The sequence below is a fragment of the Lathyrus oleraceus genome, chromosome 1 (genome assembly GCF_024323335.1).
Source record: "Lathyrus oleraceus cultivar Zhongwan6 chromosome 1, CAAS_Psat_ZW6_1.0, whole genome shotgun sequence".
NCBI classification, from domain to species: Eukaryota; Viridiplantae; Streptophyta; class Magnoliopsida; order Fabales; family Fabaceae; genus Lathyrus; species Lathyrus oleraceus.
The window spans coordinates 343,985,056-344,057,144 of NC_066579.1; the positions used below are offsets into that span (position 1 = coordinate 343,985,056).

A 72,089-nucleotide genomic window follows, 5' to 3' on the forward strand; every position below is an offset into this window, starting at 1 on the left:
TATGAATAATAAGATGTAATATGAAGTATTCCTTGAAATATTTGATCAGTTGTTGAAGAAACTTGTTGAAGAAGTCACACAAGATACTCAGATGAATTAGGGTTTCCAAGGCAAACAAACTTCAAACTCTTGATGATTTCTTGATCAAAATGACATGTGAAGATAATGGGGATCCATATATAAGGCCTAGAGTCATTGTGAACCATTTCTTGATTGTTCTCCTTGCACTGAGGTTAAATCCTAGATATGAGCTTGATAGAGCATAGGTGAGCATGCACACTACCTACAAAAGTAACAAACTATACATTGACATATTTTTGGTATTTTGGTTAGTAAACAAAGAAAAATTAAGTATGATACAATCAAATGTGCTTGGTGATCTCTCCCAATGCAAACCCAATGAATGAGGGGTAAGGAGGATGCCAAGGATTGATCCCAATGCTAATGCATATGATGAGATAGCATGAGGGATGTTAGGGTCAAAATTGGGGTGTTACACCTATCCCTCTTACTCTCCTGTATGTGTGACAAAGTCTTACTTTTCTTCGTCACCTTGAGGAAAAATGAGAAGTTTGAATAGACTTCTAAGTGTGAGGGAGATTTAACCAAGGTCAAAGAATTACTCACAACACCCTCGTTCCTCACTCACCCAAAGGAGGAGTCACCTTTATTCCTCTACCTCTCGGCCACTCAGCGAGTGATGAGCTCAATCCTTGTCCAAGAAATAGACAAAGAAGAGAGACTTGGGTATTTCATAAGCGAAGTGTTCAAAAGCATTGATAGACGCTACCGGAATATTGAGAAACCGGTGTTAGTCATTTTTACTACAACAAGAAATCCCGAGTCATACTTCTAGGGGCATACTATCTTGGTAAAATCCAAGTATACCATCCGGCAAGTGTTAAAGAAACCTAACCTAGTAGGAAGAATGGTATCTTAGTTAGTAGAGCTCTCAGGATATGACTTCCAGTACATTCTGAGGGGAAGAATCAAATCTTAAGCCTTGGTTGAGTTCAAATTCAGGCTCGACTCACCCATTGATGAAGACCCCCCTTTAAAATGGGCTTTATCTGTGGATGACGCCTCCAATGTAAAAGGAAGCGGTGCATGAATAATGCTCGAAGGACCGAGTGATATAGTTATTGAGAAAACGTTGAAGTCTGAGTTCACCTCTAGCAACAATTAAGTGGAATACGAGGCTCTCATCATTGGTATGATCCTTGCCTTATAAATAGGAGCCACCATATTAAAAGGAAAAATTGACTCTTATATGGTCGCCAATCAAGTCTCGAGACAATATCAGGCCAAGGAACCCCAACGGATAAAATATCTACAGAAGGTACACAATTTATCCTTCTGTTTCTTCTCTTTTGAAGTAGAACTTGTCCCCTAAGAACAAAACTTCATGGTGGATATCTTGTCCAAACTAGCCACCTCGAATGTCATTGGGTTTAATAGGATAGTCATACAAGAAACTCTCACCTCCGCCAACATCGAGGCAGCTGAAGCATACTCCTCGGAACTCATCCACGATTCCAGTTGAATGTTTCCCGTACTACACTACTTATAGTCTGGGGAACTTCTGCCGCATGAGGGAGAAGCTAGAAAGATCAGAATAAAAGCTGATAAGTACACCATACTCTCAGGGAAAATTTACAGAATGGGGAAGGCTACTCCCATGCTAAGGTTCCTAGGCGAGAATGATGTCTCCCTAGTGTCATACCCCAAAATTCACCCTACCCTTCACAAGTTCATCTAGGTCACTAACCCTAAGCATTCGCATATCGTGATAGTCATTCATCTCATCTACATATTCATTATATCATAACATTCCACTTGCATTTGGAAAAAATATAAAATCATGGGTTCAAGGGTGTTCACCAAGGAGCGTAGTGGAAACCCTAATTCAAGGGGGTTGCATCTGATTCATTTGGTTCATTTTAAATGGTTCAGTTCTCTAGTTAAGATCCTCGGTTTTTATCCATTGGCTAAGACTCATTCAAGATGCTACAATCGATTGCTTGATTGAATATCATTTGGTTGGCTTTGATTGATTGGATTTTGAGTCTTGGATTGACATGTTTTATTTGGTTTAAGAACATTGGGCTTTTCGATCGTATCCTCATTCATTCCACAAGAAAATAAACATTTTTACGTAAGTTGACTTTTGGTCAACTGTTGACTCTTTAGTCAACCAGACGACCAAAGTCAACCTTCTAACCAAAAACCATTTCTTAATCATTTTCATATTTTAAATCCATTTTACAATCTAATCCATTATTACCCATTTTTCATAATGCAATTATCCATTTGAATCCATTATTAACCATAATCCATTTACCACTTTCCAAACCCATTTGCAAATCCAATTAACCATTAAACCAATTATCCAATTTTCTAAACTCCAAATAATCCATTTAATCCAATCCAAGTATCCATATCCAAGTTTCTTTTATTATCCATTTTTAATTGAACAAAACCAAATATCCACATTCAGCCCATATCCAAATAAAGAAAAAAACTCTACAATTAATACACATTCATAAGTTCAAGATAATACTCAATGCTAATTTATAACTTCATTTTAAATACAATCCACATTTGGTCAAAATGGCAATAAATCAGATGAGATTTCTTGTGTGGAGCATTTGTGTGATACTTTATGCTATCAGCTCGATCTTGCCTCTTTTGTTGCTTATGTGAATTCTGGCCAGTCTTGGAGTTCAAAATTCTCATTAGTACGCTCTGGAAAAGAACAAGCGACATTTAGTGATGAAGATGTCTATTCTAAGCATTTTGTTGAGAACTTTGTGTTAGAACGTCTTTCTGTTCAAACTCCTATTCGGGTACTATTTAATGTTGTCTCGGGCATAAAATTCTGGGAAGCCATTGAATTGATCACTATGTTGTTGGTGTAAGCCCTATAGGCCAATACTTTTGGTACTTGTATAGAATTATTTATTAATAATAAAAGGCTTTTTCTTTATTATGTTTGTTTAATAAATTCCCTAGAATAGTTAGTCCATTTAATGTATCAGGTGTGTCTTAATCATGAGATCACATTAAACATAAGGACACTATTCTTAAAGTATCTGTAGTCGAGCTTTATTGTGAAGTGGGATAACATTAAAGCATTAAGACTATTATGTAAATAGACTGATGATCACATCTCATGGATCATGGATAAAGAGTTATCAAGTCTTAAACATAGGTATGAATATTAAGAGAAATATTTATACTGGATTGACCCGCTATGAGAATACTATATAGAATGTTATGCAAAGTGTCATAAGTTATTATCATGGTGATAATGGTGTATACCACCCTTCGACCTGAAACCACTATGGACCCTAGATGTAGAGTCAAGTGCCTTATTGCTGATCAAACATTGTCCGTAACTGGATGACCATAAACACAGTTGATGGGTACTCCACGAAGCATGCTAAGGGACATGAGTGACCTAGATGGAATTTGCCCATCCAGCCTAACAGGATAAATGTCTATGGGCCCAATATTGAACTGGACAAGGATGACACGGTCTATGCCTTGTGTTCAATATAGACATAAGGGCAAAAAGGTAATTGTACATATAAGTATTATCACAATTTGTCAGATCACATGACATTTTCATGTCTTGGGTAGCAGTGATGTGTTGCTAGATAACGCTCACTGTTTATTATGTTAAATACGTGATTTAATATAATTGCCAATGCCGCGAAAACCTACAGGGTCACACACAAAAGGAAGGATTTATGAGAGATATAGTAACTAAGGAATACCGTAATGTACGGTGCCCTTAAGTGAATTGTAGAACATCGTAAGGTACGGTGTACTTAAGTAGAATATGAAATATGGTAAGGTACCACGCGCTTAAGTGATTTTGGCATATTATAAGATATGGGCCACATACACTTGAGTGGGCTTTTTAGCTTGCAGCTCACACAAGTGGTTCTATAAATAGAACCCTTGTGTATAAGCATTTGAGCAGTTGCAATTTTGTTTCTCTCTCTCTCTCTCTCTCTCTCACTTAAAGCCTTCATTCGTAGCATCTAGCACTGAGATTGAAGGAATCCGTTCGTGTGGACTGAGTAGAGGTATTGTCATCGTTCAACGTTCATGATCGCTCCGTAATCTGCATCAAAGGTTACAATCGCCACAAGAGGTAACGATTCTATCACTTATCATGCCCATTCGTAAGGATCATTAAAGGAGAAATTTTAAATTCCGCTGCGTATTGGATCGCCCTTCTCCTTCATATGCAACCAATTGCTTCTACTCTGGAAAGCTTAAGAGGAAGCCATTCCAGTTGTTTCTAAGACATGGAAGTCATTCTCATGGGAGCACTGTTGATGTTTCCTTTAGCAAAGAAACGGCATCAAACCAACGACAATGCATCAGCAACAACTAATATTTCATCCATAACAGAAAAAAATCAATTCAATCGCAGTATAACTAACTATCTAACAAAATTTCACAAAGAAATAAAACTCACCAATTGCTCCCGTCGAGAAGGATATTGGAAAACGATTGTGAGAACCGGTAGCAGGACAAAACCGATAACCTGCAAAACGGCACAAAAAATCCGTAAGTTACACCAAGCCATCCAAGCCACGCGAAACAAAACACTGTGAAAAAGAAAACGCACCAGAGCTTAAAACGCATAAGCCTGCTACATGTAACCAAATCCCAAGCTAGCTAACAAGCAACCGCATCCAAGACGCAAAGGCAGCCACACAAAAAATGAAATAAGCTGCACAATAATAAGCCATAAGCTGCATCAAAACGGCTTAATCCAAATGCAAAGCTGCAACTTGAGACTCCGAAAGCACTTCCGGAAAAAAAAGTCAACAAAACCTGCATAATTTCAAAAGAAAACAATAGTCAAAACAGAATTATGTACAAAATCAAAACTGAATTCTAACTTCCTCCAACCGTCCCAACCCCCAACCGAATGGTAACCAACTTTTTCAACAACCTTCAACTGAATAAATGTTTCCTAACTCCTCCAACAAACTCTCTTCTTCTCCTGATTCTTCCAACATAAAAAAACCTCTCAACCCTCTATAACAAAGGGCCTTCACCATCACCATTTTTCAAAAAAAAAGAACTTCCATCACTCACCACTCTCCACCTTCACAAAAGTATTCAACCCTGCGAACTCACCCTCTAACCACATCCAAAATTGCACCTTCACTTCACAATTGACCCTTCAACCGTTAACCAAAACCACAAAAATCCCTTCTTGAAACCACCCCTTCAACGACCCTGCACCACCCGCAACAAACTATCTCCAATAACCTTTCAATACCCGGCGTCAACATTACAAGCACGCTCCGTTCAGACCTCGTGGAACTCCTCAACCTGTTACATCACATTCCAAGAAACACAAAAGAAAAATCACAAACAGAAAGCAGAAATCATCACAGAGCAAGAACAGAAGAGAAGAGAAAGAACGGAGAAATAGAAGGATCGAAAGAAGGAAATCTCACCAATTCGTATCTCTTCCAACGGAGAGGATTTCATCATCGCCTTTGACAGTCACCTCCATCCCAGACACAAAGCTCTTCACATGTTTCATCGTTGAAGAAAGACACACGACTGATACGTTGAATCCGGTAGGTCCCTTGTCTCCCCTGAATCCTTTGATTTCGTGTACACGGTTGAAAGGTGGTGAATTTCAATTTGTTGTGATTGAACGAGGCTGGTTTGATTAGGAGTGACCTTCGACTCGTTTAGGTTCCGAATTGGAGTGATCGCCAATTAGGAGTGAATTTTAATTCGTCGTATGAGGGGGGAACAAGCGGCTCCTCGGTTTCTTTTGACCTAAAATGTCGAATTTGGGGAAGAAAGATGGTTCTGAGGCGGCAACGATTTTTCTTTGGAAGAACCCGATTCTTGGGGCTTTGTTTGGAGAAGTTAAGCCTCTTAGCCAAGTGGATGCATGGCCCAAGCGATTCCCAATTGATACACTCCCCTCTGTTACTTTCATCCCCATGGCCATAATCTCCCTAATCACCCCATTAATTATTGGTTTAATCTTTAGTTAATTTGTTTCTAATGCCAGTTTTTTTGTTAATGTTGGTGCTAATTGTTAATCTTGTGGAATTAGGATTATTCCTTTTTTAGAAATATTAGGATTTAGCACAATTTTAGTGACGATTAGCTTAAGTCTTAATTAGATTTTATTAGGTAATTAGAAGGTAACTAGGTTTAGTCAATTCTCTTGATTAGAATTAGTTCTTAATTTTCCAGAATTAATTCATGTTTGATTACCATGCCATGATTAGATTTTAGTCATTAGATTTTGGTTATTTTATTTTGTGGATTTTCGTTGAGATTAATATGGTTCATGTGGATTTTATCATGATTAGACCTTAGGTTGAATTTTCATTCGATTGGACTATTGTGCATTTGATTTATATGATCATGACCATTAGATTCAATTCTCTATGTAGGTTATTAATTTTCCATTTGATCGATTTGTGATTCTAATTCATGTTTAGATGGATTTTAGACTTTTAGAAATAATAGTCACTTTAATTGTCCATTTAATCGTCTCTTTGGTTTATGATCATATTGTAAATTGAAAATCCCATTTCAACTTAAGTGATGAATGTTTTGTATGTCTAATAACATTTTCCATGATCATAGTATAGATCTTAGATTATTTTCTATTAAATCGATTTTAACCATTGAGCATTCTTACGTATTATTGCATCATTCTCATTCATGCTAACTCGTTTGTTATTTTATGTCCACACGTTGACTTCGAGATGCAAGCTCACTCTTAGCTAGTCATGCTCCTAACCATTTCATTTGTATTCAATAACTTTGTATTGTTTGAAGTACCATGTCGCTTGTATGCCCTAGGCATGGTATATGGTTTAGTAGTTTATAACTTGTATTTTCCTTTCATTCCCTTTCCATTGTATTGTGTGGATCCATCCCCCCATCGTGGGTCAAATGTTCCCCCTCCTCTTAATCATGTAATAGTTTAGATTTATTACTTTCTAGATAGTTTACGATACATGTTAATAACCAAAATAAAATACAAAACGATAAACAAAGCATTTCAAAAGAAACAAAAAGTACTTGATCCAACGTCAATTCGTTTTCCGAATAAAACTCACACCATTGCAATGTAAATACTTGATCCAACGTCAAGCATTCTCCATCCATTCAATGATCCATTATCCATCTCTTCTCCATTCTCTTCTCAAACTCATTTTATCTCTCACCTCCATTCTTCACTCACTATTTTCATAATAAATTCAAACACTTGATTCAACGTCAAGTTTCTTTTTCAAAACATTTTCATAAGAAATGGGAATACAAATGGGGTGTACATGTTTGTACACAACATTCAAGTAATTGGGTTGCTTGTCGTGCCTAGCCTGAGGACCCGACACTTGACTTTCCCCCTAAAACATCTAATGATTCAAACAAGTTATATCTAGGCGCTATGAGGAAGAAAAAGAATAGTTGGGACTACATTGTCCTCTCGATTCCCAAATACTTTGATTGTTGACTGTACTTAGTCAAGGGTTAGAGACTTGTCTCCCTCTAAGTTCCAATGATTAGACTTGCCAAACTGCTTTCACAATTCAAATCTCTTTTGGGAAGAAAAAGAGTGGTTAGGATAAATTGACCTCTCAACTCCCGAGTTATTGGACTGTTGACTGTATTTAGCCAAGGGTTTAATGCTTGTATCCATGCATAAAATCAACCCTAACAAATCAAATCATCTTTTTCCTTAGTGCACTCTTCAAAACCTTTCAATAAGGACGTGTTACTTCCGTTCTACCGTGAACGAAGCTTAATCCTCCATGTGCGAGCAAGAAATGTTTAAACTGCTAGAGTGAGAACCAAGCATATCCACTTTACCACAAAAAAGAAAATACTTTTCGCTCCCATGACAGAGTACACAAGCAAGTGAACAGTAGCGCGTGAACGTCAACACTGTTCAGTAAAAACAACTAAACAAACACGCCATTTTTTAGCCGAACTACGAAGCTCTGACTGCCCTATTGCATGTATGGGGATACGTAGGCACAAGGGCCCAAATCCTTGGCGAGCACACTAATTTAAAACTTATTTTCTCTCCTATCTCATCTTTCATCTCACTCCCGATAGAAAGCAACTTACAGATAAATAAACATCCATACGCATTTGATACGAGCAAATCGTTCCCATGGAATACCATGGATGTGAGGGGTGTTAATACCTTCCCCTTGCATAACCGACGTCTGAATCCGCTCTTGGTTGCGAGACCGCTTCTCTCATTTGGGATTTTATCTCTATTTTCCCTTTCCTTTGGAATAAATAAAATGCGGTGATGACTCTGTATTTTTCGCGGCGGTTCACCTAGTACTCGCAGAAGTTCATAAGGTAGCCTCCAATAGTCACATCAGCAGAAAAGCTATCACTTACAAGTTATTAAGGGAAGGGTATTACTGGCCCATGCTAATGAAATACAACATCACCTTCATCAAGAAGTGAACTCAATGACAGAGACATGCTGACCTTCACCATGCCCCAACAGAGTTTTTCCAATCGATGACCTCGCTCTGGACATTTTACTAGAGGGCGTAGATATCATGGGCTCGTTCCCCTTGGCACCAGGTCAATTAAAATTCCTGATAGTGGAGTAGACAATTTCACCAAATGGATAGAGGCAGAGGAAGTGGGCAAAATCATGACATAAAGAGTACGGTGCTTCTATTGGCAGAGGATTATGTGTCGAGACAAACTCCATGATGCCATTGTCTTGCGCAAAGGGGCCCAATTCACAAACACCATGGTTGTAAGACCCTAATTTTGGCCCTAAGATCCCTCATGGCATCATAACATTGCATTTGCATAGCCTCAAGGATCATAAGCATCTTGGTTCCCTTTGCCTTTGGGTGGGATCCCTTGTGAGTGGTTTGAGATCACCAAGCATGTTCGAATTGTATATTATTGATTTTCTCATTTTTTTCTTATTAACTCAAAAGCACAAAAATATGTCGCTAACATTTCTTGTTTGTAGCTTGAGCAGTCATAAGGTTAAAAGCTTCTAGGAGATCCTTTATGCAATGATATGGTCAAGAGAAGATGAAAGCAAGCATGGTAATGGTTCCCAAAGCTCTCATCCATCAAATATGCCTCCCAAGTATCTCAATTCATCATTTTTATTAAAGCAAGTCAAAGGGTTTGAGGTTTGTTTCCCAAGGAAACCCTAATTCATTTGGTCATCAACTGTGCCTTGCTCATGAAGCAACCTCAACCCATGGTCAAATAAAATCAAGGGAAGTTCCTTAATTCATCATCTCATGCATATTTTAACTTATTTGAGTGTCCTCAATCATCAATTCATCAAGATATGAGTTGTGGACTTGAGAAGTTAATCAGTCAATTCATCTGACTATTTTGAAATACACTGAGACCTAACTTTTTATGTGTTGGTCAAATGGAGATGAGCCTAAGAGAAAAACTGTTCTTAAGGACAATATTAACAACTTTCATGTTCATAAAAATTTGATTTGAAGCTTGTAAGGTCATCATCCATCCCAAGACATTATAGGTCATTTTGATTGAAACCCTAATTTTGGGTCAACTTCTCAAGAACATAACTCATTCATTTTTCATGATTTAGAGGTGAGACTTAATGAATTTGAATTCTTATTGTGTCTACTTCAAATTTTATGTTGAGCAAAATTGCAAAATCTCAAAATAAATACATGTGATAATGCAAAACATTATAGGTCACTTTGGGCCAAATGCATTAAAATGTGAAAAAGTCCAACTTCAAGTGCCCATAACTTCTTCATTAAAAATCCAAATGATGAAACATTTAAGTCCAAATTGATTGTCTTGAAAATATCTACAACTTCCATGTTGAAGATTTTACCATTTGGAGCTTACATCATCGAAACAGAAGGGCGTGAACATTGGCCAAATTTGGAAACTTCACAAATGCATGTTTTGCACTCTACACTTCAAGCTCCAATTTCATCAATTTCCAAGGCCCAATTGGAGTTTTGATCAACATAGCATTTGTTCCTTATGCAACAAGATTTCTAACCATTACTCATAAGGTTGCATTTGGAGTTTGGAAGCATCATTTTCGAAGACATGAAGAATTAAGTGCATTTTGTGAAATTCATTTCAAACACATTGCATGAGTTGTTAACATTTAATTTGCACGTCCATTTCTCATTTGGTGATGTATAGAAATCCATTCCAATCAGAATTGGGCCCTCCATGCGCCTGTACAGGCCGATGCATGGAGGCCCTCTTCTCCCATGCACACTTTGTTCATTGCATTTCAGATGGTTTTGGCTATAAATACAAGTGTTGTGCTCTTCAATTCTTCAACCTAATGGCGCCTAAAGCCCTGCTGAATTGAATCCCCACCCATACCAAAGGAACAAACTTCATTTTTCTCTAAAAATTCAGATCTGAAATTCAATTGCATTGATTGATTTTTAAGATCTAAAGTTCCTAGACCTCTTCACCTTGATCCATTGAAGCTTCTGTTTGCAAAAGGAATCAAAGAGAGTGACTCAATTCTTCACAATCCAAAGGTTTTGTTCAACTGAATTTTGCTTCGAATCTCATCATACATTGCTCCATTTGCCTTGATCTTGTGTTGTCTAAAGTCCTCTGTATAGAGGCATCATTATTGTGTTCTTAATTGTTGAAATCGAGCAAGTTCAGTTGAACACCACCAAAGTTCCATCTCTGATTTCTCTCTTAATAGGGATCTAGAGTGGAATTGAGTGGCATAGGAGTGATGTACATCACTCCACCTTTCGAATGGTGCCTGGATCGTGTATTTTAGTTAACATTTTTTGACCTGCAATTTTTGATCTCCACCGGAGCTAGCCGGAGAAGACGGTGGCGCTAGCCACCGTTTGGTCTCCAGATCCAATCGTGGTCGTCCATGTTTATTTCCAGATCTAATCTCAGTAGTTCAAACTTATGACTTATTTTAATTCAGCGTGTGGTGGCATTGACCGTGGAACACGTTGAACGCGCGCTTATGGATGCTTGGATCTGCCAGCTCAATTAATGAGCTCAGATCCAAGGGTTCTCGCTTTTCCATTTATTTTAATTCTGATTTTAATTTCTATTTCATTTTTTAATTCCATTTCATTTTCTAAAATTCATATCTCTTTTATTATTTGTCCAAAAATTATGAGACCAATTGCATTATTTCTCTTTTATTTTCTAGTTTCTAAATATGATTTTTAATATTTTTTATTTTTATCATTTTCTATTTTTTAGTAATTTTCTCTTTTCTGGTTATTTTTAATTCATTTTAAATAGTTTTTGATATTCAAAAAATTCAAAAATATTTTCTCAACCTCTTTGAATGATGATAGATCTATGAAAAGTATTCTCATCAATTTATTAATTGATTTGAGATTTATTTGAGATTTTAGTTGAATTAGGTTATTTTTATTCATTTTTAATTGATTAAAAATAGTTTCTGACTTTTAAAAATGCTGAAATTTTTTGTCAAACTTTGTTTGACCTTGTTGAGCTTGGGATAATTCACTTAGACTTTTCAAAGTTGATTTGAAGTGAATTTGAAGTTTGACCTTTCTTTAATATTTTAATTCAAGTTTTATTTTTAATATTAAAAATGCCAAAAAAAAATATTTTGTTTATTTCTTGACTTTCAATCTTCATTTTGCTTCTGTTTTCTATTGTTTGACCTTGATCTTCCCTATCTTTGGTAACCATTTGTTGATTGGTACATTCCATTTCATTTAATGCACTTTAATTCTTCATTTCTAATTCTTCTTCTTCTTATTCTTTTCTTTTTTTGATCAATGAGTTAGAGGTTGATGGTTAGCATTGATTAGGGAGGTTTAATCTTCCTTGATTCAAATCTAATTCATCTTGATCAAATGATCAAGTGAATGGCTTTGCATTAAGGATAGATTGCTTTCTAAATCATGCAAAGGACTTAAACCAATACAAGATCATTTCTCATCTTCTTTTTGGCATGGCAAGTTGTTGGAGTTTGATTCACTAATCAAGACCTCTAACTTGTGTTGTTGCCTATATTATTATTGACCGGCCTCAGATAGTTGTGACTTCTACATAAGTCCAATTACGATTGTTTAACATAGCGCTAAATTTGCCTTATGGCACACTAACTACTAACACTAACCATTGACCATTAACATTTAATTCTTACTCTTTACATTTATGCAATTTACTATTCGTGTACATATTATTCATTTGCTTTTCCCCTTTGCTCATTTGAGCACATGTTTATGTTAATGCAATTTGCCTTTTGCTCACTTGAGCACATAATTGTGTATATATTATTGTGCTTGTGTTTTGTTTTGATTGTTGTGGACCAAATGCAAAGAAATGGACAAATGGACTTAGTTTCTAGGACTTTCCCTATGCAAATTGGAGTAAAAGGACTTTAAATGGTGAAGATGGATTAGAAGGACCAAACCTCTAAACTCACTCTTGTCCATTCTTGATTTGCTTCATAAAACTTTTGATGTATGTGCTCTTGTGATAGGGAATCCTATGAGAGCTCAAATTGAAGAACCATTGACATGTTCATCCAAAGTGAAAGATACAAGATACTTTGAGGATCTCCTAAGGAGCTTGTTTGGTTATGTTGATTGTTTGAGCTTACTATTATTTTGCTTGCATATTCCAAAGGATAGGAGCTACTTGGATCATCAATATGATCTCAAGAGAGGAACTCCATTTGTGGTCTTGTTTCTTATCCCTTATCTCTTGTATGATTAGGACTTTAGTCATTCTTCTTCTTCCCTCCACTCTAACCCAAGCCAAAAACTTTTTGTGCAAACATTTAACACTTCTTTTCAAATATTAGAAACCTAAGCCTTATGTTTTTTATTTTCAAACTTTCTTTTCATAACACTTATTTTGAATTGAACTTCTAAGTCAACTTTGACCATATTTTGTACATACTTTTCATTGGTAAATATAACTCATTCAAATACCTTTTGTGGTTTCAATGGCCACTTCCTTAATCAAAAAATTTCATAACCTTTAGATATTAGGTTTGAGTTATCCTTAAGGTAGATGTAATACTCTCCTATATCCTTAGTGATGGACAATGAGTCTTCCATGCTTATTATAGGGTTAACCCCTCACTAGCATGTTGAAGCTATCCTCACATGGTGGATTTGTGGTTTTAGGTTGAGTTTTCTCCCTTGGATAACAAAAGACCTTAAGGCTTTTGGACCAATCAATTCACCAACTTGTTTTGAGATTTTTACCCCGAACTACGAGGTTTTGATCCTAATCTTTTTTAAGATGGTACGTAGGCAATGGGTTTATCCATCCAAACACAAAAATGTAAATAACTTGTATATTCTCTTCTCATCTCTTCAATCATGTTTGCACAAATAAATTTTCACAAAATACCAACCTTACAACAAAATGTGAAAAGGGCTTCCTAGGAGTACCTAGGATGTTTTGGGTGCTTAAAACCTTCCCATTGCATAACCAACCCCCTTACCCCGATCTCTGACATTTTTACTAGTTTTTGATTCGATAAAACTTTTAGGTTTTTGTTCGCTTTCTAACCATTCCTTTGGATAAATAGAAGTGCGGTGGTGACTCGACTTGTATGGTGTACCTTAGATTTAGTCAATATCTCTAATGGTAACGAATACCCCGCTACAGAAAAGTGGCGACTCTGCTGGGGAAATTTGCCTAGTGGGTTTTGCCTACTTTTCATATTTTGTTGTATTGTATATTGTTTTGTGACATATTTTTGTGCAAATTGGGATTACTGTATTGTATGTAATGATTGAATTGCTTGAATATTAATTCCTTGTATGCTTGGTGATGTTTGTGAGATGAGTTCTATACCCGAACTCGAGTACACTTAGGATAGGAGAATGGCATAGTCTTGTTGACTTGTGTGGAGTTATTCCTTAGCAAGTTGACTTGCAAGTCCATTCACTTGGTGGAGGTCATGTTGGGATCAATAATGTCACACAAGTAGTTGTGGTTAGACATTACTTTTTCCAATATAGACCTTAGAAGCCAAGGACCTTAGTTTACCAAGCCCATCTTGGCCTTTTCTTAGGATGTAGTGCGAAAGTCGTTCAAGTGTAAGATTTGATACGATTGTTACGCGATACTACACTCATAAGAGTCTCTCTTGAGAATATTTTTGGAATACGAGTAGTCGTTTCTCCGATAATATCCGAAAGATGGGATGATGACTATGGGAACCTCTTATAGAACATGTTTGGAAGGTAAAACCTAGTACACTCCCTTTGGGTGGTTCTTAACCGAGACTCCATGCTCGTGACTTGCAACAAACCCTTGATTCATGGTTGATCCGTTCTTGTATCCTTAATATCAATGGAACTTGGGTGTTGATAAGGTGTAAACCATAATCCACCAAAATTGATGATTGATATTAAGGATGACATGATCTACCCCATGACCTTTGTTTGGTGTGCTTTGCTTGATCCTTGAGTGTGATTGTTACATTCATGCATTCATGCACCCATTTGCATCCATATCATCAATAATGAGAAAATTTTCAAGGAACTTAAGAGGTCTATTTGCAAATTTTCAGACATGGAAAGACAAAGAAGGAATACGAAAAAGTATAGTTTTAGACAACCCGACTTGAAAGAGCTAAGGAATTTGACATCCTATGTATTAGATCTCTTGGGTTTCAAGGCTCGTCTTGGGAAGCTTCTATCTGTTCTGACCACTCAAGTGGATGAAGGATTGATGAGTGTATTGGTGCAGTTTTATGATCCCTTGTACCGTTGTTTCACATTTCCGGATTTTCAGCTTTTACCCACGCTTGAGGCTTCTTGTTCTATGGTCTAACTCTATGTTCTTCATTTATTTTGAAGACAAGCTGACTCACCGGTACTACACCAGAGCCAACATTTCTAAACTGATGGATCATTTGGAACAAGAGAACCGTGAGCTTAAGGAGGAAGTGGCCAGATTGACTGCCCTGATGGAGTCATTCATGGTTGCCCAAAGCCAGTCATCTCCGACGCCTTCAACTCCTCCCCAGAGGACAGTCATTTCTGAGATTGTCTCTTCAACTGTGCCTGCGGCCAGCGTACACTTTGCTCCAATGGCCATGCCAGCCGGGTTCCCGTGGGGGATGCTTCCTAATTTCATGCCTGAGGGTCCTGCACCCACTTTTGCTTCTCTGCCGGCATCTAGCCTGGTCCTTGTTGTTCCTCCTCCTGTCGTGCATACTATGCCCAGAGTAGACGACACCATCTATCATTCTGAGCCGTCTGAGGGCCCAGATGTCTATGAGAAAATGGACGCTATGAACGATCAATTTCTTGAGCTCCGCAAGGAATTGAGAACCCTGCGAGGAAAGGATCTTTTTGGAAAGTCTGCTGCCGAACACTACTTGGTTCCTAATGTGAAGATCCCTGTGAAATTCAAGGTCCCTGAATTTGAAAAATACAAGGGAAATACTTGTCCTCTCAGCCACCTGGTCATGTATGCCAGGAAGATGTCGACTCAGACCGACAACGACCAACTACTCATCCACTACTTTCAGGACAGCTTGTCCGGTGCTGCCCTACGTTGGTATATGGGCTTGGACAGTGCGAACATCCGATCCTTCAACGACCTTGGCGAGGCCTTCGTCAAGCAGTACAAATACAATGTGGATATGGCTCCCGATAGGGATCAATTGAGGGACATGTCCCAGATGGACAAGGAAACATTCAAAGAGTACGCCCAGAGGTGGCGAGAGGTGGCAGCACAGATCGTGCCCCTGCTAGAAGAGAAAGAGATGACCAAGATCTTTTTGAAAACCTTGAGTTCTTTTTATTATGAGCGGATGATTGCCAGCGCTCCTACTGATTTCACCGAGATGGTGAACACGGGGATGCGACTGAAAGAAGGAGTCAGGGAAGGGCGCCTAACCAGAGAAGAAGGCTCTTCTGCCAAACGGTATGGGACGTTTAGGAAGAAGAAAGATGGTGAGGCACATGTTGTGACCTCCCATGTGAAACCAAGAAGATCCTCTGTAAGGAGGAAGACCGTGCGTCCTGCCGGTAACCAGCACCAAGTGGCTCATATAGCACCTGTCTTCAGAGATAATCAACAATATCAGCAACACAACAATAATCATCAACAACCACATCCACAATATCAACAACAGCACCGTCCGCAACAGCAGGCCTACCAGCCTCGAAACAGTAATCAAACCAGCACAACTTACGAGAGGAAAAGGGTCACCTTTGATCCTATTCCGATGACATATGCAGAGTTATATCCCTCTTTGATAGAGAGGAAGTTGATTACTCCACGAGACCCACCGGTTATACCTACCAACCCCCAGTGGTGGTATAAGCCCGAATTACATTGTGTTTATCATTCCGGTGCTCCCGGCCATGACGTGGAAAATTGCTACCCTTTGAAGACCAAGGTTCAAGACCTTGTAAGATGTGGTATTTTGTGTTTCGAGGACGTAGGTCCTAACATAAAGAAGAACTCATTGCCCGGGCATGGGAAATCTGTCAACATGGTCCAGGGCTGCCCTGGCAAGTACAAAGTCAAATACGTCAGTCATATTCGACAATCTCTGGTCGAGATGCATCATTTGCTGTGTGATTATAGTCATTACGAGCACGACCACGATAGGTGCCGAGTCTGTTCTGTTAATCAAAGAGGTTGTCTTCAGGTGCGTAAAGATGTTCAAGAAATGCTGGATGAGGAAGTCATTGAGATCCTTCAAAACAGAAATGTTGACGAAGATGCTGATGAAGTCAACGTAATTTCTCCAGTATTTCGGATCCCCGAGCCTGTTATCATCAAGTATGATGGTAGTAAGCAGAAGGTTTCTCCTGCTTTGACCATTAAGCCAGCCGGCCCTGTACCGTATTCTTCTGAAAAGGCGGTCCCATATCGCTACAATGTTGTAGCATTGGAGAATGGGAAAGAGGTGCCCCTGCCCTCTTCATCTATTGTTAATGTTGCCGACGTCAGCGGCCTAACCCGCAGCGGTCGTGTTTTGTCGGTTCTGCCAAAGCCGCAAGCTGATGCTCGAAGGAATGATACCGCTGATTATGCTGAACGCCCGATTGGGAATGCTGTGAATGCTCCGAATCCGGCACTTGTTGCTAAACCTACCTCTACGTTGAAAACTTCTGTCTCTGTTGGCCCGAGTGGCAATATGAAAGAAGACTGTGATGAGATGCTAAGGCTCATCAAAAGAAGTGAGTACAACGTTGTAGATCAGCTTCTGCAAACGCCATCCAAAATCTATGTATTATCCTTACTGATGAATTCAGAACCACGCCGAGAAGCTTTGCAGAAGGTATTAGATGTGGCGTATGTGGATCACGACGTCACGATTGAACAATTCGACAGTATTGTTGCAAACATCACCGCTTATAACAATTTGAGTTTTTGTAATGCTGATCTCCCTGAGGAAGGAAGAGACCACAACCTGGCATTACACATATCTATGAGCTGCAAAGATGATGCCATGTCCAATGTACTGGTGGACACTGGGTCATCATCGAATGTATTGCCAAAGACCACTCTTGCAAAGTTATCATATCAGGGGCCTCCCATGAGGCAGAGTGGAGTAGTTGTGAAGGCTTTCGATGGGTCTCGCAAAACTGTGATTGGAGAGGTTGATCTCCCAGTCAAAATCGGACCAAGTGATTTCCAGATTACCTTTCAGGTTATGGACATTCACCCATCGTATAGTTGTCTCTTAGGCAGACCATGGATTCACGAGGCAGGCGCCGTGACATCCACCCTACACCAGAAATTGAAGTTTGTGAAGAATAAGAAGCTGGTGGTGGTAAGGGGAAAAGGCTCTTCTGGTTAGCCATTTGTCTTCCTTCTCTTATATAGATGCTGAGGATGAAGTTGGAACGTCGTTCTAAGCTTTATCTATTGCTGAACCTGTTAAGAAGGGAACTTCTTCATTTGCTTCCTATAAAGATGCAAAGTTGGCCATTGAGCAAGGTGCAACTGCTGGTTTAGGGAAAATGATTGAGCTGGAAGACAACAAATCCCGGGCTGGCATAGGCTATTCTTCTGGTGTCTTCAACAAGCAAGGGTTGTTCAAGAGTGGTGGGTTTATCCATACCGGTCAAGATGAAGAGGCTGCTGCCATTCTGGAAGAGGATGAAGAGGATTCTAGCAACTTCATCATCCCTGGAGGGATCTGCAATAATTGGGTCGCTGTTGATATTCCAACATTTATCCATAAGTCAAAGTAATGTTCATTGTGTTTAAAAACCCTTCTCCCATGCCAAAAGGAGAAATGATGACATTGTTGGCGCATAAATACAATGATATTTTCATTCAATAAATTCATGTTAAATGTTTGTTTTTTCCAATTATTTTATCTTTTCGCTTTTGCATGAAATTGGTGATCACATAAAACCCCAAATAGAATAAAATCAATCTTTTCATCTGCATAATGATTTGCCTTGCTTGAATTCTAAAATCTTTTATATCCAAAATCATTATGCAGGTTAATCAAACCCATTGAACATAATGATCCAACACCATCTCCCAACTTTGAATTCCCTGTATTTGAGGCAGAAGAGGATGATGTTGAAGAGATTCCTGATGAGATTACCCATCTACTTGAGCATGAAGAGAAGATCATTCAGCCGCATCTTAAGAATCTGGAAACAGTCAACTTGGGGTCTGAAGATTGTGTGCGAGAAGTGAAGATTGGGGCACTCCTGGAAGAATCTGTTAAGAAGGGGTTGATTGAGTTGCTACGAGAATATGTCGACGTCTTTGCCTGGTCATATGAAGACATGCCAGGTCTGGATACTGATATTGTGCAACATTTCCTGCCTTTGAAGCCTGAGTGCGTGCCTGTGAAGCAGAAGCTTAGAAGAACTCATCCCGATATGGCAGTGAAGATCAAAGAGGAAGTTCAAAAGCAAATTGATGCGGGGTTTCTGGTGACTTCTACATATCCTTAATGGGTGGCCAATATCGTGCCCGTGCCTAAGAAAGATGGAAAAGTCCGAATGTGTGTGGACTATAGAGACTTGAATAAAGCTAGTCCGAAAGATGATTTCCCTTTACCACATATTGATATGCCGGTAGATAATACAGCTAAATTCAATGTCTTCTCATTTATGGACGGATTTTCCGGATATAATCAGATCAAAATGGCACCCGAGGATATGGAGAAGACAACATTCATCACACCTTGGGGAACATTCTGTTATCGAGTGATGCCCTTCGGTTTGAAGAATGCCGGAGCCACATATCAACGAGCTATGACTACCCTTTTTCATGATATGATGCACAAGGAGATCGAGGTATATGTTGATGATATGATTGCAAAGTCAAGAACGGAAGTTGAACATGTAGAACACTTGTTGAAGCTTTTTCAACGTCTGAGGAAGTATAAGCTTCGTCTGGATCCTAACGAGTGTACATTTGGAGTCCGTTCTGGCAAGTTATTGGGCTTTATTGTCAGCGAAAGAGGTATTAAGGTTGATCCTGCAAAGGTCAAAGCAATACAAGAGATGCCTGCGCCCAAAATTGAGAAGCAAGTCCGTGGTTTTCTTGGCCGCTTGAATTATATTTCAAGATTTATATCCCACATGACTGCCACATGTGCACCAATATTCAAGCTCCTCCGGAAAGATCAGTCTCATGATTGGATAGAGGATTTCCAAAAGGCCTTTGATAGTATTAAAGAATATATGTCTGAGCCTCCGATTCTGTCCCCGCCTGTGGAAGGGAGACCGTTGATTATGTATCTGACAGTTCTTGAAGACTCAATGGGTTATGTCCTTGGTCAGCAAGACGAATCGGGAAAGAAAGAGTATGCTATCTACTACCTGAGTAAGAAGTTCACTGATTGTGAGTCTCGATACTCAATGCTTGAGAAGACATGTTGTACTTTGGCTTGGGCTGCTAAGCGCTTACGCCAGTATATGTTGAATCATACAACTTGGTTGATATCCAAGATGGATCCAATCAAGTATATCTTCGAGAAGCCTGCTTTAACTGGGAGGATTTCCCGTTGGAAGATGTTGTTGTCTGAGTATGATATTGAGTATCGAGCTCAGAAGGCGATAAAAGTTAGTATCTTGGATGACCACTTGGCACATCAACCAATCGAGGATTATCAGTCAGTTCAGTATGACTTCCCAGATAAGGAGATTCTGTATTTGAAAATGAAAGATTGTGATGAGCCTACACTTGATGAAGGGCCAGAGCCAGGTTCCAGATGGAGTATGGTGTTTGATGGCGCTGTGAATCAATATGGAAATGGTATTGGGGCAGTGATTATTACTCCTTAGGGCACACATTTTCCTTTTACAGCAAGCTAACTTTCAAATGCACGAATAATATGGCGGAATATTAGGCTTGTATTATGGGATTGGAAGAATGTATTGATCTTAGGATCAAACATCTCGATGTTTATGGTGATTCGGCCCTCGTTGTTAATCAGATTAAAGGTGAATGGGAAACGAATCAGCCTGGCCTCATCCCATATAGAGATTATGCGAGGAGGATTTCAACCTTCTTTACTGAGGTTGACTTCCATCATATTCCTCGAGATGAGAATCGGATGGCAGATGCTCTTGCTACACTTGCTTCGATGATTGTGGTTAGACTTTGGAATGAAGTTCCCAATATCACTGTGATGCGCTTGGACAGACCAGCTCATGTATTTGTAGTAGAGGAGGTGTAAGATGATAAGCCATGGTATTATGATATTAAGTGCTTTCTTCAGAGTCAGATTTACCCGCCTGGGGCATCTGTGAAAGATAGAAAGACTTTGAGGAGATTGTCAGGCAGTTTCTACCTCAATAGCGATGTGCTTTATAAGAGGAATTTTGACATGGTTCTGCTCAGATGCGTGGATAGACACGAAGCAGAGAAGTTAATGATTGAGGTCCATGAGGGTTCATTTGGTACTCATTCCAATGGACATGTCATGGCTAGAAAGATGTTGAGAGAAGGCTACTATTGGCTGACAATGGAGTCTGATTGCTGCAAATATGTGAAGAAATGCCATAAGTGTCAGATTCATGCGGATAAGATTCATATTCCCCCGACACTTCTGAATGTGATTTCATCACCATGGCCTTTCTCCATGTGGGGAATTGACATGATTGGCATGATAGAGCCGAAAGCGTCCAATGGTCACAGATTTATTCTCGTAGCAATTGATTACTTCACCAAGTGGGTTGAAGCGGCGTCATATGCAAATGTGACTAGGCAGGTGGTCGTGAAGTTTATCAAGAATCAACTCATATGCCGATATGGTGTGCCAGATAAGATCATTACCGATAATGGATCTAACTTGAACAACAAGATGATGAAAGAGTTATGTAGCGAGTTCAAGACCGCACATCATAATTCTTCTCCTTACAGACCCAAGATGAATGGGGTTGTTGAAGCTGCTAATAAGAATATCAAGAAGATTATCCAGAAGATGGTTGTTACGTACAAAGATTGGCATGAGATGCTGCCATTTGCTTTGCATGGATATCGTACATCTGTCTGCACTTCAACAGGGCCAACCCCTTTCTCTCTTGTTTACGGCATGGAAGTTGTACTCCCAGTAGAGGTGCAGATCCCATCAATGAGAGTCTTGATGGAAGCTAAGTTGACTGATGTTGAATGGGTTCAGAGTCGTTATGACCAGTTGAATTTGATTGAAGAGAAGAGATTGACTGCCATGCGCCATGGTTAGTTATATCAGCAAAGGATGAAGAAATCCTTTGATAAGAAGGTCAAGCCTCGTGTGTTCCGAGAGGGTGACCTTGTGCTCAAGAAAGTCTTGTCTTTCGCGCCCGATTCCAGGGGCAAGTGGACTCCAAACTATAAAGGTCCATATGTTGTCAAGAAAGCCTTTTCAGGCGGTGCTTTGATACTTACAACTATGGATGGGGAGGATTTCACTCGTCCCGTGAATTCAGATGCAGTCAAGAAATACTTCGCCTAAAAAGAAAAAAACAGAATTGCTCACTAAGTTGAAAACCCGAAAGGGCGGCTTAGGCAAAAATGAGCGTCTCGGTGGACTGAAAACCCGAAAGGGCGATCCAGGCAAAATTTAGAGACATAAAAAATGAATATATATCCCGCTAGATTGAGTACCTCACCCTGGGGCGATCTAGGCAAAAATTAGGGATTTGGCAAGTAACTGCATCCTGACAAGACTTTGTTCTACAAACTGTCATCCGTCAGAGATTCTCGCTCAGTCATCGTCAACTGAAACTTTAAATACATCGGATTCAGAGTTGGTGGAGAAATGGTCATTATGTTCAATGTAGCCCTTTTCCAATATATATCACCAATTTCAAATTTGTAAAAATCTATGGAGTCTTGTTATTTGCAGACTACCATTCCATCAAATAAATTTGAGCCTTTATCCAATTATTTGCACTCTTATTTGTTTCTATTCAACAAATGTTTTGCATGTTTTAATTGAGAAATATCATTGTTTTAAATAATTAAATTTTTCATAACTTGTTTTTAAACAAAGTGAACATTCACAATGATAAAGGATATTGGGGATGTCTTCAGTGCTCTCCCAAAGATGGTATGATTCTCAACAGGGTAAGACATTTATTCATATTCCTGGCATACTTGTGTCCTCTTCCTGCAGAGCCTGTTTGTGGTTTTTCTCCCGAGCAGAGTGTTTGGTAAAGATATTCATCCCTCCTTCCTTCAGCAGAGTAGTGATCCTTCCTCCTCAGCAGATGTGATCTCTTTGGTAGGGCAGTATTTGGTGATCTTTGGAAGTTTCTGATTGATGGTTGTTCCCCGGAGATCCATCCCCTCCTCTGATAATTTCCCCAGTAGAGTTGCTTCTACGACAGAGTTCATTTGTGCGATGATCCTGTCCCCAGTTGGAATGGCTGATATTCATTCCCCTGCGGAGATCTTTGTTTCCGGGTATCTCTTTCCCCTCATCAGATTGGATATTTTCCACTGGGTCTGGCTTTCTCTCTTGAGATGTAGTACCGGATGTTTGTCCATTGACCGTTGGACCTGTTTGGTTTAGAAATGTCTGTTTGTCTGCATTCATCATACGTAAACCACGCATATATGCATCATTTTAACATTCAGATACTCATGTTGCATTCTTTTCCATATATCTTTGTTTGTTATCTCCTGCTAGTTGGTAATATGTTTCCCCAAAGCAGATGTTTGTGTCTGATCTCCCCATATAAAGTCAGCCCCATAAGCAGAAAGTGTTTATTCTTTCTTCCATAGTCCCCACCGATTTATATCCTCGTGGATGATGGTTGTTTCTGTTTCCCTAACACATATATTGGGATGGAATTCCTCATTGAGTTATATCCTCATAGGGACAAGTCTTGTTTCATCGTGCCTCTCTAGTTTGATCCTATATCGGCTTCTTGTGTCTTTTTCCTACGATTCCCTGTAGTTCAGATGAATGATTGCTCAGTAACCAGTAATTATCCATTTTTCCACGGTGGAGTCTGTGGTTTTCTACCTTTATACCGGTAGTCGTAAACCCTATTTTTATTCCCTTTGCAGAGTTAACCTTTTTTGTTCATCCTAACCGATGACGGTTACTCTTCCGTGGTTTTCTACCTAATATCTGGTAGATGTAATTCCCTCCTTGACGGTTATCTCTATCCAATATTCAGTATTGATAGTCCTTCACCCTTTTTGAGTATATCTCCCGGTAATCGGCGATATATCTCCCGGATCATTGCCTTTGTCAATGTATCCCCAACGAGTCATCTTTCATTTTCCGTTTGTCGGTAATGATTGTTTCTCCCTCGGATTTGGTCATCTTTATATACCTAGTATTTGGTATCCCAATGTCCTTTCTTTTTGGTCGATTTATCCTTTATTAACCCAGTAACCGGTTGTGGATAATCCTCCATGCGAGTATATTATCTACGTTCGGACGATAATAGATAATATATCTCATGCGCTCTTTAGTCGAAGTCTTTTTATTCTTCCCCAGTCAAGTAAGATTCGTATCCCCTTTGTGGAATCGAATGTCCATCTTGTAATCGAGTTTGCTTTTAGCCCTCTTTTGGATGATGAGTGTCTTGGGAATATTCCCAAATCCACGCCTTGGTTGGTCACCTATTATATGCCCAGTAACTGGTATCCCTGGTGTTTCCTTCCCTTCTGCTCCCTATTATGACTTTCGTCCCCTGTGGAGTCAGATTTTCCTGAGTTGAAATATACCTTTTTAGGTTTTCCTCGGATGATTTCGGATGTTTGATATCTCTCACCTTTATACCGGTCTTAGATATTCATTCTCCCCGAGCATGTTGTTCTCTCACCCTTATATCGGTGTTCGGATCACATGTCTCTTTGAGCTTATTACCCAGTAACCGGTAATACCTCATCCCGATGTTCCCCCAGAGGAGTCCTATTTGGATGTTCCCCAGCGAGGTCCCTTAGTGGATTCTCCCTATCTGAGTCCGGATTTTCATCTGAAGTATCCTTTGTGGATAATTCCGTTGTATTGGCATATTCCCTAATACATGCGCCTTTGAGTCAGCTCGGGTCTTTCCATTGATTTATTCTTTTGGAATTCTGCTCGTGTCTTTCACCAAGTTTTAAGTCGTGCCCTGCTCACGCAATTTATTCCCTTTCTTATCCCCATAAGAGTCCCAGAGTCTCTGTCCCATGGAGTGTATTACTTATAGGGACTCTTAGTTTCTCTAGATTTCTTTTCTTCTTTGTGGACACATATCCCCACAGAGTATTACCCTTTTGCAGACATACATCTACATCATGAGGTCTCTTAGGGACCAAAATTCGTCTCTTTGTTATTATTTAAGCCCATTCTACCTCGTCGAGACGAAGATTTCAACCTTCACTTCTCCGGCAAGAATGACCTTAAATAGGGGCATCTGTAAGACCCCAATTTTGGCCCTAAGTTCCCTCATGGCATGATAACATTGCATTTGCATAGCCTCAAGGATCATAAGCATCTTGGTTCCCTTTGCCTTTGGGTGGAATCCCTTGTGAGTGGTTTGAGATCACCAAGCATGCTTGAATTGTATATTATTGATTTTCTCATTTTTCTTATTAACTCAAAAGCACAAAAATATGTCACTAACATTTCTTGTATGTAGCTTGAGCAGTCACAAGGTCAAAAGCTTCTAGGAGATCCTTTGTGCAATGATATGGTCAAGAGAAGATAAAAGCAAGCATGGTAATGGTTCCTAAATCTCTCATCCATCAAATATGCCTCCCAAGTATCTCAATTCATCATTTTGATCAAAGCAAGTCAAGGGGTTTGAGGTTTGTTTCCCAAGGAAACCCTAATTCATTTGGTCATCAACTGTGCCTTGCACATGAAGCAACCTCAACCCATGGTCAAATACAATCAAGGGAAGTTCCTTAATTCATCATCTCATGCATATTTGAACTTATTTGAGTGTCCTCAATCATCAATTCATCAAGATATGAGTTGTGGACTTGAGAAGTTAATCAGTCAATTCATCTGACTATTTTGAAATACACTGAGACCTAACATTTTATGTGTTGGTCAAATGGAGATGATCCCAAGAGAAACAATGTTCTTAAGGACAATTTGAACAACTTTCATGTTCATAAAAAGTTTATTTGAAGCTTGGAAGGTCATCATCCATCCCAAGACATTATAGGTCATTTTGACTGAAACCCTAATTTTGGGTTAACTTCCCAAGAACATAACTCATTCATTTTTCATGATTTAGAGGTTAGACTTAATGCATTGGAAATATTATTGTGTATACTTCAAATTTTATGTTGAGTAAAATTGCAAAATCTCAAAAGAAATACATGTGATAATGCAAAACATTATAGGTCACTTTGGGCCAAATGCATTGAAATGTGAAAAAGTCCAACTTCAAGTGCCCATAACTTCTTCATTAAAAATACAAATGATTCAAAATTTAAGTCCAAATTGATTGGCTTGAAATTATCTATAACTTTCATGTTTAAGATTTTATCATTTGGAGCATGCATCATTGAAACAGAAGGGCGTGAACATTGGCCAAATTTGGAAACTTCACAAATGCATGTTTTGCACCCTACACTTCAGGCTCCAAATTCATCAATTTCCAAGGCCCAATTGGAGTTTTGATCAACATAGCATTTGTTCCTTATGCAACAAGCTTTCTAACCATTACTCATAAGGTTGCATTTGGAGTTCGGAAGCATCATTTTCAAAGACATGAAGAATTAAGTGCATTTTGTGAAATTCATATCAAACACATCGCATGAGCTTTTAACATTTAATCTGCACGTCCATTTCTCATTTGATGATGTATAGCAATCCATTCCAATCAGAATTGGGCCCTGCATGCGCCTGTACAGGCCCATGCATGGAGGCCCTCTTCTCCCATGCACACTTTGTTCATTGCATTTCAGATGGTTTTGGCTATAAATACAAGTGCTGTGCTCTTCAATTCTTCAACCTAATGGTGCCTAAAGCCCTGCTGAATTAAATCCCCACCCATGCCAAAGGAACAAACTTCATTTTTCTCAAAAAAATTCAGATCTGAAATTCAATTGCATTGATTGATTTTTAAGATCTAAAGTTCCTAGACCTCTTCACCTTGATCCATTGAAGCTTCTATTTGCAAAAGGAATCAAAGAGAGTGACTCAATTCTTCACAATCCAAAGGTTTTGCTCAACTGAATTTTGCTTCGAATCTCATCATACATTGCTCCATTTGCCTTGATCTTGTGTTGTCTGAAGTCCTATGTATAGAGGCATCATTATTGTGTTCTTAATTGTTGAAATTGAGCAAGTTCAGTTGAACACCACCAAAGTTCCATCTCTGATTTCTCTCTTAATAGGGATCTAGAGTGGAATTGAGTGGCATAGGAGTGATGTACATCACTCCACCTTTCGAATGGTGCCTGGATCGTGTATTTTAGTTAACATTTTTTGACCTACAATTTTTAATCTCCACCGGAGCTAGCCAGAGAAGACGGTGGCGCTGGCCACCGTCTGGTCTCCAGATCCAATCGTGGTCGTCCATGTTTATTTCCAGATCTAATCTCAGTAGTCCAAACTTATGACTTATTTTAATTCAGCGTGTGGTGGCATTGACCGTGGAACACGTTGGACGCGCGCTTATGGATGCTTGGATCTACCAACTCAATTAATGAGCTCAGATCCAAGGGCTCTCCCTTTTCCATTTATTTTAATTCCGATTTTAATTTCCATTTCATTTTTTAATTCCATTTCATTTTCTAAAATTCATATCTCTTTTATTATAGGTCCAAAAATTATGGGACCAATTGCATTATTTCTCTTTTATTTTCTAGTTTCTAAATATGATTTTTAATACTTTTTATTTTTATCATTTGCTATTTTTTAGTAATTTTCTCTTTTCTGGTTATTTTTAATTCATTTTAAATAGTTTTTGATATTCAAAAAATTCAAAAATATTTTCTCAACCTCTTTGAATGATGATAGATCTATGAAAAATATTCTCATCAATTTATTAATTGATTTGAGATTTATTTGAGATTTTAGTTCAATTAGGTTATTTTTATTCGATTTTAATTGATTAAAAATAGTTTTTGACTTTTAAAAATGCTGAAATTTTTTGTCAAACTTTGTTTGACCTTGTTGAACTTGGGATAATTCACTTGGACTTTTCAAAGTTGATTTGAAGTGAATTTGAAGTTTGACCTTTCTTTAATATTTTAATTCAAGTTTTATTTTTAATATTAAAAATGCCAAAAGTATTTTGTTTATTTCTTGACATCCAATCTTCATTTTGCTTCTGTTTTCTATTGTTTGACCTTGATCTTCCCTATCTTTGGTCAACATTTGTTGATTGGTACATTCCATTTCATTTAATGCACTTTAATTCTTCATTTCTAATTCTTCTTCTTCTTTTCTTTTCTTTTTTTGATCAATGAGTTAGAGGTTGATGGTTAGCATTGATTAGGGAGGTTTAATCTTCCTTGATTCAGATCTAATTCATCTTGATCAAATGATCTAGTGAATGGTTTTGCATTAAGGATAGATTGCTTTCTAAATCATGCAAAAGACTTAAACCAATACAAGATCATTTCTCATCTTCTTTTTGGCATGGCAAGTTGTTGGAGTTTGATTCACTAATCAAGACCTCTAACTTGCATTGTTGCCTACATTATTATTGACCGGTCTCAGATAATTGTGACTTCTACATAAGTCCAATTACGATTGCTTAACATATCGCTAAATTTACCTTATGTCACACTAACTACTAACACTAACCATTGACCATTAACATTTAATTCTTGCTCTTTACATTTATGCAATTTACTATTCTTATACATATTATTCATTTGCTTTTCCCCTTTGCTCATTTGAGCACATGTTTATGTTAATGCAATTTGCCTTTTGCTCACTTTAGCACATAATTGTGTATATATTATTGTGCTTGTGTTTTGTTTTGATTGTTGTGGACCAAATGCAAAGAAATGGACAAATGGACTTAGTTTCTAGGACTTTCCCTATGCAAATTGGAGTAAAAGGACTTTAAATGGTGAAGATGGATTAGATGGACCAAACCTCTAAACTCACTCTTGTCCATTCTTGATTTTCTTCATAAAACTTTTGATGTGTGTGCTCTTGTGATAGGGAATCATATGAGAGCTCAAATTGAAGAACCATTGTCATGTTCATCCAAAGTGAAAGATACAAGATACTTTGAGGATCTCCTAAGGAGCTTGTTTGGTTATGTTGATTGTTTGAGCTTACAATTATTTTGCTTGCATATTCCAAAGGATGGGAGCTACTTGGATCATCAATATGATCTCAAGAGAGGAACTCCATTTGTGGTCTTGTTTCTTATCCCTTATCTCTTGTATGATTAGGACTTTAGCCATTCTTCTTCTTCCCTCCACTCTAACCCAAGCCAAAAACTTTTGTGCAAATATTTAACACTTCTTTTCAAACATTAGAAATCTAAGCCTTATGCTTTTGATTTTCAAACTTTCTTTTCATAACACTTATTTTGAATTGAACTTCTAAGTCAACTTTGACCATATTTTGTACATACTTTTCATTGGTAAATATAACTCATTCAAATACCTTTTGTGGTTTCAATGGCCACTTCCTTAATCAAAAAATTTCATAACCTTTAGCTATTAGGTTTGAGTTATCCTTGAGGTAGTGTAATACTCTCATATATCCTTAGTGATGGACAATGAGTCTTCCATGCGTATTATAGGGCTAACCCCTCACTAGCAAGTTGAAGCTATCCTCACATGGTGGATTTGTGGTTTTAGGTTGAGTTTTCTCCCTTGGATAACAAAAGACCTTAAGGCTTTTAGACCAATCAATTCACCAACTTGTTTTGAGATTTTTACCCCAAACTATGAGGTTTTGATCCTAATCTTTTTTAAGATGGTACGTAGGCAATGGGTTTATCCATCCAAACACAAAAATGTAAATAACTTGTATATTCTCTTATCATCTCTTCAATCATGTTTGCACAAATAAATTTTCACAAAATACCAACCTTGCAACAAAATGTGAAAAGGGCTCCTTATGAGTACCTAGGATGTTTTGGGTGCTTAAAACCTTCCCATTGCATAACCAACTCCCTTACCCCGATCTCTGACATTTTTACTAGTTTTTGATTCGATAAAACTTTTAGGTTTTTGTTCGCTTTCTAACCATTCCTTTGGATAAATAGAAGTGCGGTGGCAACTCGACTTGTATGGTTTACCTTAGATTTAGTCAATATCTCTAATGGTAACGAATACCCCGCTACAATGGTCACTGAATTTTGCAAAGAAATTGGCGTGCAGATAAAATTTGTTTTCGTAGTACACCCTCAAGCCAAATGTCAAGCTGAATCAGCGAACAAGGTAATTCTCAAAGGACCTAAGAAGAAACTAGACGACGCCAAAGGTCTATGGGAGGAACTGCTCCATGAGGTACTATGGTTGTTCCACACTACACCATAATCCAATACCAAGGAAACCCCATTTTCCATAGTTTATAGGGCGGACACAATGCTCCCCCTCGAGATTGAGACGCCATTGTAGCGGTAAATTTATGATGATCAAGCTATGGATAAGCTAGACGTCAATAAAAATAGAGTCGTCACCGCGCTTTTATTGTTTCCAAGGTAAAAAGGAAAAGTACGAACAAAACCCAAAGATAAGAAGTTTTCAAATCAAAACTGATAAAATGCCAGAGATTACAGGTAAGGGGGTTGGTTACACTGAGGGAAGGTGTTAGCACCCAAAGTGTCCTAGGTACTCCTAGGGAGCCTTTTTTTGTGTGCATATATATTTTTGTACAAAATTATGTTTGCAATAAATAGAGTGGAGGGATGAGAAAAGAATTCATTAATAATATTTTTTTGTTTGACAAGACCTTCGGACTTGTGCCTACGTACCAACATAAAATGAGGGATCAAAACCTCGTAGTTTGTGGTATCAATTTCAAAGTGGATGCATTGCTTTTAACAAAAGTTTAAGTTTAACAAAGGCACAAAAGGCCTAAAAAGGTTTGAATGAGTGTTGGTTCTTTTTGTCTTTTGAAAAATTTTAAGTCAATATGATTAGATTTATTTACAAGTTTGATTTAAGAAAAGATTTTAAAAAAATGAAATGGCATAAGTGTCGCTCCCCGGATTTCTCGAATCCAAGTACAAACGCGAAAAGAGGTGGCGAGGAAAAAAGAGTAGAGTCGCCAGCTATGTACTTTTATCCCAAGAGGAGGGAAAGGTAGTACTGCATAACCAAGAGGGAACGGATAAAACAAAGTCTCGAACCAAAGAAAACTGAGTAAGGGGGCCGGTTACGTGAAGGGAAGGTTATCGCACCCCTTCGCGTCTGTGGTACTCCACAGGATCCACGATTGCTATTTATGTCTAAAGTGTGTGTATAAAAAGTCCTATATGCAATGCGAAAGAGAGAAAATCAAAGTAGGGAAAAGAAAGAGTTATTGCTCGCACAGGCCCTACCCTGCTACATACGTGTCTCAAGAAGGATTGAGAATCAGAGCACCGTAGCTCGGCTAACCTATTTGTTTGCTTTTTGTGATGAATGACGTTACTACACAATCTACCGGATGCTCGACCTTTGGAGACTTACTCACTTGTAGTAGAATGAGTTAACGTGTTCTTAGGAGAATAAAAATCAATGAGTTTGTTTGTTTTAGGAATACTCATACAAAAAGGAAGTCCTAGACGAAGGAACCGTGCTACCTTAATTGACATGCAAACGAGAGACTATACGAAGCCTAGCAATCCTATGGGGAGACGATCACACCATACAAAACAAACATGCATAAAATAAACACGCCAACAAGGGGGCTCAAACATACGTGGGTAGTGTTGGAGAATAGCCATCCAAGGCGCGGCGGAATATAAAAAATTTCTCCATTTAGTGATCCTTACGAATGGGCATGATCAGTGATAGAATCGTTACCTCTTGTGGCGATTCAAACCTTTGGTGCAGATCTCTGATAATGATCAAAACCTTTGATACAGATCCACGAGGCGATCACGAACGTTGAACGATGACAACGTCTCTACTCAGTCCACACGAACGGATTCCTTCAATCGCAGTGCTAGCTGTTATGAATGAAGGTTTTGAGTGAGAGAGAGATACGAAATTCCAACTCTTCAGTTGTGTTTTCTGTCTCAGTGAGTTATAATTCTTCTACCCAAGGGGTTCTATTTATAGAACCACTTGTGTGGGCTTCAAGCCAAAAAGCCCACTTAAGTGCATTTTGGCCCATATCTCATAAAATGCCAAAATCACTTAAGTATTTGGTACCTTACCATATTTCGTATTCTACTTAAGTACACCGTACCTTACGATGTTCCTTAATTATTCTATCTCTCATCAATCCGTCCTTTGTGTGTGACCCTATAGGTTTTCGCGGCGTTGACAATTATATTAAATCACGCATTTAACATAATAAACAGTGAGCGGTATCTAGCAACACATCACTGCTACCCAAGTCGCGAAAATGTCATGTGATCTGACAAAACCTCCTGTGATAATAATTATGTGTATAATTACCCCTTTTCCCTTATGTCTATATTGAACACAAGGTATAGACCGTGTCACCCTTGTCCAGTTCAATATTGGGCACATAGACATTTATCCTGTTACGCAGGATTGGCAAATTCCATTTAGGACACTCATGTCCCTCAGCATGCTTCGTGGAGTACCCATCAACTGTCTTTATGGTTATCCAGTTACGGACAACGTTGGATCAGCAATAAAGCACTCGACTCTACATCTAGGATCCATAGTGGTTTCAGGTCGAAGAGTGGTATACACTATTATCACCATGAGAATAACTTATGACACTTTGCATAACTTTCTATATAGTATTCTCATAGCGGGTCAATCCGGTATAAATATTACTCCTAATATTCATACCTATGTTTAAGACTTGATAACTCTTTATCCATGATCCATGAGATGTGATCATCAGTCTACAAACATAATAGTCTTAATGCTTTAATGTTATCCCACTTCACATTAAAGCTCGACTACGGATACTTTAAGAATAGTGTCCTTATGTTTAATGTGTTCTCATGATTAAGTCACACTTAATACATTAAACGGACTATCTATTCCAGGGACTTTATTAATCAACCATAATAAAGAAAATGCCTTTAAATAATTCGATACAAGTACCAAAAGTATTGGCCTCTAGGGCTTACACCAACAATCTCCCACTAGCACTAGAGCCAATCAGGCATACCCCGTATGCCCATTGATCTAGTATGGCCATCATGCTTCTGCTGCGCAAGAGGCTTTGTTAATGGGTCAATCCTATTGTCAAGTGTAGGTACTCTACATATTTTCGCACAACGCCTAAATATGTGTTTGGATCGTTGGTGAGATCTAGGCTCCTTAGCTTGTGCGATAACACCATTGTTATCATAATAGAGACCAATGGGATCCACAATGCTAGGGACTATGCCAAGTTTATTGATCCAACCAGCTTCCTTTGCTGCACTTAAGGCAGCAATATACTCGGCCTCAGTTGTAGAATCAGCAACTGTATCTTGCGTTGAACTTTTCAAGCTCACAGTGCCACCATTTAAGCAAAACACATAACCAGATTGGAATCATTCATATTAAAGCGTCTCAGCACTTTGTCTATGTATGTACTCTGACTTCGGCCAAGTAGTTTTGTGATCTATCTCTATAGATTCTGATTCCTAATATATAGGCTGCTTCACCTAGGTCCTTCATAGAAAAGCATTTCCCCAACCAAGACTTTACTTGTTGCAGGGTAGGGATATCGATTCCAATGAGTAATATGTCATTTACATATAATACCAGGAATACGATCATGCTCCCACTAACCTTCTTGTAGACACAAGTCTCATCTTCGTTCTTGATGAATCATACAGTTTTACTATTTCATCAAAACGAAGATTCCATGAGTAGGTCACAGGCTCATCTTGATCCATGAGTAATACATCACCTTGATCAGATATCCATATATCTCAGGTAGGTGACGTATCCTGCCTGACCTACGCTGGTCTTGTTCTATTTGAGCAGGTTGCTCTTACACAACTACTTGTGTTTCCTGCTCTAATTCCTCAATAGGTGTATCGATACTTTGTGATTCTTGAATTTCTTCAAGTTCTACTTTCCTCCCACTGATTCCTTTGGAAATAAAATCCCTTTCTAGGAAAACTCAAGTTCGAGCGACAAACACTTTGCCCTCAGAAGGATTGTAGAAATAATATCCTCTTGTTTCTTTAGGATACCCCACAAATAAGCATTTGTCAGATTTGGGCTCAAGCTTAGTTGAAATTTGTCGTTTCACATAAACTTCGCAACCCCAAATCTTCATGTAAGACATATGTGGTCTCTTACCACTCCATATCTCATATGGTGTCTTTTCAACCTTTTGGATGGAACACGGTTAAGTGTGTAAGCTGATGTCAATGGTGTATGTCCTCAAAAGGAGTTTGGAAGATTGGTGTGACTCATCATGGATCGGACCATGTCCAACAGGGTTCGATTTCTTCTCTCAGATACACCCTTCCATTGGGATGTTCCAGGAGGAGTAAGTTGGGATAGGATCCCACACTCTTTCAAATGGTCATCAAACTCTAGGATTAAATACTCATCACTTCGATCTGATCGAAGAGTTTTAATATTCTTACCTAGTTGGTTTTAACTCGTTAGGTTTCACCCTTTTGTATTAATGTTATTAATAGGCATTTCAAGATCAAGGACATATAGTCCATTGTTCATTTGTGTAGTAGCATAGAATATATCATTCAAATAAATTGAGCAACAATTGTTCTTTATTATAAATGAAAAAACCAAACTTGTCCAAACAAGCAATGGAAATAATATTCCTGCTAATTGCAGGTACATAATAACAGTTCTCTAACTGAATTATTAAACCACTAGGTAAAGTCAATACAAAAGTTCTTACGGCTAAAGCAGCAACCTTTGCTCCATAGCCAACTCGTAGGTCGACTTTACCTTTTGCCAAATCTCTACTCCTTTTTAGTTCCTGCACATTTGTACAAATGTGAGAACTGCATCCAGTATCTAATACCCATGATGCAGAAGTAGATAAATTAATAACAAAAATACCTGAAGTTGAAGTCTCTACTCCATTCTTCTTATCTTCCAGGTACTTTGGGCAGTTCCTCTTCCAGTGTCCGGTCTTACCGCAATGGAAGCAGGTGCCTTCTTTTGCTATGCCTCCACTAGGCTTCAAAGCAGCAGTGGATCTGGGATTGGCAACTTCCTTGCCCTTCCCCTTATCACTCTGCTTAGTGGGCCTTTTTGTTCTGTCTCTTTCCATTTCCGATCATCAAAATGGACTTCCCTTTTGACTTCAGATTCTGCTCGGCAGTTCTCAACATGGCGAGCAGTTCAGGAAGAGATTTGTCCATATCAGTCATATTGAAATTTAGGACAAATTGACTGAAACTATCTGGCAACGATTGCAAGATCAAATCAGTGGCAAGTTCCTTTCCGAGGGGAAAACCCAATCTCTCAAGGTTTTCCACATACCCAATCATCTTAAGTACATGGGGACCTACAGGGGCTCCCTCAGCTAACTTGCCTTGAAAAAGGGATTTTGAAACTTCAAACCTCTCATGCCTTGCTTGCTCTTGATAGAGAAACTTCAGGTGTTCGATCATATCGAACGCTGACATGTTCTCATGTTGCTTTTGCAATTCTGGGTTCATGGTAGCCAGCATGAGACAAGCAGTTTCATTGGCATCATCGACATGCTTCTTATAAGCATCTCTTTCTGCCTTAGGTGCAGAACTAGGAGGTTCCTCTTCAGGAACAGGTGTCTCCAAGACATACAACTTTTTATCATGTTTGAGGACAATCCTCAGGTTTCGGTGCCAATCCAGAAAATTTGTCCCAGACATTTTTTCCTTATCAAGGATTGATCACAGGATGTTGTTAGAGGTGTTTGCTGTCATGTTAATCTACATAAGGATTAATGAAAATATAAGTATCATTGACATATTCAATTAGGACTTTAATTAAATATGCTCCCACTATTTTACTCAAAACAAATGACCCTCATCATCTGATTCGGAAAATCCCGTTGGAAGATTTTCTAGTGGGTCGAGATCCATATTTCACTTCGTTCTAAGTCCGCGTAGGCGGATTACACAAAACTAGGTTATTTAGGTAGGAACTCCTTCCAATTGTATCTCATACAACTCTCGAAAATTTCAGTTGGGTGAATAACTCCTTATTCCAATCCATCATATGGATCATTCCCAACTCTTGCTTCTAAACATATATATAATCTTATTATAATTTGTTTAGTTAAGTTTAACCCATTGTTTTAACAGTTGGATATTACAATTATTCCATCGCACCTTACTAATATATAAATCATGCACCTCGCGTAGGCGAAACCTACATTATCCATTACTAGTCTTGATGAGTGTTAAAACTTGGAAAGCATAAACTTAATATTTAATTTGAGGGAATTGCAATTTTTCTGATCTCACCGGCTTGTTTATCATATAAACCGTCTCTCACATGCATCAACATACATTCAAACAAAATGAAACAGTTATGGCCCCTAGCGCAGTTGTTCTCCCAAGCCAATGAGAGAACCTAAGCTAACCTACAACGATCTAAGCTTCTCCAAGCAAGATCTTCAAGGTTGTCCTCCTTTGGCACTGACTTCTTTGCTTTCTTCATATCATTACATTACATGAAAGAAACTCGTTTTACATACGAGGGAGTGAGATGAGAAAAGAAGTTACATTTGGGAGATTAAGAGAGAGGCACGACACGCAGGTCGTATTTTAAAAATCCAAAGCAGAATAAAGGAAAACTAAGGCCATAACCGATCACCACAAGACAATAATAAACACTTTATTATTATTATTATTATTAATTCCTTTAATTAATTAAAATCAAATTAAATTTCGACGACCGATCATCACATTTTAATGAATAATTCATTTAAAATCGATGTCGCTTTTCGTATCAACACTTGACACTTTTAAAGCACTGAGTTAGCCGAATGGGTGAAAATTTCCTTGCGTTAACCGGTTAACCATATGCGTTAACCGGTTAACACTATTTGAAATCTAAAAAAAAATGTTTTTGCCTTGCGTTAACCGGTTAACACTGTTAAAAACTCAAAAAAAAATTATTTCGCCTTGCGTTAACTGGTTAACCATATGCGTTAACCGGTTAACACTGTTCCAAAAGGTGTTTAGAAAGCACAACTCTTGTGCAGTCAAACCCCAATCGCATAACTCTCTGACAACACAACCCTTGTGTCGTCACTAACCCTGATGCACCAATTTCAGACAGTCAAACACATCTCGATTGTTAATTCAGTATGATTGATCAACACGTCATTGCTTCATCATACTAATGTCGGATCAAGAAGCAAATGGCCATTGATCGCTCAAAGGAAAACAATCATCGAGGGTTTGAATGAACGAAACGAGAACATTATATCATATATAATGTATTTTGCATCAGGATTACATATATCACATATATGTAACTTGATCGATCTCAATTTAACCTTTGATTCATTCTGTCTTTAATCATATTATTACAGAACAAAAATAGTTATCAGATTCATGGTTTCGTAAGTGGCTCTGATACCACTGTTGGAGAATAGCCATCCAAGGCGCAGCGGAATATAAAAAATTTCTCCATTTAGTGATCCTTACGAATGGGCATGATCAGTGATAGAATCGTTACCTCTTGTGGCGATTCAAACCTTTGGTGCAGATCTCTGATAATGATCAAAACCTTTGATACAGATCCACGGGGCGATCACGAACGTTGAACGATGACAACGTCTCTACTCAGTCCACACGAACGAATTCCTTCAATCGCAGTGCTAGCTGTTATGAATGAAGGCTTTGAGTGAGAGAGAGATACGAAATTCCAACTCTTCAGTTGTGTTTTCTGTCTCAGTGAGTTACAATGCTTCTACCCAAGGGGTTCTATTTATAGAACCACTTGTGTGGGCTTCAAGCCAAAAAGCCCACTTAAGTGCATTTTGGCCCATATCTCATAAAATGCCAAAATCACTTAAGTATTTGGTACCTTACCATATTTCGTATTCTACTTAAGTACACCGTACCTTACGATGTTCCTTAATTATTCTATCTCTCATCAATTCGTCCTTTGTGTGTGACCCTATAGGTTTTCACGGCGTTGACAATTATATTAAATCACGCATTTAACATAATAAACAGTGAACGGTATCTAGCAACACATCACTGCTACCCAAGTCACGAAAATGTCATGTGATCTGACAAAACCTCCTGTGATAATAATTATGTGTATAATTACCCCTTTTCCCTTATGTCTATATTGAACACAAGGTATAGACCGTGTCACCCTTGTCAAGTTCAATATTGGGTCCATAGACATTTATCCTGTTACGCAGGATTGGAAAATTCCATCTAGGACACTCATGTCCCTCAGCATGCTTCGTGGAGTACCCATCAACTGTCTTTATGGTTATCCAGTTACGGACAACGTTGGATCAGCAATAAAGCACTCGACTCTACATCTAGGATCCATAGTGGTTTCAGGTCGAAGAGTGGTATACACTATTATCACCATGAGAATAACTTATGACACTTTGCATAACTTTCTATATAGTATTCTCATAGCGGGTCAATCCGGTATAAATATTACTCCTAATATTCATACTTATGTTTAAGACTTGATAACTCTTTATCCATGATCCATGAGATGTGATCATCAGTCTACAAACATAATAGTCTTAATGCTTTAACGTTATCCCACTTCACATTAAAGCTCGACTACGGATACTTTAAGAATAGTGTCCTTATGTTTAATGTGTTCTCATGATTAAGTCACACTTAATACATTAAACGGACTATCTATTCCAGGGACTTTATTAATCAACCATAATAAAGAAAATGCCTTTAAATAATTCGATACAAGTACCAAAAGTATTGGCCTCTAGGGCTTACACCAACAGGTAGGGCTTTAGTCAAGAGGGGTCATATCAACCTCGACAAACAAGCCATGGAAAGGTAATCAAATGGGCTCTTAACCACTAACATTGAACGTCAGGGTGAGTAGATCAAACGGGTAATGAGGATAAGACCTCATAGCTCTTAACCCTGGACAGGGTGAGCTCATGACAAAAAGTGGGGATTAAGAAAGGTGGAACCCTCTCCACTGACTGACCGGACAAAAGATCTTGGGCTTTTGTTCTGAAGCATCGACACGTAGTGTGATCTTAAAGAACGACACACTGAATAACGGGGGATTGACTACTAATCCCTTTTATCCGTCAATTGCCTCTTCATGGAGGTCTTTAGCACTGGTGCCTCTTCTTGGAGGTCTTTGGGCACAAAAGTAAACACACAAAAACATTGCCTCCTATCGAGGTCTTTCAGCTAAGAAAACAGTAAAATACGGGAAAGATGTAAAAGAGATCAAGAGATCTACCACACGGATAAAGATCCGAAGTAACAACAACTAAAGAAATAAGAAACCCAGAGATCTCTCAGGCTGGCACCATCAAAGAAAGCAAGTCAGTACAGGTAATCGGAATAAATCTCCAAATGGTATCCCACAAATAAAGGGGAATACCAAGCAAGTTATCTCTTCAAGGTTCATGTGAGTCCTCACAAAAAAAACTCGACAAACAGGTTAGAATAACAAGGTGGGGTGCAATCAAGAGTTGCACCGAATAAGAGAATCAAAATATAACCACATGAATCATGCCATTAAAGTTCACAAAAAGCTCACAAAAAGCAACCAAGGATAGGAGGCCTAAACCTCTTGTCAAACAAATGCATCAAAAGGGTATCAAAACTCAAAGTCAGGGGCAAGGATCCACACATCGAGACATGACGTACCTACTGATTGGAGAGATCGATTGAAATTGAATTGCACCATTGGCTTTGCAGAACAACCTTAGGGTTTATATGAGAGGGAATTGGTTCTTTGCAGATGAGTTCCCTTCAGTCTCTGGAGGTTGCTCTGAATTAGTTAGAATCTCTCTAGTCTTTTGTTCAAAGGAAACCTCAGAGTGTTTTCAGCTTTCACCAATTCTCCTTCTCTTTTCTTTTTCCTTTACTGAAATTTCAGGATTTATAACTTGATTTTCGTGGCTTTGTGGGCTCAAATGAGAGAGGTCCAAGTCCAAGATTTTTCTGTTATATTTTTTTTTTCTTTTTTTTTTCGTTTTTTTTTCTTTTTTTTCGTTTTTTTTTTGTTTTTTTTCTTCGTTATATATATATATATATATATATATATATATATATATATATATATATATATATATATATATATATATATATATATATATATATATATATATATATATATATATATATATATATATATATATATATATATATATATATATATATATATATTTCAAAACGCGTGGGCCTCGCCTAGCGAGCATGACAGCTCATGAACAAACTTTTGCTCCTTCAAGATTAACGTTTTGAGTGATGAATAGACCCTATTTGAACATGTTGGAAGTAACTCAAGTCATTCCCTGGCCATTTCACCTTCAGTTGACCAACAGTTGACTTTTGGCTTCATAGTTGAATTTTGAACTGTACTGAGCCCATTAAGCTTGATCCTTCAGATAGAACCCACAAAGTGACTTGGATGACATCCTCTTGGAGCTAATTCTGATTGACATGATGAAATGCAATATGAAATGTTAAATGACCTAAAAAATGAATGCATGAATGAGGAAGGCAAATTTGAGGTGCTACAATAAGGCCAAGGTTTCTAATTTGCAATAGGTCTAAGTTTAGAAAAACACAAGCAAAGAAGATTTTTAAAAGGAGGGAGAGATTTTGAAATTAAAGAAGCGGGGAGGAGATGAAGAGACTAATCCTAAGCACAAATTTAAAAGTTAAGAATTGAAAAGATCTGACCAATGGGCTGCAATCCAATAGACAATAATGTCATATAGAAACCCAAATTTCCCTTGGACTTTGGAATCAAGCAATAGAAATACACACATAGCAAGGTGAAGAACAAGACATCAAATAAAGATAGCCACATTCAAGCTTAGCAACTCCATGATCTTCTTCATGATTCCCCATGTATCAGATGACTTCAAAGATATGCATTAGACACTAGTTTAAAATAAAATTTACATCAAGACCACGTAGCAAATGAACTCAAAAGGGATCTCAATACTTGCTTCAGATGAAAGTTTACTTCACAAGCACTTGGTTTCAGAAAAGTTGGCATTGGCCAAGTCCTTTTGCATAGGGAGTGTTGCCTAATTCTAAGTCCAATGTCTCAGAGCAAACCAACAGTCCACACAAAAATCTTTTAGGGTTTTTTGTTGTTATTATGTACATTAAGGTCAAAAGACCACAAACACAAACAAGTATGTACAATCACAAAATAATCACAAGATAAGGCTCAAATGAGCAAAGTGAAAATGACATTGAAGTACACAAGTTAAATGGTATGAATAATGGCAGATGAATAAAGGCTTAAAATTAAAGTGCATAAAAGTAAATGGCTTAAAATTAAATGTTAATTGTTAATTGATTAGAAGTTAGTGTTGTTTTTGCTTTTGTTTTGATTAAGTCATTCTTTGGAGAACACTAAACCCACTTGTCACAAGCATGGATCCTTGAACCAAGACATCTTCCAAAGGAAGGAAAAAATGCCAAGTTTCCACACAATACCATGAAAGAGAGGAGACTTACAATCTCACTTACTAGAATGTTATGCCTTTTGTGTCAACAATTTAGCGCTATGTTAAGAAATCGTAATTGGACTTATGTAGAAGTCACAACTATTTGAGGTCAGGCAATAGAAATTTTAGTGTTAATGCATGTTAGATACATGGTATCATGAACCATGCTCCTAAAACATATCACACTTAAAAAGAATATGCAAAAGGGGTGGACCTAATCTCATCCTCACTTATGTTGATTTTGCAATCAACTAACTTTAGGATATAGAGATATCATAGGTCCATGACATGAATGAGAAAAGAATGGGATCAAGATGAAGGGGGAGGGGAAATGGAATCAACACAAATTGGTCAAAGGAGGACTTTTATCAAATTAAAATCATTCATTCATTTTGGGAGATGAAATGTATATTTCATCAATCCCCTAAATCCAATGATTTTAACTCAACAAAGTCAAATCAACCTTGACCAAGGCCCAACAACACAAGTCAATATCAAATGCTCAACATAATTTATTTTGCAATTAAACAATTAAAAACAATCAAAATATGCATTAAATGAAATTATGGCTTATCAAATTCCTAAAACCTCATCAAAATAACAAATAAATGGCCATGAGATTTATCATAGGTCCAACAAGGTCAAAGGATCTTGGAGAAAAAATTTCATAATTTTTAGGAACTTAAAAGTATTTTTAAACAATTAAAAATATTCACAAAATCAATTAAATCATGAAAAATATTAATAATGATCCAAAAAATAATTTTAATTCAGAAAATGAAAGACGAATTTCTTTAAAAAAATTTGGTGAAACTCTCATATTTTTTAGATCAATATTAAAATTAATATGAATTAATGAAAATAAACCAAATAAAATGAAAATCGGAAAATAAGAAAAAACGTGGAACACTTGATCTCCCTCATTAATTGAGGTGGCAGATCAAGTGGCTGCCAACGCGCATTCCACCATGGTCACGAGTCAAAACGTTGTACAAATGGTAATCAGTTTCGACGCGCGATATTAGAACATTTAAATGGATCATGTGGATTAGATGAATGCCAACTCACCACTGGAGCCAAAGCTCCGGTCTCCTTCTCCGGCGAGCTTCACTGGACTGATTCATTCACAACCATCACCAAAATAAAAAAGAAGGACATGAATTTAAAGTAAAAATGCTCAGGAGTTTGAATTTGGCCTCAATTTCTCCTAACTCCAAGTATATTGAAAGATACAGGGAGTTGAACTTTGAGGTGTGTGATCTGAGTTGCTTCGATTTGACCTCTAGGCAACTCAATCTTGTTGCCTACATTGGTAGGACTTCAGACAACCAAAGATCCAAGAGAATTATAGAGAATTGAGTGAGAATCGAAAAGATGAAGTTTTCTAGAAAATACCTTCAATGCAGGTCTGTGTTCGATTCGTCTTGCTCTTGCTTGCTCTTGATCTTGTTCAGGACACTTGATGTATTGGAATTGGATGGATAAGAAGCTCAGGACCCTTAGAGATTTGAATCTCAAAACAATGAGATTCAAACTCAATTTACAATGTAAATTATCAAGATTATCCTTTGAAATGATAGGGTTTGATGTTTTGGGATCAAAGCTGGCGCGCAGGGTCCTTAATCTGATGGCAAGGGGATCTATTTATAGCCAAATGAATTGATATTTGCACACTTGAAATGGAATTCCAAAAATAGAAATGTACATTGCATGGGTGCATGGGCGTGTACAGGCCCATGTAATCACTTCTTCTGATCCATAATTGAATACAAGCATTGCTGAGATCATGTTGGAAAGCTATGCATTGGTGTATGGAAGTTCCAAGTTCAATTTGTGCCAAATGATCACTCATGTTCAAGCCATGCGCAACTCACTCAAACCTTATCCAAAATGGATGAAGTTGGACTTTTTGGAAAGTTTAGATCAAGAGGAACAACTTTCATGTTGAACACTTTTTCATGTGAAGCATGGATCATGATGAATTTTGAGGTGGAAGTTGGGAAAACCAAACATGTCAAAAAATATTCTAAGTGTCAAGCCATAAGTTCACTTATTCCACCTTGGCTAACGTTTTATGTGAGCTTCAAATGAAAAAGGTTCCTTCACCAAAGTTGTATATCTCTCAAATTTCTTCAAAATGGTCACAAATTTGACCTCATTTGGATTTAATATAAAGGATTTATGCATTTTTGAAGTTGAGGAAAATCACTTGTTCAATGGCATTGGTCCAAAATGACCTACAATGTATCCTCATATCATATGCACATAAAAGTTGAATTTGATCTTCCTTCAAACATCAAAGTTGAAGTAGACATATTGAATTTGATTTTTCAACTTGGAAATATTTCATCTCATGAAAATTGAGAAAGTTATGGTCTTGGGAAGTTGACCTCCAAATTAGGGTTTAGACAAAATGACCTATAATCTTTCACCATAAAAAATGACTTTCCAGGCAAACCTAGCTCTAGACCTCAACATGAAATTTGTTTGGAATGTCATTTAGAGTAACTTTTATCTTGGAATCATTTTCACATGACAAATATTGTAGGAGATAGGGTCTAGGGAACCCTAGCTTTGGTTAGATGAATTCCTCTGGGCAACCACCATCAACCAACTTGCTAGCTTGCAATTATCTTGACTTTTGGGACTCACGGGAGATCAAATATGCATAAGATGATGGAATTTTAAGTATCCCTTGAGGTATTTGATAAATTGTTGAAGGAGCTTGTTGAAGAAGTCACATAAGATACCTAGATGAATTAGGGTTTCCAAGGCAAACCACCTTCAAACTCTTGATGATTTCTTGATCAAAATAACATGTGAAGCTCATGGAGATTCATATATGATGCTTATAGCCATAGTAAACTATTCTTTATTGAGATCCTTTCAATGAGGGTCTTAAACCCTAGATGTGAGCTTGATAGATCAAAGGTGAGCACATGCCCTACCTACAAAAGAGTTAGTGTATACAAAGACATATTTTTGGTATTTTGGTTAGTAAAGATGATAAAATACAAAGTATGATACAATCAAATGGTGCTTGGTGATCTCTCTCAATACAAACCTAATAAATGAGGGGTAAGGAGGATGCCAAGATGTGACCCCAATGCCAATGCATATGATGAGATAGCATGAGGGATCTCAGGGTCAAAATTGGGGTCTTACAGCTGCCCCTAATTAAGGACATTCTAGCCGAGAAGATGAAGGTTAAAATCTTCGCGTCGACTCAGTGGAATGGGCTTGAATAACAACATATAGAGACAAATTTTGGTCCCTAAGAGACCTCATGATGCATATGATATGAAATGTTAAAATAATCTCTGTGGGGAAATGTTGCCACAAAGGAAAAGAATCCGAAGAGACTAAAAGTCCACATAAGTATAATGCATTTCTTAAGGAAAACTCATTGGGGAGACAGAGACTCTGGGGGGATAATGGGTTTTGCGTAGGCCAGGCTACGACTTAAAACAAATGGGGGACTCGAGGGATTCCATCAATGGAAAGAATCAGCCGGGGAACAAAAGGAACACCTGCAGGGGAAACAGGTAAATCAAAACAAAGCTGAAATACTCGAATCGAACAGGAAACAACGATTTCACTAAGGAAATGCGCACTCAAACTCAACTGGGGAAGAAAAGATCTTCAACACAGGAGGAGCAGAAATGTACTATCCATTACCGGTTACTAGGTAAGGAGATAACAAAATCTGACAGGGAGGACATCTGTTACCAGTTAGAGTAAACATATCAAGGATGACTCGCTGAGGGAAACCAGGAGATGTATTCATTACCGGTTACTGGGTAAGAATAAACTGTTGGGGAAAGCCAAAAATAGGATTTACAACTACCGGTTACTGGGTAGAAGACCAAAAGGGAGACATATCCAGGATAAACTCAAAGGAAAGAAAATCCAGGATAAACTCAAAGCCAAAAATATTCGTCACCGGTTAAAGTGAACATATCCAGGATAAACTCAAAGGAAAGAAAATCCGTCATCGGTTAAGATAAGCATATCAAGGATAGACTTGCCTGAAAAAAGTAGGAATTACATCTATCGAATATTTGATAGAATACTAAAAAGAGAATATTCGTCATTGGTTAAAGTGAACATATCAAGGACCACTTCTACCCATAATTTGGAAGACCCTTTATCTATGATATTATTATAGTTAGAATTATTTGTAACTCCCCAGTCAACATTATGCTCATGTATTTATGAACATTCATTCAAGTGTTTTACTTTTACTAGGGATACTCCCTCTCTAAAATTTCTTTTATAGATGGACTTCATGATAAAGATCTTTGTCGCCCCTCGAATTGTGATGCTCTAACATTGCTTCCCAAGAACCGGATATCTATCAATTTCACCATACCAACTTACTCGAAAATATATTAACCAATTCTTTAGTCCATCATCAAGATTGAATAAAAAGTAAAGTTAGATAGTTATTGCTAAACATTTATTATAAGTTGATAATAAAAATTAATTTGTTTTTCTAATATGAAAAATATATGAATAGAAAAAGATATGAATAAATGAAATCATTTAATATATTTAAAAGAACATTCTGATTTCTATGTTTATTTTTATTTTATTTTTCAATTCAGTATTTTTTTAATAAAGTCCAAAAAATAAATAAGAAAGAAGCTACACCAAAAACAGGGGACACCCAAACCACTCAAAAAAATGTAAATCTAAAAAAAGATAAACCAAACCTTTTTCATAATTTAAACTTCTAAATTAAAAAAATATTGTTAAAAATTAGAACTATCTAGTCCCGATTTCAATCCATTAATGAAAAAGAACTTTCTTTAAAAGTTGTTTATTACTCTTTTAAAAAGTTAAAGTATAAGATGTTTTTAGAATATGTTTTATATTATTAATATATAATATATTCTAAATATATGTTTAATATTATTTAAAACTATTATTATAAAAGGATCATTAAAAAATTACATTTAAATAATGGTAATTCATATCATTACAGTTCAACATGTTTATTTGTTATAATTTTTTTTTAGTTATATGTAAAAATAGATTAACCTAATGAAAAAGACTTTCAATATTGCCTTATATCTTTTATTTTTAAATACTTTTACGAATTTTTTCATTTAGAAGTGTTTTTTTAAACTGACATACAATTAATATAATATTTACATTGCTATAGTTTGATGTAAAAGAATTTATTTTGTAAATAAAAACAATTTTTTTTAATTAGCAGTATGGTTTATCTATTTAAGTTTATTCTTTTTCAGATCAAAAGGTAAAGTAAAAACATTGAATATTATAAAAAAAATTTAAATATATATATATATATATATATATATATATATATATATATATATATATATATATATATATATATATATATATATATTGAGATTAATTGTTATGCACTGTCAGTGTAAAAAGTTTTACACTGTCAATGCATCACAATCATCCGTTTGTATTACTTTTTAAATGTTTAAAATAAAAGTCAAATCTTTCAAATAAATTAATGGTTGTGATTAATTGATAGTGTAAAAAATCTTTACACTGTCAGTGTATATCAGTTAAATTCATATATATATATATATATATATATATATATATATATATATATATATATATATATATATATATATATATATATATATATATAATATATATATATATATATATATATATATATATATATATATATATATATGAGATTAATTACTATACACTGTCAGTGTAAAAAGTTTTACACCGCCGATTCATCACCATCATCCGTTTGTATTATTTTATAGATTTTTAAAATAAAAGTCAAACTTCTTTTAATATCCGACGTCTATGATTAACTGACGGTGTAAAATCCTTTTACACTGTCAGTGTATTTCAATTAAACTCTCTCTCTCTCTCTCTCTCTCTCTCTCTCTCTCTCTCTCTCTCTCTCTCTCTCTCTCTCTCTCTCTCTCTCTCTCTCTCTCTCTCTCTCTCTCTCTCTCTCTCTCTCTCTCTCTCTCTCTCTCTCTCTCTCTCTCTCTCTCCTCTCTCTCTCTCTCTCTCTCTCTCTCTCTCTCTCTCTCTCTATATATATATATATATATATATATATATATATATATATATATATATATATATATATATATATATAATATATATATATATATATATATATATATATATATATATATATATATATATATATATATATATCTTTATTGTAATCTAAAATAATTAATTAGTTCAAAAAAGAAACTAATATTTATGAATAAAAAAATATTATTTTATATTATTTTTATAATTTATATCAAAATAGACAAATGTTATTAGTTTTGGTGTACTGATTTATCCTCATCCTTCCTCAATATATATAAATTTTTATTTTACATAATTATTTAATTTATTAATAGTATTTTTTTAAAATATATGCAAATTAAAAAATGACTAACCTAACATAGGAATTAATAGTAATATTAATTAACTAATATATTACTTAAATATTAAAAAAATATATATATACTTTTTTTTTCACTAGGAATTTATTTATTGGTCGATTTTAACTTTGTACTTTCAAATATTAAGACCATTGTGCAGAGATTCAGAATAATTGAGAGGGGAACCAATGATTGGAACCAAAACCTTATAGACGCTCCCTTCATCCCCATGGATAGAACAACTATTAAAAGAATCCCATTCCTTAACTACACGAAGAGGATATCGTCAATTAGATTAAATACCTAATAAGAACTATTGTGTAAAAATTGGCTACCGATGTCTCATAAATTGGAACATGGATAAGAATCCAGAAGGCTCTAATAGAGAGAAAGATAAATCTCTCTAAAAGAAATTATGTACAAGAAATCTCATCCCGGTTAAATAAAACCTATCTAACAAAGGCATTCATTGCTACCCTCTATTCGGTTTGGATCTGAACTCAACATTAAGCGCAACAGTAGTGTAAGCTTTACTGAGTGGCTTAGGGATTCTATCACTAAATTAGGAAGCTACATCATTGTTGTGACCTTTAACAGAATATGTCTTTGATAATATAATGATACCTGTTCATGAAGCCATTGAATAAGCAAGCCAAAATCCCAGGAAATTTCACATGATTCACAACCCTAGTAAGATAAAATCCAATAATGACATCCCTTATAACACTAAAATTATCCATACGGATAACCAGAAGTCAAATACTAAAAGGGATCAAAATAGAATACCTTACTAGCATGAGAAAGTCACAATATAAAGATCCATAAGAGAAACCACACCAACAATGAAGAAAGGGAGGATCTCCCCCATAATACCATGGATAAGGAAAACAATAATAACTCAAATCACAAGGATAATAACATCAACAACAACACACACACACACACAGAGTATAACATAGATGATATCAACAATACTTGGGAAAAATCACATCTCGTACTGATAATAGTCGGGATGAGAACCTTAATAGTAGATCAAGACTTGATAATAATATGCTTTATATGAACACAAAAATACAGGGAGTTAGACTAATAAAATCTCAAAAAAAATCTTAGACACAATAATTGTTATCCCTAGAAGGCTAATAAGAAGGATTTATCAATCACCATCTCAACTGCTAAGATAAGTCAAACATAAAAACTAACAAAATAAATTAAAACGATAAAGAAAAAGAGATAGTAGACATCTAAAGCCCTAAATTATGGAATATCGAAGATGTCTCCACCACTTTAACTTCGCTCATTAAGAACATGCAAAAGAGGGTAAATGCCAATATGTATGAGAAAAACGACATGCAAGCAAAAAAAAGGGGGAAAAGAGAATCATAGGAACCTACTTGACGAGAACAAGCATCGATCATAATGGACGGCGCCAGAAAGAGCTTGGATCAAATGCAACTGTGATGCTAGCCTAGCATATAGAGGAAGACGGGGCTTTGGTGAATACTTTAGAAACAAAAAAGGCAAAGTTCGGGGGATTAACTCTCAGAACATCAAAGGTAATGAAGACCCTCTAATGGAAGAAGCAATGGCCTTGCTCATGGAAATGGATGTTGCAAAGGATTGTTGCTTTGTGAAGGTAGAAATCAAAGTTGACAACAAAACAGTTGTAGATTGTTTAAATAGTGGTGAAAAATCCAACACCAATTAGGGAGTTATGTGCAGACCGATAGCAAAGAGATGAAGAGGTTTCATAGAAACTAAGTTCTCTCGCTCAAAGGGACAATGAAAAAAAGTGATGCACATTATCGCTAGAGAAACCATCGTTAGTGAGACTAGGGTTTGGTTGGAGGAGTAACCTAGTTTTGTGAAAACCCATATAGAGATAGACAAGCCTAATAATGTCGAGACCTGTAATCATGTATGACCAAATATTTTCAACCAATAAATTTGATCTGTTTTTTATTAAACAAAAGAATATCAATTCTATTTTTATATCCATTTTTATTAACCGAACTCATTTACAAAAGAGATAAACAAACGAATAAAAAACAAAATTCATCAAAAATATTATACTTTTTATTCTTCATTTTTTTTGGTATCAAATATATACATCAATCTTCATGGATCATACTTTTCATCTTCATTCCTATTCCTATTTAAATAGGGGTAGAACTTCTATTTTTTCCCACGACAACAAAAAAATTATGCCGTATGTGGGCTTTTCCTAGTATTTTATTGTAACCATAATTATGATTTTTATGACAGATATTCATCAAATTGACATTAGTTCTATATATCAATATGTATGATTTTGGACTATAAATAATGATCTTTCTTTAGAGTTTAGCTACTTGATCGATTCACTTACTTGATTAGCATAAATAATAGATGCTATTACAAAACCTTTACCATCTAGTTTGTTTCAAGTCATTAGGATCAAATGCAAAATTATCTCCCTCTTCAACAACTATGAGTTTGTGGAGAAATATTAGAAATAACCGAGTGTAACTATTTTTAAAAAGTTTGCGAGGAATTCGTTAAACCTATTAGAAAAGTTAGTTAGAATAAATAACTTTATATACATTATATAAATACACTAACCATTTCACATTGAAATGTAATGTACTATTGAAATCAATACAAGATCTTTTTCTATCTTTCTCGCATGCTATGCATAGTTCATTCAATAAAACCAAATCTAATACTAAGATTATATTTAAAAACAAAACAGAAAATCTGAACTAAACCCTAAACTCAATCCAATTGCATCAATATTTCACAAATTAAATAAAACCAAATTAGTTTAATTCATTTTGTAACTGTAGAATTAAAGTGATAGTTTCAACAAAATTAAAGAACAAAAGTGATCAATAATTTATGAGTACTTTACCCCAAAACTAAAGCCATACCAATTTAGGAATCAAATTGATAATTATACAACTTCAAGTTTACATCAAAAGTGTAAGATCTCATATTTAATTTACTTGGATGTTCAATTTAACAATATTGAAAATCTATCTATTGTTGATGTTAATTATTTTTGTTACATGATGGAACTTTAGCCAATGAAACTATAATAAAACAAGTGCAAATAGAATTTTAATAGCGGTGACTGCTCTACGTCGAGTAAATTTTTAAGCAGAATGAATCCTTTCCCATCTCTTTATATCGAATACAAACATTTTTATAATTAATTTTATTCTAGAAATAAAGTTTTTATTCTCATTTAATTGTGATTTAAAAAAGTTTGTAAAATTCTAGTTTAACAGATAAAAACCGATTTTCTATGTTAAACTTCACTATCAAAACTCGAGCTCACTATATTCACAGTTATATGTGTGAGTTTTTAACGATTATTACTACATCGTTTATGTCTAGGGATGAAAATTGGTCGGATCCGCCGGACTGATTTGTTTGACTCATTATTTTTGATGAATTAGGACAAGGTTTTCGACTGAGTGTCTTAAGTTGGTCTGTTCCACCTAATCCGCTTAAAAAATAAGGCAGGATGGGCTTTGTCCACGTGCTTTTTGTTTAAAAAAATTATTACTTTTTTCTCTTTATCGATAAAATACCATATTCCATCTTCTCGTATAAATATAATATTATTCCATCGTTCCAAAAACTAAGTTCTTTCTATTTATTTCATTTTCAGTAGTGTCTATCCCTCAACTCCATTGATGTTCTATTCCATCATTCAAGTCACCGCTTCTATTTTGTTCTTCCTCTCCAAAGACAAGCACATTTAAGGTAAACTTCAACTTAATCTTTATATTTTTGATATAACATGTAGAGCGAGACAAATATTTAAACAACTCAATGAACTTTCTATAGATGACACATTTGTACTATCACGAACTCAAGACAAACTTCACAAACGACATTTGTACTTGCTAAATAAAGTACATATGTGTGACGCCCCTAGGCTTGTAGGGGTGGCTAGAGACTTTAATATTTTTGGATATTAAAGCAAATTCACGAGGGTGAGAAGCGTTGTCTTGAAGATGTTTTTTGTATGGAAAAAACAAGCTCGCGAGGATGAGAAACTGTGTATTTGGTATTTTTCGGTGGATATCATAATGATCCTTCTCAGCCGTAAGGATGAGATATTTATAGAGGTTTATGGATATGGGTTTGGGAAATTATGAGAAGTACTAATCGCTCTACCTTGACTAGGAAACTGAGTGCCTACTTCTTAAGAAATCATGATCATGACTTCTTCGACATGCGGTTATGGGTTGCATACATGTCACCCTCCACGTTTTCCCGAGCCACCTACCAGATGTTGTATCGTCCTATTGTGGGTCTTTATAAATATGTCACTACAACCTTGATTATTTGGTGTTATAATATGTCATTTTATTTATATTGAAGATTATGACATTTAAATTAAAATTTATTGAAGTTCTATTATACATTGTTAAAAAATATCTTTTATTAACTTCTTTGATAATTATTAAAATATCTATTATGCTTGGTTAAAATTTTGATGACTTAGTCCGCCAACTCATTAACAAATATGACAAACTTGCTGATAAACTCAGACATCAAAATTAATCAGTCCCGTCTCATTCAGGGCCAGTTTGTTTTAGCTTTAAAAAAATAGATTTTTTCTTTGTATTTTTGAAAATGGATTGTACAAAAATGTTTTTTAAAATATTATAAGTTTTTCTAAATTTATTTTTTATAAATTAAAAGATTGAATTGTTTATTCTATAACATAAATATACATTATTGAAGATTAAAATATAGTCAAAATCACAATTTTTTCAAAAAGTCGTATCTTAAAAATGATTTTTATGAAAAACTATTTGAAATAGCTTCAAAATTAAGTGATTTTTTAAAAATTTGATATCCAAAAAAAGTTTCGATAAAATGATGAAATACCTAAAATAACATTTTAAAAATAACTATTCAAACCAAATTTTCATTTGAAACTTTTATGAAAAATTTATTTGTAAAATTTTTTTACACTAAAATATGTATCACTATAAAAATCATTTTAAAAAAAGTCAAAACAAACGTGCCCTCAATTTTTGGATGAGCACTAATTTAAATAGAATTGGTCACCCACTTTATCATCTCTATCTAAGTTCTAGAAAAAAAACTCTAAAAAACATGAATAAGTCGGATACAATTCTTTATTAAAATGGAAAAAGCTCACAGGTTCTAAATTTCTAATTATCAATATACAAATAATATAAAAAATGAAAACACCTATTTTCGCTAAAAAAAAATTGGATATTAAATATTAAATTATCATTAAAATCTTATGAGAAAAAAGGTGTTATTGTTAAAAATTTATTAAGAAAAGGGTCCAAACGTGAGCGTGACTGTCAAATCTACATGTTCTCTCTCCCTCTTCACTTTCTCTCTCTTCACTTTCTCTCTCTAAACAAAGAATTCAATTCACATTTCACAGCACACACATACCTCCTTCCTTCCCTCCCGAGATTTCACCTTCACTCTTCCGCTTAATCTCTCAATCTCACTCTTCTTCCCCAAAATATAATGCTCCCGATTCATAAGGTACCATTTTTTATTTCATATGTATAATAATTTTCATCATATTCATCGTATAAACAATTTATAATTAAATTATCAAGAAACTATTCATCAATTTGTTTTATATACAAAAATAAATATTTTGTTTTCTCCTCAAAATTCGTTAATCTTCTCTTTTATTTCTCTGTTCATACATTGATTTTGTTAATTTTTCTCCATTCTGTTTCGAGATTTTTTTTCTTCCTCGAGTTAAATATTCTCAGAAGATCTCTACAGTTTGAGATTCGTTGTTTCTTGAAATCAGCAATTTTCCAATTCTATCCATTATTTTAACATTTTAATTTTTTTTATTTACTTATTATTATAATATAATTTATGAAATTCTCTGTTATGTTTTAGTTATGAGCAATGCAATTCAATGTATGTATGGATTTTGAACGGTTAGTTATTTTTATTTTTGGTTTTAGGATTTTTTTTAATTTTATTTTTTTTTGTTGAAAAAGGTTAATGATTGATTTTTATTTTTGAGGCAATTTGTGTTTCTGAGATTCTTTTATGAAACTCTGTGCTTTTAGGTAAATATTTTTCTGAGTACAATAACAAAAGGTACCCTTTTATGGAAACGGATCTGCTTCTTTTTTTTTCCAATTCAAAATATGTATAATTAAATTAAAATTATTAGTTATTATCGCTATCAATAATAATTATAATAATAGTACTTGTATTAGTACTTGTAATTAGTAATCCTAATAATAATAATAATAATAGAATAATAATTATTGATGTTTATAGTTTGATTCCATTTGCTCTGGAAAAGTAACTAATAGAAGTCATGATTTCTACAACAGACCTTGTCTCATCTGCAAAATGCCTTAAAAAATTCCAAAACTGTTCACGTTTTGTCTCTCTGTTATGTTTTTAGTGCAGGCCTGTACAGATTGTAGGATATGATTATGGATACTATTATTAAAAATGCGCATTAAGTGCATAATCGCGGGTTCGGACCCATTTACGGATTCGAAACCACGATTCAACATATTAAATGTTTCTGCTGAGTCTGTTAAGCAAGTTTAGTTGGTAGTTGTGCTGAGATATCTGACTGCATGACTGTAGTGATGCGGTTTTGAACTCGCAATTCAATTTATTAAATGTTTCTGTGGGTCCCGTTAAGTCGACTCGGTTGATAGCTGTGTAGCGACATTTAACCATTGACGCGAGTTTGAATCAGCGGCTCAACGAGTTAAATGTGTCTGCAGGTCTTGTTAAGCCAGCTTGATAGCTTTGCTCGGACATCTGATTGCAACATCCCATTTATTCATCTTTTAAAAAATGAAAAATTTCAACAGTTTATTATTCATAATTGTTAAATCATTTTTTTATATTTTGTTATATGTAATGATTGTGCAGGGTTGGTTCTGACTTGAATTTTGGGTTTTTGACTAAATAACAAGAATGGAGGATGATACATTTTCTGGTATTGGAAATGGAACACAAATTGATACTAAGATTTTGGGTACTTTTCAGAAGAGTTTTGTTCAAGTGCAGAACATTTTGGATCAGAACAGGTTATTAATCAATGAGATAAACCAGAATCACGAGTCTAAGATTCCTGATAATTTAAGCAGGAATGTTGGACTTATTAAAGAGCTCAACAACAATATTAGACGAGTCGTTGAATTATACGCGGATCTTTCAAGTTCGTTTACGAAATCTATGGATGTTACTTCGGAAGGAGATTCAAGTGGTGCTGTGAAATCAGATGGAAAAGGTGGACACAAAAGAATCAGGCCTACGTAGAAAAAAGAGGGTTTGTTTTTCTTAATTCTTTTGATTTGTGAAGAACCATAAACTTCACAATCTGGTTGAGGTGTAGAACATGTTTAGGTTCTTTAGTCGAAATCGAAATCGAAACTATCTTCTTGTCTTACAAGATTTTCTTAAGCATAACTATTTATGTTTTCAAATATAAAAATTATATGTTGATTTTCCAAATTCCAACCCATTTCCTCTCATTGTAAAACCTTGTAATTTTGAATCTAATAAAAAATCAAAGCATGTTTATGATACTATAGAAATTGAATCACTCTTGTGTTCAAAATGGTAATAATTGATAGTTTCTTCTCTATATGTTGTTTTTTCAATGATGAACTTGATTGCATGAGTTGAGTCTTTCAACTTGCTTTAACTTTTCTCCTTGTTAAAAGGAGGTAAAGGCTCTTCACTTAACTTTGTCTATAATTCTTTTAGATGGGAACTCATCATGATACCTTTTTTTATTCTCTTTACTAGTTCAACCAAAATGTTGGTCCTTTTTCTTACTTTATAGATGATATCTGAAATTGAGAAAGGATTGCAGATCCTGTTTTAGGCCTATTCCCATGAAATCAGAGCTTTCTATTTCATGTTTGTCCTTGTCTGTGAGAACCAACAAGAGTTTTTTTCGGCATAATAACTTGAATTTCATCGTTTAAAAAGTGAATAATTGGAATGTCACGGGCTCGAAACCGCACCCCTGCAATCAGATGTCTATGCACATCGATCAATTGAGCTGGTTTAATGGGAACGAAGAGCATATATTTTTAAACTTAAATTTTGTTGACAGAGAAAAATGTTAGTAGCTTAGATGCACGAACACAGACATCAGACACGACACCAACACTAATAATAATTTGAAAAAAAATGAATAAATTAAATATAATTATAAATGTTTTGTCGGTCGGTGTCAGACACATGTAGAGATAAAAAAAAATACAAACTCACATTTTTTTCAGAAGTGTGAGGTTTGTTGCAAGAGGGAAGAAATCAGCTTTTGATAAATCTTTTTTGTTGTTGATCACACAGAACCACAAAAACAGAATCTTAGATAAGAGACTATGAGTTGTTGACTATTATTTTATATTTTTCTTCTTTTTTACTCAAATGAATGACATTGGCTGGTAAAGTAAGGTATTTTTGTTAGCATATAGTTATAATACAGAAATGTACAGTATAGTAGATGTATATAAACAGTGACACCCCAACAACATGACAAGAGACACAAAGATTCTCTTTTGGAAGTTAACTTCTCCATGTTTATCTCTTTCTTTCTTAGGTTCTTCCTCTTGATCTACTTTTCAATTTCCCCCTACTTTTTATTCTCTTTATGCAATAAATGTCCTCAATGACAAACCTTATTATAGTTGAAAATTCTCTGGCTTGGATTTCTCTCTCTCTCACTGATTGAGCAGATTCTTTGTTGGTGGGTCCAGTTTGTGGCAACCTAATTTCCTGATCTTAGGAAAGAGGCCCACATGAGTGATTGCTGAAAATGGCCTGTTTCTGGTTTAGATTTTGCACATTGTAGGAAAGGACATTTTCCTTATCTACAAAATTGATTCCTTTATCCATATTCATTACTCTCTTTATTCATAGATCATAATCAAATTCACTTTGATTTAGCTTTCTAGAGCATCTCTAATGGTGCAATTAAGATTAAATTGTTAAACTAAACTTTGGCCACTTCTAGTAGGCTACACCAATGATACTGTTTGGGGTAGCGTAGCGTCCAATTAAACGCATATTTGATTTTGAATAAGCTGTTTCTTATAATTTTCATGTGTTTAGTATAATTTTTTTACAAAATAAGGTATTTTTTATGTGCAATTCTAAAAATTAATTTTGAGTCGAAGAGAACCACAATGAGTTACATAGCTCTTCAAGGAAACTTAACACCGTTGAGTGTACATGACTGAGTTCGAATTTAAGATCATTATTAAGAAAAAAGAGATTCCTTACCATCTAATTCAAAGTCTTTTGGATCAATAATAAAAGTTTAACCTCATAAAATAGTCATTAGTAAAACCATTTTTGATCCTCCAATAATTTTTTGTTCTAAATTTTTTCTAGTAATAAAGTAAAACACCACCATGTGGCAGAAATTATGAGAGCTACTGTCACTTTCTTAAAATGGCCCAAAAAGGATTTGGAATTATTAACTTAACTAGTTCATTATTGACTAATCACTTGCACACTCTTGTTTACCACTGCACACAAAAAATGACATAATGATAATAACATTAACATCATAAATTACTCATTTCACAACCAAACAAATAATAACAACTTGGATAACACAATTTAGTTAAACCTTATAGCAATCAATTAACCTTATATAAATAGAAAGAGAATGGTAGGGAACAGTGTTCTATACAGATATGATATGCATGCAATGTTTGAGGTAATCATCAAGGTCTGAAAAATCTATAATAAAAAATGTTTTTGGTCCCTACACAAGCCAAGACAAATTAAACATTGTCTATCACATAACATGTGCAGTGGGAATCTACTTTTCTCTTTGTTCCTTGCATTTCCAGCAAATAGGTTGGAAAGGAGGCCAACTCTAGTTTGCCCTTTGAAAGCAATTTTTTATATAATAATTATGTAACTTGTTGATATGATATTGACCCTATTAATGTAAGTTGATTATAATAATCCACCTCCCCATGCTGGAAATGTTTGATTATGGCTTAATGACGGTTCTTATAATAACTTCATGATAATTTTTAATATGTTATCATCTTTTTTTTTCTTTTTTTCTTTTTAAAAATAAAAACAATCTTTTTTTAGGAAAATAGTGTTGTCTCAGGCCTAACTTTAACCTCTGTTGCGATTATATTAGGCATGATAATAAAAATCTTATCCGCATATATTCATTTGAATTCGTCTTGACATTGACGGAAAATCTGTTTTTATTGGATTTGTGTATGGATTTAAATTTTTCTCCATTAAAAAATATGATGATTAGTCAGGTAAGAAGAACACCGATACCCATTTCACTTTATTATCAATATTTTGATATTTTGGTTTTTACTTTATTATTTTAAATATATAGTTTTGAAATTTTTTGAAATTCTTTATTTTTTTTATAGGTAATGTAATTTGATTTTGGAAAAACAAACTTTTTTTATTTTCAAAAATTGATTACACGTCAGGAATTTAGGTTTGGACGTGGAAGATAAAATCGTTCCTGCCCCGCTGTCTTGCTAACTATATTCCGTTTTAGGGGTTAGTTATTTTAGTTCTAAAGAATTTGGTATTTTATAAATTAACATATGTATCTTAGGAATTTGGATTGAATTTAAGTCATTCTTATAAAATCGATTATTGAGGTGAAGACAATCTAAACTTTTGAAACGCTACAAATTATATATCTAAGTAATGTGTCAAATCAACGGACGAAAAATTTCAAAATCGAGCTTGCATACATCAGTTTTATTAATCTATGTTTCACGTAGTTTAACCTGATGTGCTCGTTTTATTTTTCGACTATTTTTTCAGTCACATTTTGATTCGCTTGAACGTTTTAACCGAACATTTTTTATTTCAAAATTTGACAAAAATCTGTATGTTTTCGAGAAGTTTATTTTACATTGATCATTATGGTGCAGTCATTTTAATTTTCTGGGCAGTCGTGTGCCCGATTTTTATTCATTTTTTATCTGTTTATTTTTGTTTTCTAGTTAAAATAATCGGGACAATTATTTAGAATTAATCATGTTTTTAGTTTGAATTTTGGTTGTGTCATTTATTTTTATTTTTATTTTTGAAATCTTATTTAACAATTAATTTTGGTAAGGAAAATAAAAAAAAATAACAAAAATGTCTCAACCCTCCAATGGAAGCGAGACATGTGTCACCTCACATGGGATATTTCCAATTGGCAACAATTGGCGCCTTTCAATGAGGAGGGACCACACACGTGTTTGTTTTGATCCAATAACCCACTCACTTCTCTCCCTTATCCCTCTACTATTAGAGTGACATCACACTAATAACAATTGGTTAATCCCATGTAAATCACGTATATGCCTTCTCTCTCATACTAGTGTTAAAAAAAATTCTGATCCCTTAAATACATGACTTTTTTCACTCAGTACAATTGGAAGAGAGAGTTTTTAGAAAAAGAGGAAACCTTCCTCATACAAATCGAAAAAACCAATGAGATACTTCCATTGTCGGCAAAACAACAACCATAAAATCACTCCTCACTCCTATCATCTTCCACTCAACATACATCAACCTTCACACTCCATATTCTTCCACGAAAACTACCACCGGAATACTCAACCTTACTCCATAACCACTTCCATACACACTTTTACCATCTTCAAACTCTCCAATTGAAACTTCACCTTCAAAAAAGACACACTCCCCTTTATAACCACCTTAACTAGCGCACCACCATTCTTAAAAAAAAAACTCGAACTACATTCATCTTAACATCTCTCCGTTCGAAACAACGACAACTATTGATCGGGAAAATAGCAAGTGTACTATTTTGCCTTTTATAGTAATAATGGGGGAATTCCCCGAATGTCGATCTCAAGGACTGCACGTCAATATCGAGTTTAAATTATGATTCAATTAAACAAAAAGTATTAATTTGGTTTTTAGATGTAAAAATATAAAAATAAAGGCAAAGGCAAATAAGGATGAAAATAAGGGTTTGCAAGGTAAGAGGAACAACGCCAGGGAAGGTGTATGATTTATCCATGTAACAACTCCGAGTCACTATTGCACCAACAAATATCAATTACTACCAGTTCTCAAGGGTATTTTCTCCCAAGTCCTTGGTGAGAAAACCTTTAATCAATCTACCCTAATTTCTATGTCCATAGGCAATTAGGATGAAGTTAAGCTTTATTATATCAAGAATACTCTGGTTCATACAGGGTACCCCTAGTCTTAGGTTATATCTACTGTAGAGTAACCTTATGAAAACCTTATCAATGGCGATCTAGCCTAATTGATAACCACAAAACAATCTCGATTGGCCCGAAAGAGAAAGCATTAAACACATCAAAAAGGTACTGAAATTTTGGTATCAGATATAAGATGTCAAAGGTAATGTTACGACACTGATATCTGCTAACACACAATGGATAAAATAAACAGAATGGTAAAGCGAATAACACAAGCAATTGTTAACCCAGTTCGGTGCAACTCACCTACGTCTGGGGGCTACCAAGCCAGGAAGGAAATTCACTAAAGTAGAATTAGTTCAAAGACTCTCCGTACACTTCAACAAGTTACAGTCTTTATCACCTAATCTCTACCCGTGCAATTTCTACCTAAGCACTCTTAGATATGAGAACCCACTCACTTCCCTTACAATCACACACCAGTGATTTTAAACAACTATCCCTTGTGAAAAGAAAATACTTTTCAATTACAAACTCTTGATTTTACTTCACAGTTTCAATCAAGAAGACACACTCTTGATCTTGCTTCAAAGCTTTGATCAAGAAGACACACACTTGATCTTGCTTCACAACTTTGATCAAGTAGACACACACTCTTGCTTAACAGCTTTAGAGTGACAAATTACAACCACAAATCAGTCCAATTCAATCATCAATGGATGACTTGAATGACCTACAAGTCTTACGACTAAACAGACACAAACCCTAGCTCTCTCTCTATATTTCGCTCAGTCTTGGTTGTGTGTTCAAACAGGTTTTCTAAGTCCCTTTTTATAGAAGCATCCAGCTGGGCTTGGACATCTTGAAAACCCTAAATCTATTTTCCAATCAAATCTTTTTATAACAGCTGTATAGATCTCCTTAGGAAATAAGTAAATCTGGTTGTAATCCATGATTGAATGCGCCAGCTAGCCATATCTTCAATCATCCAAAGATTTCCATTAATTGTGCAATCACAAAACACCAGACATTCATACTGAATGTTCTGTGTACAGGATGTCATGACATCGGGTCTGACATCCTGGAAAAATCCTACATAATCCAATAATTCCTTTTATAGCTTTTAGCAGGTACAGCCATATCAGAAGCCATGACATTGTGTATGTCATCTGAAACAATCCTGCATGAACATGTCTTCCATTTAAGCTCCAGCAGGTACAACCAATATCAGAAGCCTTGTCATTGTATGTGACATTCTGAAACAATCCTGCTTGCACATGTTCTTAAATTCCAGCAGGTACATAGGATATCTCATGTTAAGACATCACACATGACATCTTGTGAACACTCTTTGTTTTACCAAAATTGCTGCCAACACTTAGATACAACAAACTCCCCCTTTGGCAAATTTTGGCTAAAATATATATCTGTCTTTTTGTTCACAAGGCAAACTATCAGCAGTTTAAACAACATAACAGAAGTTTAATCAGCAGCAGAAGCAAAACAATTACTAGCTATGGCTACTAGTAATACATACATGCACAAGGGTACTTCTCCTCCCCCTAAGTCTGTGCAACAAACAACAGAATTACTAGTTATGGATGCAACTAGTAAGACACACAAATGCACACTGCACAAGGGTACTTCTTCTCCCCCTCAATCTGTGCATTCATCAAATAATAGCTACTGTAACTCCAGCACCTGTACCAGCCAGAATGTCATACTGACATCTGCTTCAACATCAACACCTGTGCACCATATCAGACATCCTGTTTGACATCTGTAAATAGACAAACATACTGTTGTAGCACCTGTGCACTTTTTCCAATAATAGCTGTCCTTCAGTCCAGCCGCACACATCTCTCCACAACTGCTTCCATATACATCTCTCCACAACTACTTCCATATCAACACTTCTCCCCCTTTTTAGTCAAAATTGACCAAAGGTGACCAATTAGACAAAATAAATGTAAATTAGTCTGTCAGAGAATGTCAGGACAGATGTTATAACATTAAACATGTTAAAACATAATATTCAAGCAGTACACACCATCATTATACACAGCTGAAAGCTGAGACAATGAACAAATCCAAGGAACTCTTTAAGAGCCCTAAATATTACAAAACAGACATCAATGAAGACTGCCACACATTATACAATTTAAAAGAAAACTAATAACTCCATATTGCAGCAGCAAAACATCTCCCAGAACATCAGACACACCAGCTTCACAGTCTTCATTCTTTAACAAACAAGAGGAGGAACTATCAATCAGAGGAAGAAGTATCATCTTCGCCTTCTTCTTCATCTTCAGAGCCATCAGAGCTTTCAGAGATGTCACAGGATTGTGCTTTTTCATCTGAGTCCTTACCAACTTTTTCTATCTTCTTCTCTTTCAGGCTACAAATAAGAGCTTCCAAAGCTTCTTTTCTAGCTTTGGCCACATTTATACCATTCTCCAATTCCTTGCAGGTTTCTCTTAGTTGGTCAATTAGGCTCCCTTGAGATGCAGGTTCCCTTCTGGCAGATGTCATAACAACATCATTGACATGACTACCCTCAAAAAGCTTATAGTGAATTGATAGAGGGGTCTTTCTCCTGCTTGGAATATCACCAGCACTTAGGATTCCTGGTTGTTGACTCAGGATGATGCCACAGATGATAGATGGGAATGAAATGGGCAACTTTACAGCATTGGTGGAGGCATGTCTGATGGTTTGATCAAACACAAACTTTCCAAAATCATAGTTTATCTTAGTTCCAATGGCATGAATGATCCTCCCAAGAGCAATGGAGATGGTAGATATGTGATTAGTGGGTACCCAATTTGCTGAACCAATCTTGTGCAAGATGGCATACTTGACAGTTAGTTTACTAGCAGATAGGTGTTTCCTACTAGGCCATTCCTTAACTTGCCCAGCTGTGATCATCCTACAGATCTCATTATCTGTGGTCTCTAGATCTACCCCTCCATCAGTTCCTCTCCCTAGGAACCTGTTGATGATGGTTGGTGAAAGTTTCACACACTTACCCCTAACAACCACTTTGCAGACCTCCCTGCTGCTTTTTCCATAACTCTCCTCAAGAATGTTTACAATGAATTCTTTGACTAGCCCTTCATAGCATTGAGGCAGAGCAGTCACAGTTTTCATAAGACCAGTTGCCTTGATTAACTCCATTACTTCCTTCACTTCAACAGTCTCTTTCCCCAATTCTCTTTCAACCGCTACCCTTCTTTGAGTGACAAACCTCCATTTGTCTAGGTGCTCAGCAGCTACTTTGTTAGAAGACTTCTTTACAGCCTTTCTTTTGTCAAAGGAGATGTCTGGGACATCGTCTTCGACATTCTCATTAGATTCAGAACTCTCACTATCTTTCTTCTTCCTGACCTCTACTTTACTCCAAGATTTGGAGGGACCTCTACCAGCAACCCTTTTCTCTTTCCTACCTGTCCTTATCTCAGCCATACTCTTCCTTTTTCTCAGTCTATTAGCTACACTTGTTTTCACAAGATTGACCAACGTGTCATCTTCTTCCTCAGACCTTTCTTCCTCAATGTCCTGAGCAGTATTAGGGGACATACTAGGTATGTTTTTTCCAAGAGAACATAGTCCCTCAGCAACTACTTCCTTTTCTGTTTTAGATGAGTCATCATCTTTCTCAGCTTGGGTTTCCACCTCAGGAGAGGGGTCCCTTCTGGACAAAGGGCTAAAAATGTCCTTAACTCCATGCTCTTCATTCAGTATCCTAGTAACTACGTTTCTTATGATGCGATCAGTAGAGTGCATGTCCTCTTTATCAGGAGATTTTTCAGGAGTGCTACCTTGCTTAGCTCCGGCCATGGAGGGGAGCCTGGAACGTCACCTGGTATCATACGCAGAGGGGTTGTGTCTATCAAATCTTCATCTAAAAATTCCATGGAGGAAGTTCTAGTATGGAAGGGTTTTGAGCTAGAGGTTGATGGATGTTGAGACATGCTGTTGAACTTTTGAGAAAACTTTCTTTGCCCTAGCAGAGGTTCTCTGAGTAGTTTGATGAAGATGGAAAGAATTGTGTTCAGGCAGAGCGTGCAAATGAAATAGATACTATTTTCAATACTAGGAGATGATTCATTATTAATGTGGCTTTTTCTTTTCATTGGGCAGACAATATTTTTCTTGCCTTTTCCACTCCACATTAATTGCCATATTTTCTCAAGAAGCCAAGCCCCTAATTTTCCCTTTTCATATTTCAGTTGGACATCATACAAATCCTTTGCAGTCCTGTTGGTTAGTTGCATTTCATGATGTAGAACTATGAGTTTTTTTTCCACATATTTTCTACATGAGTGATGAAAGCAAATAATGTACTTGGTCCAGCTGTGCTGAATATGGTCTTTGGACATAGGTGTACCATACAGGTTGTCATAATACAATGTCATAGCATCGAGTGTGACATTGTAGATAATTATCAGTAATTTCATCCACCCTGGTTGAGCATTGTTGTTTTCAACTGACATAGTTCCTTGTGTCTCAGTTCCAGCAAAGCTTTCACTACCTTCAGACTTCATACCACCAGTCATATGTTCAGGTGTTTGGGCCATCATGACCTTCTCTTCTTTGAGGTTAGGTCTTAGGTTTTGGTGTAACATCCTTGTCTAACATTTTTCCTTTCCCTTGTAGGTTCTTCTCGCAACTGCACTCATCTTAGAGGGGTCATCCATTTGAGAGCTCCACATGTAGCAGTTGTTTTTGGTCCTGATTCCTTTCATAATCACTTCACTGTTTTTGTTAACAATCAAACATTCAGTTTTAGTGAAGATGATATTCAGACCTTGATCCCCTAGCTGACTAATGCTTATGAGATTTGAAGTCAAGCCCTTGACCAGTAGAATATTGTCAAGTTTAGGAGCTCCAGGACACTTAATCTTGCCTATCCCCTTTATTTCACCTTTTGCTCCATCACCAAAGGTTACATAGCTTAAGTCATGAGGGTGAAGATCAGTTATCAAGTCTGAGTTTCCAGTCATGTGTCTAGAGCATCCACTATCAAAATACCACTCTTCTTGGTGAGCTATTAGACTTGTGACATTAGTCTTAGGAACCCATTGCTTCTTGTTGATAGGCCTGTGTTGTTTGGGTCTGGGTTGATAGTGACTCTGTTGATGAACAGGGGCAGGGTAACCATACAACTTATAGCAGAAGGGCCTTGAGTGTCCAAATTTCCCATAATAATGACATCTCCATCTTTGGTGTCTGCTCTTCTGCTGTTTTCTCTTCTGATGATGTGACATATACTGTGACATCTTAGGGCTGCTCTTACTATTGCTGCATTTAGGTTTAGCTTGAGGCTTGCAACCAGTGTAACTACTTTCAGCCTTAGATTTATGGTACCCTATTCCAGATTTGGCTCCTGTGATTAGTCCAGTTTGGAGAATCTTACCTAAGGAATCAGATCCATTGTTTAGCATCCTTACATACTTGGTTGTCTCTTCTAGTTTTGAGTTTAAGAGCATGGCTTCAGTTTTTAGCTTGACTATGGTTTCCACCTGTTCTGCCTTTTCATTCTCCAGTTGTACTATCTTCTGGCTCTCAACTTGTTGTCTTTCATCTAGCTTGTCCTTCAGACCCACAACTTTTGTTTTCAATTTGGAGATGGTTTCCAAGTATTCTACCTTCTCATTTTCAAGTTGAGTTATTTCTTTCTTCTGGTTTAAAACCTGCTTGCTCAGCTCTACACTTTTATGACACAGCTCTCTGTAGGTAGAGGCCAATTCCTCAAAGGTTACTTCACCATCATTTAACCCTAACTCAAAGGTTTGTAGGGAACCAATTAACTCATCTACCCTCATGTTGGAGATGTCTTGAGACTCTTCTATGGCAGTCACCTTCATTGCAAATCTCTTAGGGAGTGACCTGAGTATTTTTCTCACCAACTTTTCATCTGTCATCTTCTCTCCCAGGGCTCCTGAAGCATTAGTAATCTCAAGGATACTCATGTGAAATTCATGAATGTTTTCATCTTCTTTCATCCTTAAGTTTTCAAACTTGGAGGTGAGCAGCTGAAGTCTAGACATCTTTACCCTAGTGGTGCCTTCATGAGTGATCTTGAGAATGTTCCAAGCATCTTTGGCCACTTCACAGTTATTTACCAGCCTGAAAATATTCTTGTCTACCCCATTGAATATTGCATTCAAGGCTTTAGAGTTTCCAAGAGCAAGATCCTCCTCCTCCTTGGACCATTGTTCTTCAGGCTTCTTCTCAGTAGTGGCTTCTCCTTCTTTAGTGACTACAGGGTGCACCCAGCCTGTCAAGACAGCTTTCCAAGCCTTGTTCAAGGGATTTTAAAAAGGCTACCATTCTAGGTTTCCAATAGTCATAGTTAGAACCATCCAAAATTGGTGGCCTATGAACAGATCCTCCATCTCTCTCCATTGTACCAGAAAGTATTACCCCTAGATCTCACCCAGAACCAGAGCAGGATGCCTGCTTTGATACCAATTGAAATTCTGGTATCAGATATAAGATGTCGAAGGTAATGTTACGACACTAATATCTGCTAACACACAATGGATAAAATAAACAGAATGGTAAAGCGAATAACACAAGCAATTGTTAACCCAGTTCGGTGCAACTCACCTACGTCTGGGGGCTACCAAGCCAGGAAGGAAATTCACTAAAATAGAATTAGTTCAAAGACTCTCCGTACACTTCAACAAGTTACAGTCTTTATAACCTAATCTCTACCCGTGCAATTTCTACCTAAGCACTCTTAGATATGAGAACCCACTCACTTCCCTTACAATCACACACCAGTGATTTTAAACAACTATCCCTTGTGAAAAGAAAATACTTTTCAATTACAAACTCTTGATTTTACTTCACAGTTTCAATCAAGAAGACACACTCTTGATCTTGCTTCAAAGCTTTGATCAAGAAGACACACACTTGATCTTGCTTCACAGCTTTGATCAAGTAGACACACACTCTTGCTTAACAGCTTTAGAGTGACAAACTACAACCACAAATCAGTCCAATTCAATCATCAATGGATGACTTAAATGACCTACAAGTCTTACGACTAAACAGACACAAACACTAGCTCTCTCTCTATATATATTTCGCTCAGTCTTGGTTGTATGTTCAAACAGGTTTTCTAAGTCCCTTTTTATAGAAGCATCCAGCTGGGCTTGGACATCTTGAAAACCCTAAATCTATTTTCCAATCACATCTTTTTATAACAACTGTATAGATCTCCTTGGGAAATAAGTAAATCTGGTTGTAATCCATGATTGAATGCGCCAGCTAGCCATATCTTTAATCATCCAAAGATTACCATGAATTGTGCAATCACAAAACACCAGACATTCATACTGAATGTTCTGTGTACAGGATGTCATGACATCGGGTCTGACATCCTGGAAAAATCCTGCATAATCCAATAATTCCTTTTATAGCTTTTAGCAGGTACAGCCATATCAGATGCCATGACATTGTGTATGTCATCTGAAACAATCCTGCATGAACATGTCTTCCATTTAAGCTCCAGCAGGTACAACCAATATCAGAAGCCTTGTCATTGTATGTGGCATTCTGAAACAATCCTGCTTGCACATGTTCTTGAATTCCAGTAGGTACATAGGATATCTCATGTTAAGACATCACACATGACATCTTGTGAACACTCTTTGTTTTACCAAAATTGTTGCCAACACTTAGAATCAACAGGTACCTTAAACATAATATTATAAATGCAAATGTAAACTCAATTTCGTTACAATTGTAAATCAGGGAAACCCCATAGCATTTGGGGGTTTAGCTACTCATATTGTTCAAAACAAATGCAAGATAAAAATTACACATTACAAGTATTTGGATGACTTCGATCTTCAATCGTTTCCGCTCATGAAAACCTTTATCTCTCCGAACTCCTTGCTCTCTGTAATACTTGATTGCTTGACAATACTGTGTTTTGCCTCATTCCAAGATGATCTTTTCTTAGGTAGAAGTTCCTCTTTTAGAATGAAAATTCCAAGCAACAGGTGGACATTGTAACGGTAAATTCATGACGATTAAGCTATGGATAAGCTAGACGTCAATAAAACCAGAGTCGCCACCGCACTTTTCTTGTTTCCAAAGGAAAAAGGAAAAGTACGAACAAAACCCAAAAATAAGAAGTTTTCAAATCAAAACTAATAAAATACCAGAGATTACAGGTAAGAGGGTTGGTTACACAGAGGGAAGGTGCTAGCACCCAAAGTGTCCTAGGTACTCATAGGGAGCCCTTTCTTGTGTGCATATGTGTTTTTGTACAAATGATGTTTGCAAACAAATAGAATGAGGGGATGAGAAAAGAATTCATTAATTATATTTTTGTGTTTGACAAGACCTTTGAACTTGTGCCTATGTACCAACATAAAAATAAGGGATCAAAACCTCGTAGTTCGTGGTATCAATTTTAAAGTGAGTGCGTTGCTTTTAACAAGAATTTAAGTTTGAAAGGGCACAAGGGCCTAAAATGGTTTGAACGAGTGTTAGTTCTTTTTGGATTTTGAAATTTTAAGTCAACTATAGTTAAGTTCATTTACAAGTTTGATTAAGAAAAGATTTTTAAAAATGCAATGGCATAAGGCCAAAGTTTCTAGTTTGCAATAAGGTCAAAGTTTAGAAAATAGACACAAGCAAAGAAGATTTTAAAAGGAGGAGAGATTTTGAAATTAAAGAAATGGGGAGGAGATGAAGAGACTAATCCTAAGCATAAATTTAAAAGTTAAGAGTTGAAAAGATCTGACCAATGGGCTGCAATCCAATAGACAAGAATGTCATATAGAAACCCAAATTTCCCTTGGACTTTAGAATCACACAGAAATCAATACACAAACAGCAAGTTGAAGAGCAAGACATCAAATAAAGATATCCGCATCCAAGCTTAACAACTCCATGATCTTCTTCAAGTTTTTCCCATGTAGCAGATGACTTTCAAGATGGCATAAGTCACGGGTTCAAAATAACAACTTCATAATGATCATGTTGCAAATGAACTTAAAATGGATCTTCAATGATGTATCAAATGAGATTTCAATTCACAAGCATTTGGTCTCATGAAAGTTGGCATTGGCCGAGTCCTTTGCATAGGGAATGTTGCCTAAATTATAAGTCCAATTGTCTAAGATCACACCAACAGTCCACACAACATATTTGTTTAAGGTTTTTGTTCTTATTATGTACATTAAGGTCAAAAGACCACACAAACAATCACAACATACACAATCACAAAATAAGGTCCAAGTGGACAAAGTAAAAATGACATTAACATAAACAACTTGAATGATATGAATAATGGCGAATGAATAAGGCTTAAAAATTAAAGTGCATTAAAAGTAAATGACTTGAAATTAAATGTTAGTTGTTAATGAGTTAGGAGTTAGTATTGCTTTTGCTTTTGTTTTGTTTAAGTCATTCTTTGGAGAAAACTCAACCCACTTATCACAAGCATGGATCCTTGAACCAAGAAATCTTCCAAAGGAAGGAAAAAAAGCCAAGTTTCCACACAATACCATGAAAGAGGGGAGACTTACAATCTCACTAACTAGAATGATATGCCTTTTTGTGTCACAAAATTAGCGCTATGTTAAGCAATCGTAATTGGACTTATATAGAAGTCACAACTATTTGAGGTCGGACAACAAAATTTTGGTGTTAATGCATGTTAGAGACATAGTATGATGAACTATGCTCATGAAACATACCACACACAAAAAGAATATGCAAAGTGGGGGACCTAATCTCATCCCTACTTATGTTGATTTTGCAATGAACTAGCCTTAGGATATAAAGATATTATATGTCAATGACATGAATGCATAAATAATGGGAATGAGATGAAGAGGGAGGGGGAATGGATCAAACACAAATTGGACAAAGGAGGACTTTTACCAAGTTAAGATCATTCATTCATTTTGGGAGATGGAATGTACATTCCATCAATCCTCTAAATCCAATGATCTTAACCTAACAAAGTCAAATCAACCTTGACCAAGACCCGACAACACAATTCAAACTTAGAAAGTTAATTAAAATGGCTCTACACAATTTATTTAGTATTTAATTAATTAAAAATATGAAAAATAATGCATTAAATTAAATATGGTTTGCCAATTTCCTAAAACCTAATCAAACCACCAAAGAAATGGCCATGAGATTTATCATAGGCCAAACAAGGTCAAAGGACCTTGGAGAAAAAAATTCAGAATTTTTAGAAACTTAAAAGCATTTTTAAACAATTAAAAATATTCACAAGAACAATTAAATCATGAAAAATATTAATAATGATCCAAAAAATAATTTTAATTCAGAAAATGAAAGAGGATTTTATTTAAATTTTTTTGGTGAAACTCTCATATTTTTTGGATCAATATTAAATTTAATATGAATAATGAAAATAAAAGGAATAAAATGAAAATCAATTAAATCAGGAAAACATGGACCACTTGATCTGTAAGTTGTAAATGCGCCTAAGAGGGGGGGGGGGGGGGTGAATTAAGTGGTTAAAAATCTTCGAACTTGTTTCCGGTTTTTGGTTATTTTACGTTTAAGTGCGGAAAGATAAATTGCGGAAAGTAAAAAGACACCGGAAATTATAGTGGTTCCCTTCACAATCCGAAGGTACATCCACTCCCCTTTCCACACGAAAGAGATTTCACTATAGTTAGAATTATGGTACAGCCTATTCACACAAACGGTGATGCCTACTATCTAACCTATAGGTAAACAAGTGTATGAAGAACAATCCTCTTCAACACCAACCCCTTGTGTCCAACAATCCTGGATCACAAGTCAAACAGAAATAACTCTTTTGATGATATTAACAAAGTGTAGTATTATCAATCTTCTCTTGATTGATCTTCTCCTTAGATAAATAATTCACTCAATGAATAATATACAAGTGTTCAAGAAATAGAATGAGATGAAACTTTGATTATGAACACTTTAAAAAATTATTGAAGGAAATATGAAAGAGTGATTATCTTAAGTTTGTATGAAAATTCTTGGAGGTGAGAAATTCATTTTTGAAAATTTAAGAATTTATATTGCCAAAACACCTTTTCAAAGAGGTATCATTTTCTCCATAAACATTGATGAAAAGATATAATTTTTCAAAAACATTTTCACTACAACGAATAGTGTTAACCGGTTAACCAAATGGGTTAACCGGTTAACGCATACAACGTTAACACAGGATTTCAAAAAACTGGGCTTTTAACCGGTTAACCCATATGGTTAACCGGTTAACACTGTTGAAATGCAGAAAAATACTTTAAGAAAATTGTGTCTTGCATTTAAATGTGTTAACAAATGGTTATGTTTAAAAATGCAAATGCAGATCATGATTGTTGAACACTTGTATACTAATCTAAGAGTGAGTTAGATATACCTAAGAAGTGAATCAACAATCTTGCAAACGGTTGACTTGAAAAAGAAGCTTGATCAAAAAGTTCCTCATGCGTATGTGGCTTGATCACTTTGATGCTTGAATTATCTTTGAAGCTCTTCTCTTTTTGCATTGATGCATGTTGTCTTCATCAAAATACTTCTTGGATTGAAGCTTGCTTCTACAATCTCCCCCTTTTTGATGATGACAACCACTTTGAGATAGATGCTTGAGAGTGAAGTTTCTCTAAGTTGATTCTCCCCCTAAGTTTAAGAACTCCCCCTAAATGAGAGGCATACAAAATTCTGCATAGAGAAACCATTAGAGAAACAAGTCTTCTCCCCCTTTGGCATTAGCAAAAAGGAAGAGACTTATGAAAAAGGAAAAGTATACAAGCATACACACATTTTGTGATCATTAGATAAGCATTCAAGCACATATTATGACAGAATACACTACGCCAAATAAGGGAAAAGAGGGCGCTTATTTTGGCCTATAACAGCGCTTTTAAGCGCTCTCTAATCTGGCGCTGGCATAGGTAAAGACAGCGCTTTGTTCTCCTGGAGAAAGCGCTGTCTAAAGTGGCCACATTATAGTGCGCTTTAAGAAAAAAGCGCCCTCTGGAGTGGTCCATAGAGGGACACCTTAGAGGGCGCTTTCTGGTAAAAGCGCCCTCTAAAGTTGTCAGTGTAAAGTGTTTAGAGGGCGCTTTCAGGAAAAAGCGCCCTCTAAAGTTGTCATTGTAAAGTGTTTAGAGGGCGCTTTCAGGAAAAAGCGCCCTCTAAAGTTATCAATGTAAAGTGTTTAGAGGGCGCTTTCAGGAAAAAGCGCCCTCTAAAGTTGTCATTGTAAAGTGTTTAGAGGGCGCTTTCTGGACAAAGCGCTCTCTAATGTGTTAGTTATTTTAAAAAAATTTGTTTGAAAAACAGTGGATATATATTTATTTGGTAACCTGTTCGCAT

The 72,089-nt window shown here is 36.1% G+C and overlaps 1 protein-coding gene across 1 annotated transcript; it reads left to right on the forward strand.

Moving 5' to 3' along the window:
* The first annotated feature begins 52,843 nt into the window (after positions 1 to 52,843).
* Positions 52,844 to 55,103, forward strand: LOC127135609 (protein ELF4-LIKE 4). Its single transcript, XM_051062276.1, has 2 exons — positions 52,844 to 53,061; positions 54,445 to 55,103. Exon 2 carries the CDS (start codon positions 54,490 to 54,492, stop codon positions 54,832 to 54,834), a length of 345 nt encoding a protein of 114 aa, XP_050918233.1. The 5' UTR covers positions 52,844 to 53,061; positions 54,445 to 54,489; the 3' UTR covers positions 54,835 to 55,103.
* The last annotated feature ends 16,986 nt before the right edge of the window (positions 55,104 to 72,089 follow it).

Excerpts from the sequence above, each read along its gene's own strand:
- LOC127135609 (XM_051062276.1), top strand. The coding sequence starts at position 54,490 with ATGGAGGATGATACATTTTCTGGTATTGGAAATGGAACACAAATTGAT.